The sequence below is a fragment of the Lolium perenne genome, chromosome 3 (assembly GCF_019359855.2).
Source record: "Lolium perenne isolate Kyuss_39 chromosome 3, Kyuss_2.0, whole genome shotgun sequence".
NCBI classification, from domain to species: domain Eukaryota; kingdom Viridiplantae; phylum Streptophyta; class Magnoliopsida; order Poales; family Poaceae; genus Lolium; species Lolium perenne.
In genome coordinates, this window is record NC_067246.2 from 273,503,333 (window position 1) to 273,575,421 (window position 72,089).

General features: G+C 43.7%; 3 protein-coding genes across 3 annotated transcripts; 1 reads left to right on the forward strand and 2 right to left on the reverse strand.

Annotated features, from left to right (window-relative positions):
* Positions 1 to 23,474: 23,474 nt before the first annotated feature.
* LOC127344512 (12-oxophytodienoate reductase 2-like) lies at positions 23,475 to 24,869 on the reverse strand. Its single transcript, XM_051370812.2, has one exon. The coding sequence runs from the start codon at positions 24,721 to 24,723 to the stop codon at positions 23,665 to 23,667; it is 1,059 nt and encodes a 352-aa protein (XP_051226772.1). The 5' UTR covers positions 24,724 to 24,869; the 3' UTR covers positions 23,475 to 23,664.
* A 10,091-nt stretch (positions 24,870 to 34,960) lies between these two features.
* Positions 34,961 to 36,559, reverse strand: LOC139838174 (uncharacterized). Its single transcript, XM_071827547.1, has 4 exons — positions 36,467 to 36,559; positions 36,243 to 36,383; positions 35,534 to 35,689; positions 34,961 to 35,437 (listed from the first exon to the last, which is right to left on the reverse strand). The coding sequence occupies exons 1-4, from the start codon at positions 36,557 to 36,559 to the stop codon at positions 35,153 to 35,155; spliced, it is 675 nt and encodes a 224-aa protein (XP_071683648.1). The 3' UTR covers positions 34,961 to 35,152.
* A 32,029-nt stretch (positions 36,560 to 68,588) lies between these two features.
* LOC127344511 (uncharacterized) lies at positions 68,589 to 70,116 on the forward strand. The gene is made up of 4 exons (XM_051370811.2): positions 68,589 to 68,893; positions 68,966 to 69,088; positions 69,205 to 69,366; positions 69,464 to 70,116. Exons 1-4 carry the CDS (start codon positions 68,787 to 68,789, stop codon positions 69,882 to 69,884), a joined length of 813 nt encoding a protein of 270 aa, XP_051226771.1. The 5' UTR covers positions 68,589 to 68,786; the 3' UTR covers positions 69,885 to 70,116.
* The last annotated feature ends 1,973 nt before the right edge of the window (positions 70,117 to 72,089 follow it).

A 72,089-nucleotide genomic window follows, 5' to 3' on the forward strand; every position in this document is an offset into this window, starting at 1 on the left:
TTACCTGGATTATCACCGCAATACATATGTTTTAACCAAGTGTCACAAAGGGGTACCTCTATGCCGCCTGTACAAAGGTCTAAGGAGAAAGCTCGCATTGGATTTCTCGCTTTTGATTATTCTCAACTTAGACATCCATACCGGGACAACATAGACAACAGATAATGGACTCCTCTTTAATGCTTAAGCATTCAACAACAATTAATTTTCTCATATGAGATTGAGGATATTTGTCCAAAACTGAAACTTCCACCATGGATCATGGCTTTAGTTAGCGGTCCAATGTTCTTCTCTAACAATATGCATGCTCAAATCATTCAACTCATGGTAAATCGCCCTTACTTCAGACAAGACGGACATGCATAGCAACTCACATGATATTCAACAAAGAGTAGTTGATGGCGTCCCCAGGAACATGGTTATCGCACAACAAGCAACTTATAAGAAATAAAATGCATAAGTACATATTCAATACCACAATAGTTTTTAGGCTATTTGTCCCATGAGCTATATATTGCAAAGATAGAGGATAGAAATTTAAAGGTAGCACTCAAGCAATTTACTTTGGAATGGCGGAGAAATACCATGTAGTAGGTAGGTATGGTGGACTGATGCGCGTGGTTGACGTATTGTCTTTTCGTTCGACACGCGTCCGTTGGGAACCCCAAGAGGAAGGTGTGATGCGCACAGCGGCAAGTTTCCCTCAGTAAGAAACCAAGGTTTATCGAACCAGTAGGAGTCAAGAAGCACGTTGAAGGTTGATGGCGGTGAGATGTAGTGCGGCGCAACACCAGGGATTCCGGCGCCAACGTGGAACCTGCACAACACAAACCAAGTACTTTGCCCCAACGAAATAGCGAGGTTGTCAATCTCACTGGCTTGCTGTAACAAAGGATTAGATGTATAGTGTGGAAGATGATTGTTTGCAGAAAACAGTAGAACGAGTATTGCAGTAGATTGTATTTCAGTATAGAGAATTGGACCGGGGTCCACAGTTCACTAGAGGTGTCTCTCCCATAAGATAAACAGCATGTTGGGTGAACAAATTACAGTTGGGCAATTGACAAATAGAGAGGGCATGACCATGCACATACATATTATGATGAGTATTGTGAGATTTAATTGGACATTACGACAAAGTACATAGACCGCTATCCAGCATGCATCTATGCCTAAAAAGTCCACCTTCAGGTTATCATCCGAACCCCCTCCAGTATTAAGTTGCTAACAACAGACAATTGCATTAAGTATTGCGCGTAATGTAATCAACAAATATATACTTGGACATAGCATTGATGTTTTATCCCTAGTGGCAACAGCACATCCATAATCTTAGAGGTTTCTCTCACTCACCCAGATTCACGGAGACATGAACCCACTATCGAGCATAAATACTCCCTCTTGGAGTTACTAGCATCAACTTGGCCAGAGCATCTACTAATAACGGAGAGCATGCAAGATCATAAACAACACATAGATGATATTGATAATCAACATAACATGGTATTCTCTATTCATCGGATCCCAACAAACACAACATATAGAATTACAGATAGATGATCTTGATCATGTTCGGCAGCTCACAAGACCCGACAATTAAGCACAATGGGGAGAAGACAACCATCTAGCTACTGCTATTGACCCATAGTCCAGGGGTAGACTACTCACACATCACTCCGGAGGCGACCATGGCGGCGTAGAGTCCTCCGGGAGATGATTCCCCTCTCCGGCAGGGTGCTGGAGGCGATCTCCTGAATCCCCCGAGATGGGATTGGCGGCGGCGGCGTCTCTGGAAGGTTTTCCGTATCGTGGCTCTCGGTACTGGAGTTATTATCGACGAAGGCTTAAATAGGCGGAGGAGGTAGGTTTAGGGGCGACGCGAGGGGCCCACACAACAAGGCCGCGCGGCCAGGGGTGGGCCGCGCCGCCCTGGCGTGTCGCCGCCTCGTCGCCCCACTTCGTTTCCTCTCCGGACTTCTGGAAGCTTCGTGGAAAAATAAGATCCTGGGCGTTGATTTCGTCCAATTCCGAGAATATTTCTTTACTAGGATTTCTGAAACCAAAAACAGCAGAAAACAAAGAATCGGCTCTTCGGCATCTTGTTAATAGGTTAGTGCCGGAAAATGCATAAATATGACATAAAGTATGCATAAAACATGTAGGTATCATCAATAAAGTGGCATGGAACATAAGAAATTATCGATACGTTGGAGACGTATCACACAACAATGCATCAAAACTAAGATAAGGAGAGGTTGCTACAGTAGTAACAACTTCCAAGACTCAAATATAAAACAAAGGTACAATAGTAAAATTATGGGTTGTCTCCCATAAGCGCTTTTATTTAACGCCTTTCAGCTAGGCGTAGAAAGTGTGTATCAAGTGTTATCAAGAGACGAAGCATCAACATCATAATTTGTTCTAATGATAGAATCAAAAGGTAACTTCATTCTCTTTCTAGGGAAGTATTCCATACCTTTCTTGAGAGGAAATTGATATTTAATATTACCTTCCTTCATATCAATAATAGCACCAACATGCAGTTCGAAGAAAAGGTCTTCCCAATATAATGGGACAAGATGCATTGCATTCAATATCCAAGACAACAAAATCAACGGGAACAAGGTTATTGTTAACGGTAATGCGAATATTATCAACTCTCCCCAAAGTTCTCTTTGTAGAATTATCAGCAAGATTAACATCCAAATAACAATTTTTCAATGGTGGCAAGTCAAGCATATTATAGATTTTTCTAGGCATAACGGAAATACTTGCACCAAGATCACATAAAGCATTACAATCAAAGTCATTGACCTTCATCTTAATGATGGGCTCCCAACCATCCTCTAACTTCCTAGGAATAGAAGCTTCACGATTTAATTTCTCTTCTCTAGCTTTTATGAGAGCATTTGTAATATGTTTTGTGAAAGCCAAATTTATAGCACTAGCATTAGGACTCTTAGCAAGTTTTTGTAAGAACTTTATAACTTCAGAGATGTGGCAATCATCAAAATCTAAACCATTATAATCTAAAGCAATGGGATCATTATCCCCAACATTAGAAAAAATTTCAGCAGTTTTATCACAGGTAGTTTCAGTAGTTTTAGCAGTTTCAGGCAGTTTTTCACGCTGTGCATTAGAAGTGGAAACATTACCAACACCAATTATTTTACCATTGATAGTAGGAGGTGCAGCAACATGTGGAGCATTAGCATTACTAGTGGTGGTAATAGTCCAAACTTTAGCTATATTATCTTCTTTGGCATTTTCTTCTTTTTCCCACCTAGCACGCAATTCGGCCATCAATCTTATATTCTCATTAATTCTAACTTGGATGGCGTTTGCTGTAGCAAATGACTTAATATCATTATTTTCATTAGGCATAACTTTCGATTTCAAAAGATCAACATCAGCAGCAAGACTATCGACTTTAGAAGCAAGTATATCAATTTTCCCAAGCTTTTCTTCAACAGATTTGTTAAAAGCAGTTTGTGTACTAATAAATTCTTTAAGCATGGCTTCAAGTCCAGGGGGTGAATTCCTATTATTGTTGTAAGAATTCCCATAAGAATTACCATAACCGTTACCATTATTATAAGGATATGGCCTATAGTTGTTACTAGAATTGTTTCGGTAAGCACTGTTGTTGAAATTATTATTTTTAATGAAGTTTACATCAACATGTTCTTCTTGGGCAACCAATGAAGCTAACGGAACATTATTAGGATCAACATTTGTCCTACCATTCACAAGCATAGACATAATAGCATCAATCTTATCACTCAAGGAAGAGGTTTCTTCAACAGAATTTACCTTCTTACCTTGTGGAGCTCTTTCCGTGTGCAATTCAGAGTAATTAACCATCATATTATCAAGAAGCTTTGTTGCGTCGCCTAGAGTGATGGACATAAAGGTACCTCCAGCAGCTGAATCCAATAGGTTCCGCGAAGAAAAATTCAGTCCTGCATAAAAGGTTTGGATGATAATCCAAGTAGTCAGTCCATGGGTTGGGCAATTTTTAACCAAAGATTTCATTCTTTCCCATGCTTGGGCAACATGCTCATTATCCAATTGTTTAAAATTCATTATGCTACTTCTCAAAGATATAATTTTAGTAGGAGGATAATATCTACCAATAAAAGCATCCTTGCATTTAGTCCATGAATCAATACTATTCTTAGGCAGAGATAGCAACCAATCTTTAGCTCTTCCTCTTAATGAGAAAGGAAACAATTTTAATTTTATAATGTCACCATCTACATCCTTATACTTTTGCATTTCACATAGTTCAACAAAATTATTGAGATGGGCAGCAGCATCATCAGAACTAACACCAGAAAATTGCTCTCTCATAACAAGATTCAGTAAAGCATGTTTAATTTCAAAGAATTCTGCTGTAGTAGCAGATGGAGTAATAGGTGTGCATAAGAAATCATTATTATTTGTGGTTGTGAAGTCACACAACTTAGTATTTCCAGGAGTACCCATTTTAGCAACAGTAAATAAAGCAAACTAGATAAAGTAAATGCAAGTAACTAATTTTTTTGTGTTTTTAATATGGAGATTGCAAACAAGACAGTAAATAAAGTAAAGCTAGCAACTAATTTTTTTGTGTTTTGTTTTAGTGCAGCAAACAAAGTACTAAATAAAAGTAAAGCAAGACAAAAAACAAAGTAAAGAGATTGGAGGTGGGGACTCCCCTTGCAGCGTGTCTTGATCTCCCCGGCAACGGCGCCAGAAAACGGTCTTGATACGCGTACAACACGCGTCCGTTGGGAACCCCAAGAGGAAGGTGTGATGCATACAGCGGCAAGTTTTCCCTCAGTAAGAAACCAAGGTTTATCGAACCAGTAGGAGCCAAGAAGCACGTTGAAGGTTGATGGCGGTGGAGTGTAGTGCGGCGCAACACCAGGGATTCCGGTGCCAACGTGGAACCTGCACAACACAACCAAAGTACTTTGTCCCAACGTAACAGTGAGGTTGTCAATCTCACCGGCTTGTTGTAACAAAGGATTAGATGTATAGTGTGGATGATGATTGTTGCAGAAAACAGTAGAACGAGTATTGCAGATGATTGTATTTGATGTAAAAGAATGGACCGGGGTCCACAGTTCACTAGTGGTGTCTCTCCGATAAGAATAAACATGTTGGGTGAACAAATTACAGTTGGGCAATTGACAAATAAAGAGGGCATGACCATGCACATACATGTTATGATGGGTATTGTGAGATTTAATTGGGCATTACGACAAAGTACATAGACCGCTATCCAGCATGCATCTATGCCTAAAAAGTCCACCTTCAGGTTATCATCCGAACCCCCTCCAGTATTAAGTTGCAAACAACAGACAATTGCATTAAGTATGGTGCATAATGTAATCAATGAATATATCCTTAGACATAGCATTGATGTTTTATCCCTAGTGGCAACAGCACATCCATAACCTTAGAGGTTTCTGTCACTCCCCCAGATTTAATGGAGACATGAACCCACTATCGAGCATAATACTCCCTCTTGGAGTTACAAGCAAAAACTTGGCCAGAGCCTCTACTAGCAACGGAGAGCATGCAAGATCATAAACAACACATAGATGATATTGATAATCAACATAACATAGCATTCACTTATTCATCAGATCCCAACAAACACAACATGTAGCATTACAGATAGATGATCTTGATCATGTTAGGCAGCTCACAAGATCCAACAATGATAGCACAATTAGGAGAAGACGACCATCTAGCTACTGCTATGGACCCATAGTCCAGGGGTGAACTACTCACTCATCACACCGGAGGCGACCATGGCGGTGAAGAGTCCTCCGGGAGATGATTCCCCTCTCCGGCAGGGTGCCGGAGGCGATCTCCTGAATCCCCCGAGATGGGATTGGCGGCAGCGTCTCTGGAAGGTTTTCCATATCGTGGCTCTTGGTACTGGAGTCATTCTCGACGAAGGCTTAAGTAGGCGGAAGGGTAGGTCAGGGGGCGCCACGAGGGGCCCACACCACAGGCCGGCGCGGCCAGGGCCTGGGCCGCGCCGCCCTGGTGTGTGGCTGCCTCGTCGCCCCACTTCGTTTCCTCTCCGGACTTCTGGAAGCTTCGTGGAAAAATAAGATCCTGGGCGTTGATTTCGTCCAATTCCGAGAATATTTTCTTACTAGGATTTCTGAAACCAAAAACAGCAGAAAACAACAACTAGCTCTTCGGCATCTCGTTAATAGGTTAGTGCCGGAAAATGCATAAATATGATATAAAGTGTATATAAAACATGTAGATATCATCAATAAAGTAGCATGGAACATAAGAAATTATCGATACGTTGGAGACGTAACAAGTGCATGATACGTCTCCAACGTATCGATAATTTCTTATGTTCCATGCTACTTTATTGATGATATCTACATGTTTTATACACACTTTATATCATTTTTATGCATTTTCCGGCACTAACCTATTAACAAGATGCCGAAGCGCCAGTTCCTGTTTTCTGCTGTTTTTGGTTTCAGAAATCCTACACAGGAAATATTCTCGGAATTGGACGAAACAAAAGCCCACAGTCTTATTTTCCACGGAGTCTTCCAGAACACCGAAGAGGAGACGAAGAGGGGCCACGAGGCGGCCACACCATAGGGGGGCGCGGCCCCACCCCTGGCCGCACCGCCATATGGGGTGGGCCCCTCGGGCGTCCCCCGACTCTGCCCCTTCGCCTATATAATCCTTCCGTCGCGAAAACCCTAGTACGGAGAGCCAAAATACGAGAAAAGTTCCGCAGTGCCACCGCCATCGACGACAAGTTTCGGGGGACAGAAGTATCTGTTTCGGCACCCTGCCGGGACGGGGAATCGCCCCCGGAATCCATCTCCATCAACTCCATCGCCATCTTCATTGCCGTTGTTGTCTCCCATGATGAGGGAGTAGTTCTCCCCCGAGGCTGAGGGCTCTACCGGTAGCTATGTGGTTCATCTCTCTCTCCCATGGTGTGATCTTTATGTGATCATGAGCTTTGTAATCTAGTTGAATATATAGATGTAGCTTTTGTCTATTATGCACTCTAGAGGTTACTTTAATATGAACTCCGGAGTTACTCTCCACGGTGTGATGGTGACAGTGTGCGCAGCGTGTGTGATTCCTTTATGATGTTGTGGAGCTTGTTTACTCCGGCTTGAGGTGTGCTTTTGTAGCCCTACACAATGAATGGTGTTTGTTATCCAACAAGAGAGTGTTTGAGAGTAGCATTTATTTATTCAGTTATGTGATCATTGTTGAGAGTGTCCACTAGTGAAAGTATGATCCCTAGGCCTTGTTTCTAAGCATTGAAACACCGTTTCCAACAAGTTCTGCTACATGTTCGCTTGCTGCCATTTTTATTTCAGATTGCAATTACTACTTATAATCATCCATATTGCTTGTATTTAACTATCTCTTCGCCGAACTAGTGCACCTATACATCTGACAAGTGTATTAGGTGTGTTGGGGACACAAGAGACTTCTTGTATTTTAATTGCAGGGTTGCTTGAGAGGGATATCTTTGACCTCTACCTCCCTGAGTTCGATAAACCTTGGGTGATTCACTTAAGGGAAACTTGCTTCTGTTCTACAAACCTCTGCTCTTGGAGGCCCAACACTGTCTACAGGAATAGAAGCGTGCGTAGACATCAGAGACCAGTTTATATTTTATTTGCCGTACTATCAAGAGGGCTCTCGAGTGAGTAACTCGATTGTGTCGTTCGGAGAGAGGTCAAACCCTTGCATCCTTGCATCATCTTTCTTGGTTGTTATTTGGATCTTATCCATGTGATGTTCTAGAGCTTGTTCTTATTATCATGACAAGCTCTAGTTCATCGAAAATGGTTTTTGCACGGGCAACTTGTTGTATTTTCGAGGTTGGAGGTTTTATCGGTATGTCTTTTTTTAGATAGGTCAAACCTTCCATCATTTATTTCTATCCTACCTTACTGTACTATGATGGTTCCCTGCATGATCTTGTAGAGCTTGTTACTAGATTAGAAACGAGCCCAAGATCATCAAAATTGGAGTTCGGATGCTCAAGTTATGGTCTTTCTCGTTTTGCTGTTTCTGCCAGTTTTTCTCCAGGCCAGAAATTCCGGGCCGGAAATTTGCCCGAAAAACGGCTAAGGACCTATGAAAATGAGCCCCTGGATCCACCCCCCAACCCCCCCCCCCCCCCCGAAATTCCGGCCTAAGTAAGGGCCGGAAATTCCGGCCTGTTTTGCCCCAACGGCTCGATTTTTCTAGGGGGTATAAATACCCCCTTCTTCCTCCTTGGGTTGTAGCTTCTCCCACTCTCTATATCCTCCATTGTTGATCTTGAGAAGCTTGCCCTATCTCTCTATCCCTCCATGATTCTTGCCCCCTTTTGAGGGAAAATAGAGAGGAGATCTAGATCCACACTTTGACCAAACCATATCATTTCTTTTTGAGTGAATCTTTGGGATCTAGATCTTGGAGAATTTTGTGTTCTCCCCTTTGTTGTCCCTCTCTTATTACCCCAATAGCTTTTGTAGCTTTGTTGGAATTTGAGAGAGAAGGACTTGAGCATCTTTGTGGTGTTCTTTCTATTGCATTTGGTGCATAGGTTTGAGTTCTCCACAGTGATTCGTGGAAGTGAAAACAAGAAGGTTGTTACTCTTAGGTTCTTGGAACCCTAGACGGATTCTAGGCCTTTGTGGCGATTTCTTGGGAGCCTCAAATTAAGTTGTGGATGCGTGTCCCAAGCTTTGTGTAAGGCCCGGTTTCCGCCTCGAAGGAAATCCCATAGTGAAACCGTGACCTAGGCCTTTGTGGCGAGGGTCACCGGAGAATAAGGTGAGGAGCCTTCGTGGCGCTCGGTGTGTGGTGTGACTCCTGCATCTTGGGGTGAGGCCTTTGTGGCGTTGGTGTGCATCGAGCAACCATACCTCAAGATGAGGCCATTTGTGGCGTCCGCGAGAGCTAAGCCACCTCACCTTTCCAACGGAGATTAGCACTTGCAAGAGTGTGAACTTCGGGATAAATCATCGTCTCCCGCGTGCCTCGGTTATCTCTATACCCAAGCTCTTTACTTATGCACTTTATTTTGTGATAGCCATCATGCTTGAAGTTATATATCTTGCTATCACATAGTTGATTGTATTGCTTAGCATAAGTTGTTGGTGCACATAGATGAACCATAGTATATAGGCTTTGGGCTTGACAAAGTAAACACTAGTTTTGTTCCACATTTGTTAAGCCCATCTCGTAAAAGTTTAAAACTGCCTATTCAACCCCCCTTTAGGCGACATCCGTGTTCTTTCACCAACAACCAAAGAAAGAAGTGAATCTTGGGGGGAATTTTCAATTTTCAAACACAACGAATATCAACAGTTTTAATCCCTCTAAAATTCACAACAACATACATAGACTTCACACTATAAACACCATTAGCCTCCCACATCCAAATCAAAGCATCACTTTCAGCATTTAGATGAATAGATTGAGCAATTTTTTGGATTTCAAACCATTGTAACATCAGACGATGATCAAAGCACTTTCTGAAAGTTACTTTTAAAGATTCTCCATCCCAAAGCTCAGTTTTGTTTTGCTCATTGACCAGGAAATAAACTTCCCAATATTGAATAGCTAAACTAAGGTCCCAAACCAATGATCTTCCCAAAACTTTATCTTTTTACCATCTCCCACATTTCATTGATACCCCATCTTAACAGCTTTAGCAGCCCATAACACCCCTTTCCAAAAAGGGGAAGCACCAATGGAATTACAGTAGAAAATTTTATGACTATCAATATCTATTATATATTAAAAGTACATTACGGGTTAACCAGAAAAAAGAAGAATTGATAGAAATTACCACAAAAATCAGAAACATCTGGCCGTCGATTTACTACCCTGAGCAAACCAAAACCAACAGATTATAGAAAAAAAAACTGTTGGACGGTAGAGTTAAAGAAATTACCCACCAATGCCATTACTTAATTTTCCATGTACCTCTTCATCTTATATTGGATAACCCTTTTCTCCTTTTCTTCACCGCAAAGTTGGTTGTAGCCCTAGCTGTAGCAGCCTAACCTAGATCTTGCACATCATGATGACTTCTTCATACATGCATACATGTATCCATGCCAATGCGGACGAGATTAGGGAACAAGAAGAAAGGAATCCATCACATCTGGTGCACCGCAGCGACAAAGCTTGAAGGGATCTTGGTTAATAATCTACCGCCGCTGCTATATTCCAATCTCAGAGCAAGTTCTCACATAAGCTGCCGCCGTATTTGCATAGATGCGCAGCAGCATCGTAGGTTCCTCGCCTCACGCGTGAGTCATGCAGAAGATATATGGATGGATCAGTCGAGGCTAGCTTGCCTCATGCATGTACGCCCCATGTACATGTGCAAAAGAGGGTCATCATGTATCCGATCACGGCCGTATTTGCCCCAATGTCGTCGGCCGGCCGGCATCCACGAAGTACATGCAGATCAGCGGCTCATGATCAATCTAGCTCGCATCATGGATCTATAGATCACCAACGGAGAGGCATCCCTTCGTATATATTGGATGCATATTTTCATCGATGACATCGGAAAGCCGGCCGGCCGTCTGATCTTCACTGAGTTCTTTGATAGCACTACCCAGCCTTTGAACTTATTTTCCATCATCAATCCTCCTCACCATTGAACCATCACCGGAAATTCTTCTCGGCCCAAGGTAGGCGATGGCTGCTCTCGCCGGGGCAAGTGACAAGGATTTGAGGTCGAGTGATTCTTGATGTACCATCCTCCCTGCAGTTTCCAAATCATGGTCAATCCTTCATATCCGTATCTTCCCAATCCCTATACTATGGGTTTCGAGGTAATCACGTTTCTCCCTCCTCTAGCTTCAACAAAACTAAATTCTTATAATGGACCTATTTTCTACTATTCAGTGTCTGGCTAGCTGATGGCAATGAAAGTAGAGAAGCATGCAACATATTCATATGTGTAGTCCCCGGACATGATGTTCTGGTGTCTTCAGATTTATCATGTTGTGACGCTCAACGTCTCAAGTTAGCGTGTACTCCAGAGGTACATTGAGATGCAACGTATTTTCATGGTAAACACTAACTAGCAAAAATGCACGCATGTGCACTGCATGTATTCCGATCTCCAAGGCATGCCGTCGCATATACGGACAGCGATGTCGCCGCTGTATTCCGATCTCTGATTATGTTCTAGCGTATCCTCCGTAGTAGCCATATTCCGATCACTAAGCATGTTCTCACTTACGAGCTACCACAGCTGCCATATTTGCTTCTTTCCTGTGCATCTCCTAGATGACCTCCTCCGTTCCTGTCAACACAGGCCAAGATGGCTCTAGCCACTACAGGACATGGGTGCTACGACGATGGCTTTTGCCGTCGGCACAGACCCAGAAACCATTGGTGCAACATTGTGTCGTCTGCCACCATCGGTGTAGCATCGTCGGCTGGCCTGGAGTCGGCACAGCTTCTGTGCCAACGGCGTGGCGCAGCCGTCGGTGTAGAGGGATGTATGTTGACGGTCTCCGTCCACCGTCGGTGTCAGACGGCGGTCGGCACGAGTTTCTAACGGACGGTGAGAAGATGGTGCATTATGTACATCAATGACATTATCATCGGTACTGGCGGACACGTGGCATCGCCTTGGGGAATCAGGCAGCGGAGATACGCCGTCGGCATTGCTGTCGACACAACTAGAGGAGCCACGCCGACGACCAGGCCATCGCTGAGCATCGACGCTGGGAGGCCTGTCGGAAGGAGCTATGCCAACAGCTAGCCCTATTGGTACACCACACGTCGGGCGAGTACCAGCGCTCTACCACGGTTGACCACATGAGAGAGACAGAGAGGGGCACAGACCACCCGATGGGTGGCCCTCGGCCAACACGCTTTGGGTGTGAAGGTAATGCACAAAGTTGCCATTTTGGAACTTAGGCAAACAGGCAAGGATCAGTTGAAGGATGAAGCTGTTGTAGGACGGCATAACTTGTGAGAATAACTCATGCATGTGCAGTTACGGCAACGGAGGTCTGAAATTCTGAATAGGGTCATGGACTCATGGTTAGCCAGGAAAATACTTACATTATCATGGAAAATAGGATAATTTCTCCACTGCTAAAGAAGCTAAAATTTATTGCCAGAAAATGTAAGTTAAAGTTGAAAACACATGATCATGTATTTTTTCGCACCATTGCCTGAAAATGGACGTCAAAAGTAGATAAAAACAGATAGACAAAAAATGCTAATTCGTGCCTACTATATTGTTATGGACTTCCCAGTTCTTAAATTTTGTTGTAGAATTTTTACTCAAATTAAATATGATTGGTTGATTATATATCTGAAATCTGCTCCATTTAATATTGGCAAACTTGCTCTGCCTTACAAGACGAATACTTCATTTGGGAAATATGGCAACACCATGTACAAAAGGAATGCAGACCGAGATAAAAAAAATATCATCACTTCTTTTGCATGGCCCATTGCAGGACGAGATAAAAATATGGTGACTCCTGGTACATTGGTGTGTGATATAAACTACAGACGGAGAGGATGATTTGGGATATAGAGATGAAGCGAGGGACGCAAGACGACCAAAAGTGCATAGACGAACCGTGGAAGAAGCCTGCTGCCACGAGCGAGTCGGCTCAAGGTGATCTTAGTACTTTTCCATTGATATGCAAGGAAAGTTATTTCTTTGCCCGCAAAAAAATAAGTTTGTCCGGTGTTTTTAACAGTGAACAGTTCAATGTTCATTTGATCTTCTCATAAAAATGCATGTCATCCTAAAATGTGTGCAGTTAAAATAGGAAATAAAATTTATACTATTACATTGGTCATTTTTTCCATAGTATTGTAATAATTCTATAAATGTTGACCAATATAATTATGTGAAATAAATGGTCAAAGTTGCATGTTGAAGAAAATGCCTACTGCTAAAATGATTTGGATCTCTCATGGATGGAGTAATAGACAGATCTTTATGTACCCTTTCAGACAAGTAGAGGTTATCTTGCTTTGAATCACAACTGCAAGTATATGGTGATTAGGGTGGTATCACAACTGCAAGTATGTGGTAACATATACTGGAATAATGACTCTCACTTAAAGGGTTCTCGGTTATATTCGTACAATGCTATGTTCTGATACATCGCGAGAAGTCATGTTGTAACATTTATCATGTCGCACACTTGAGTTTGTGTATACACATTCCATAATTAATAATGATATGTCGCCATCTAAGCTTATTGATTGTTGTACTGAGACATGCCATTGTATGTATGACACATTTGGTACGGTAATTGTTTCTCTCTTGCAATGGCTATAAAATATCATCACTTCTTTCCACGGCCCATAGCAGGCTGAGATAAAATTATGGTTCCTCATGGTACATTGGTGTGTGATATTATTGCGTGTGCATAAACAATAAAGACAGAGGGACGATTGGGGATATAGAGATGGTGCAAGGGACGCAAGACGACAAAGAGAGCATAGACGAACCATGGAAGAAGCCAGCTGCCGAGGGAATCAGCTCCAAGTTAGTTTCGCTCCATATATATGTAAGGGAAGTTATTTCTTTGCCCGCAAAAAAAAGGAAGTTTCTCCGTTGTTTTTAGCACTGAACAATTCAATATTCATTTCATCTCTATAAAAAAATCATGTCATCCTAAAATGTGTGCAATTAAAATATGAAATAAAATTGATACAACTACATTGGTCATATTTTTTCATAGTATTGTAATTCTATAAATATTCATCAGTATATTGGTGTGAAATAAATGGTCAAAGTTGCATGTTGAAGAAAATGATTTGTATCTCTCATGGATGAATTAATACATAGATCTTTATGTACACTTTGAGAAGAGCGGAGGTTATCTTGCTTTGAATGACAACTGCAAGTATATGGTGATTAGGGTGGCATTTCAAAAAGAAAATGCCAATTTGTGGTAACATATGCTGGAATAATGACTCACACTTGAAGAGTTCTCGGTTATATTTGTACAATGCTATGCTCCGATATAGCACAACAAGTCGATCATGTTGTAACATTTACTATCTCACACACTTGAGTTTGTGTATACATATTCCATAATTATTAATGATGTGTAGCCATGAATGCTTATTGATTGTTGTACTGAGACATACATTGTATGCTTACGGAAATTTTGCAAATTAACAGTGTATGCGTGTGTATATTTTTATTATTAAGGATACATAGTTTTCGTCTAATCGCAAACCTAAAAAAACCTTCTTAGACCATTGAGATGTTGCCCTCGCATTTGCGAGGACCACTTTGCTAGTTATACTTAATATCAACAATATGTTTACAAACTTTATTCTCATTCAAATTATATCTTTTAATTCATGAAGCTAGAAGACACATATTCATCTCAGATAGGCCAGGGATACCTAAGCCTCCATATTCCTTTTTCTGTAACTAGCCCCCAATTAGTTAGGTGATACTTATGGTGATCCTCATAATTGTCTCAAAGGCAATGAGCCATTTCTGAATTAATCAGAGTAATAGCCCACTTAGAGAATTTAATCACACTAAACAAACAGAGATGAATTCTAGCTAGAACACTTCTCACTAGCTCCAGTTTAGCAGCATGATTAAGAAGTTTACCCCTCCAACCAGCAGCTCTTTTCAAGATCTTATCAACCACAGGTTGAATATCCTCCTTCCTTAACTTACTATGGTGCAAGGGTATCCCTAAATATTGCATGGGGAATTCACCCAATTTACAACTCAGTGCCTGAGAAAAGAGTTGTGCATTATACGCCACCACATTAATTGGAACTATATCACATTTGTGGAAGTTAATTCTCATCCCAGGTATTTGCTCAAAGAAGGATAAAATTCATTTTAAATTTATAGCATAAGAAATATCATTTTCTAGGAAGAGCAGGGTGTCGTCATCATATTGTATGCTTATAACACCCCTACCCCCATCTCTTGCATTAAGCTAGCTAGATGCCTATTGGCAGCAGCTTTAGAAAAAATCTTGGTGAAAATATCAACCATAAAATTAAAAGGATAGGGGAAATAGGATCACCTTGCCTTACCCCTCTACTGGTTAGGAAAAAGTCATTGTTACAATCATTAATTCTAACTAGTAGCCCTTCAAAAATAGACATCCATCTGGGGCTAAAGCCCCTCATTTTCATAATTCTTAAAAGAAAAGCTCTATCTATCCTATCATATGCTTTCTCATAATCCGACTTGATAATAAAGCCAGATTGCCCATTATGAAATGCATTATGAATGATTTCATGGGAAGAGACCACACTCTCTAGGATAAATCTCCCTTTGATGAAAGTTGTCTGGTTTGGTGAAATAAGTTTTTCACTAACCACCCAGCCTATTTGTAGCACAATTAGAAAAGATTTTAAAACTGCAATTAGGCAATGCAATAGGCCTGAACATCTGTATAGAAAATTTTAACCTGAAAAGGTCCAAATTCCCCTCATTCCAATCTTTAACGATAGCCATAAAATCAGCTCTAATGAGCTCCCAAAAGTTTGATAAAACAGGAAAGAGACGCCATCAGGGCCAGGAGCACCCTCAGCATAAGACCCAAAATAGCCTCTTTCACCACTTCCTCAGAAAAATCAGTATTAAACATATTGTTATGATCCTGAGAGACCATGTCCTCAGGATCCTAAAATTCCTCATTAATATCAATGTCTAAACAAGGCTCCTGGCACCACTCCCGGATGTCGATGGAGACACCACTTCCGGAATGTACGACGGCACCGACGTACTCCATGGGCTCGCGTTGTTGGCAGCGATACACCCGGCTAGCGACTGCTGGTGCGCGCGCCGCCAACGACTTCTTCTCCAGCTGCGCCGCCCTCCGTCCTTTCCGCTCCGCCGTCGACATCTTCCGGCGCAGACAGTCTTGATGCCACTGATCATCGGTCCAGCTTTCCGGCTTCTTCTTCGGAGCCGTCACCTTCGCGGCTTCGCGAATGGCGCCTTCGCCCCTTTCGTCTCATTGCCCGACGGCTTCTTGGCCCCTTTCTTGGCCATTTTTTGGGTGCTGTTGGCGGCGCATGGATGGGGAGAGGGTAGCGGCGGTGGGAGGAACAACGTAGCGACGGCGGGAGGGAGAAATGAATCGGCTGGATTGGTCAAATGTGTTGGTATGGTAGAAATGTGCGGCGGGAGAGGCACGATGTGGCGGGAGAGGCGCGATTTGGCGGGAGAGGGAGACAAAATTTTCCTGTACCGCTAACGTGTCGGTCCCGCCACGCCTCGCCTTGCTTTTCGGTGTGTCCGGCGTCCCCGGAGCATCCTCCGTGGGACGGGGATGGGCTCGGGGCGCCGGACACCGTATCGAGCCGCGCCGGACAAAAAACGGGTTTAGGGGACGCGGGTGGGAACATTTTTTGTCCGACGCGCCCCAAATCCCTTTGGGGGACGTGACTGGCGATGCTCTAAGGATCGGCATCCGATTTCTAGAAGACTGTTTGCTTCCTTGCATAAAAGATTTAAACATTACGGTTTCAAGAAAAAGGTTTAAACATTACACCGGGTGACGAGGCGGTTCCTCGCAATGCCCACCATGAGGGGCTTGGGTTTTAGAGAAAGGCGACGACGGAAGTTCCGGGAGCGAGGCGGTACACGATGTACCCAGGTTCACGTCCCCGCGGTGGAGGATCGCTACGTCCTGCTAGCAATCCAGTATATGTAAACATGTGTACAGGGGGCCGCCATAGGCGGAGTAGTTGTAGCTAGTCTAGTTCTAATCCGCGGGTTGTGGTTTCTAGGCGTGTCACCTCTATAATTATGTTTCTGATTGTGCGTGTCCCTAAGGGTGCCCCTGCCTGGCTTTATATATCAGCCAAGTTAGGGTTTACAAGAGCCCTAGTAGGATTCATATTGGAGCCTTCTTTCCTTGTAGTCCAAGTTGTTAACGCTTGCGGGTCCAGCTTGTCGAGTCCTTGTGCTGGTCCATCTTGATAATCTGCACCGGGTATGGCAATGTCGAGTACCCGAAGGGTTATGCCCACGTCAGTAGCCCCCGAGTGTCTGGCCGAAGTGAAGCTTTGGGCAGGGACTAAAGTTGTCTTCGTCGAATGTCTTGATCATCTGTTGAATCTTGTGCTTGATGTAGAGTCGAAGTTGCTTTCTGTCGGGTGCGCGAAGCGCTCCCGATGGGAGTAGCCCCCGAGTCTATGGGCGGGTGCTTGCAGCCACGCATAGACTCAAGTTGTACTACTCGAAGATCTTGATTGTTGATGCCGACGTCTTCAACTTTATTCTTCTTTGTTGGCGAGGTTGCCATATTTTTTTTATCGGGTGCGCGACTAGCGCTCCCGATGGGAGTAGCGCCCGAGCCTGTAGATAAATATGAAATAGTTATGTATAGGGTGTAAAAAATGCTAAGTCAAACACCGTAGACTTTTTCAAGTTCCGAGAACTTGATGCCGATGACTTTGATGATGCCATAGATAGAGGAGTCGATGATTCAGATGATATCCCAGAGGAGCCGATGATTGAGATGATGGCCCTAAGGAGCCGATGATTGAGATGATGGCCCTGAGGAGCCGATGATTGAGATGATGGCCCTGAGGAGCCGATGATTGAGATGATGGCCCTAAGGAGCCGATGATTGAGATGATGGCCCTGAGGAGCCGATGATTGAGATGATGGCCCTGAGGAGCCGATGATTGAGATGATGGCCCTAAGGAGCCGATGATTGAGATGATGGCCCAGAGGAGCCGATGATTTTATCGGGTGCGCGTCCAGCGCTCCCGATGGAAGTAGCCCCCGAGTCTGGGCACTGATGCTTGCAACCGTGAGTAGACTCAAGTCGAGTAACTCGATGTTTATAGTTTTCTTCAGGTGCCGTTGACACATTGTTGTATATTTCAAGGGGCAATCCTTAATGCACCTTTGAGCATCGTTGATGCCATTGTTTCTAAGTTTTTCGGTAGGTACATATATATGCACTTTTACCGTGTCAATATCGTTGGCAAATTTTGAAGGAGCAAATCTTAATTGCCCGTTTAAGCGTATGTGTATTCGTTGGTCAGCAAATTGTTTGAGTGATCAGCTCGTGTTGCAGGTCTTGCTAAACCCGTTATATGTGCAACTTTGCTTTCAACCGATGCATGTCTTGACCGTGGGTCATTTTCGTACGTGTTTCATGATCCTTGCTATCTGCGGCACTCTTTGAGGCATCTATAGCAAAGGAAAATAGAAAGGTCCCCGTTGCTTCATGATCCTTGCTATTTGCGGCACTCTTTGAGGCATCTATAGCAAAGGAAAAGAGCAAGGTCTTTTTTCGTACGTGTTTCATGATCCTTGCTATCTGCGGCTCTCTTTGAGGCATCTATAGCAAAGGAAAATAGAAAGGTCCCCGTTGCTTCATGATCCTTGCTATTTGCGGCACTCTTTGAGGCATCTATAGCAAAGGAAAAGAGCAAGGTTCCCGTTGATTTTGCATCATAGCACTCGTAGTTTCAGAGGCTTTTTTTTAGAGTGCAATCTCTGGGCGTATTTTCCATCGCACCGATGTTCATTGAAATATAGGAACAAGGTTCCTGACGATGTAGTTCGGGTGTCCCGAATTACTGCAATTCTTCAAAACTTGAGTCTTCATATCTTCTTGGGCTCCAGCGAACCGGCGCTCCCAATGGGAGTAATAGTCTTCATATCTTCTTGGGCTCCAGCGAACCGGCGCTCCCGATGGGAGTAATAGTCTTCATATCTTCTTGGGCTCCAGCGAACCGGCGCTCTCGATGGGAGTAATAGTCTTCATATCTTCTTGGGTTCCAGCGAACCGGCGCTCCCGACGGGAGTAATAGTCTTCAAATCTTCTCGGGTTCCAGCGAACCGGCGCTCCCGATGGGAGTAACCGCAATAGCTCGTAGATATTCCAGGAGCCCCCGAGTAATTCCAGCGCTCCCGACAAGAGCACATCGGGTCAATATAATATGATATTCATTGAATACTCCAGATGATGAATCCACCGACCCAAGAGTGCATCAGGAGAAGATATATCCAGAGCTGAAGAAGATAAATCCAGTAGCCCGGCTGCGGCGAGGCTAATACGGAATCAGGTCGCACTGCAGGCGCAGTCGAAGTAATTCCGCAGAGAGAGATAGTCCATGCGGCAGGCGCAGCCGAAATAATTCCGCGGACAGAGATAGTCCATGCGGCAGGCGCAGCCGAAATAATTCCGCGGACAGAGATAGTCCATGTGGCACCTAGCTGATGTGGCCGATGAAGAGGACGCGGTTGACATGGCGGACCCGCGACTAGCGAGCACCCGAATATATCGAGTCCGCGATGTCGGGTCCAAGACAGGCGAGCCCAAGTATGACGAGTGCGCGACAATGGGCGCAGTCAGCCGAGCAGAGCAGTCGACGGAGCGAGCACCCGAATATATTGGGTCCGCGATGTCGGGTCCATGGCCGGTGAACTCCCGAGCGTGGCGACTGTGCGCGGTGAAGCAGTCGAAGCTTATTCCGATCTGCAGTCATATTACAGCGCAAAAAACTGTGCACAAATAATAGTACGAGCCAAAAATATTTGGCTAAAATAAATTTCACGTAATTTATAAGTATAGCACCTGGTCCTTGTTTCGGAAGGCGATAGGGTTGAATTTTTATTCGGCTGAGCTGAGTCTCTGGCGACTCGTCGGTTGAGTATACTGCTGGCTCGGGAAAAGTCCGCCTTGTCATTGTCTTCACCATGTAGCGCTCGTATGTATACTTTCTCTTTAGCTAGCTGATCGATGCATCTTCTTCTTCTTTTTTTTCCTTTGCTAATCCTTGACTTCACGTGGATATCACTTCATTAATTAATCCATTTATAGCCATCCGCTAGCTAGTTCGCTTTCCTTAGTCTTGGTGATCGATATTCAGTATACAGAGACATGTTGATTCTCTCCGCTTGATTTCCCTTGGTAAGATCACTTTAATCTTTTAACTAGTAAAAAGCCCGTGCATTGCTACGGAACCTTCTAGTTGACACTTGCGATTAAAAGTGATCATTGTTTGCCCTTTTACAAATGCCTTGAATCGAGTGATCTTTGTGCAAAGGATCCAAGTGATAAGGTCTATTCTTGTCTCCTTAGATTGGAGGGAATTCCCCATATCAAGCGTTGTTGTGAGTGTTCCACCACTATCTTCCTTTGCGCGTAGCCTGATTTTTTAAAAAATACATAATTATATTTTTTTAAATTTATAAATATTGCATGTTTTGTTTTTTTTTCTAAAAAATTGTGGCGTCGTGCTAGAGAATCCTGAAAGGGACTCTTCGAACTGGACTAACTCGACACCCATGTCAGGCGATAGGTCTATCGGGCTGGAAAAACCCGAGAAGACCAGTCGGGTGAGGCTATCACGGTATGTCGTCGAGATCGGAGCGCGGCAAACACGCCTGACTCATTCGACGGATCATGTCAAAGATTGTTGCAGCCATATGTGAATCTTTTTCGCGGTCGTGGATGTGGTCCTAGACGTACACTCGCCAATACAGTGTTGTCTCTCGCATATCAATTCACGATGCCCTATTGTTTGCATGTGAAAAAAAACAGACATTCCGCTACTTGTTATTTTAGAGAGTGACGGAAGTCAGTATAAAAAAACGAGATGGAACCTATTCAACAAAGTTATCAATGCTCCTCTCGTATAGTCATATCATGAACTGATCTGGAGCGGATGAAGAGTAGATGGTAATGTGCCGCGCGCTGTTGCAACTTGTAAGAGCATGTCTAACAGGCCCTTTATTTTTTCTGCTCCGTATAACGCTCGAAATTCGCCCCTTATAAAAAAAATGGTCGATCAGACACCGCTCCGTCTAGCAGAACCCGTATTTGACCCCGTATATTTGTAAATTTAAAACCCCGGGAAACTTTCATTCATAGTTCGTCGATCATACATAGAAATCGACGTACCTACATACATACAAAATGCGCGATCGGATCGCGACTTCTAGTCGGAGAGGTCGACGATGAACCTATCGGCCTCCGCCTCCGCCTGCGCCCGCGCCTCCGCCTCCTGCACGGCGGCGATGGCCGCCGCCCTTTCTTCCTCCTCCGCCTTGTCCTTCTCGGCGGCGTCCTTGAGGGAGTCTTGAATCGCCTTCAAGAAGGCGGGGTCTTCCTCCTCCTCCTCCCCGGCGAGCGGGGCACCTCCGCCGCTAGTGCTCCCGATGGTCGCCCTCCACGCCTCGCTCACCCGGCGTTGGCGCTCCCACTCGGCGAGCCACGCCGAGAACTTCGGGCCGCTCATCGGCTTGAGCGGCGGGTCCTCGTGGTACCAGCGGCCGCCCCGCGTGAAGTCGACGAGCTTTTCCGGGACGAACTGCCCGCCGTCGTACTTGCAGGCCGCGCGACGGCTGCCGGCGGCGGATCTTTTGCAAAAAAGCGGTGTCCGGCGAGCGGGATCGAGGCGCTACTACGGCGGCGGGTGGAATGCAGCGCGGGGGAGCGACTAATTGCTCGCCGGAGCAGGAGGAGGAGGCGGCGGCGCACGGCGGAGCTAGGGTTGCGAGTGCGCCCGGTATAAGTAGGGGGCGGAGGGGCCGATTTCCTAGGCCCCGTATTCCGCCGAAACGGGGCGGCCCGAATACGGGGCCTGCTAGACGGCCCAAACCGCGCCTGCCCCGTATCTCGCCGGAATTTTACGGGGTGGACGGGTTATAAGGGGCCTGTTAGACATGCTCTAAGCATGGGGCTTGCCGTCTCCTCCTCTCCCATCGAGGCAGCAGTTTCCCCGGATCGAGGCTCCGCCGTCTAAGCTCTATCTTTCACCATCCACCTCAAATTCATCTGTGATCCAAGATCGTGTGCAATTTATCAATTTCGTCGTGCTCCAACTTGTCCTCTTTCCATCCGCCTTTCTGAGTTCTGATCATTTGATCTTTATGCCAAACAACCGCTCTCAAGGTTGTTATTTTGGTACAGCTGGCTGATAAGCCAGATTTTTTTTGAGCATATAAACAGGTAAAGGTGGGTATTCGTGAGCGAGGTGGGACTAAATAATTCATACTCCTACTGCCCTGCCAAGCAGTGAATGAATTTACGTGGCTTTTTTTTTTTTTGAGGGAAATGAATTTACGTGGCTGGTCGCATGCAACACAGCAGCCGAGCCGTCCAAGCCCATGGGCCAGTTTCCAGCGACCGTATTCTCGCGCGACCATCGATCGATCCTGTGAACAATTACGTGAACACAGCAGCTACGCGGTGGCATCAGCCTGTAAATTACTGTCAACTGCGAGAGCAATTTCAAAACGGACGAAAAATTAGGGGAGAAACCTTACTTCCTTTATATTAGTAAAAGTAAAGATAAGCTGCCACCGATCCGGAAACAATCATAGCTGTCCAGAAGTTGTCCTGGCCGGATCTTGTCGTCGTCTCTTCATGAAGCGTGGCTTATCTCTCGCGGTTTGATCTTCTTATGTGTTGATATACCGTGCACAATAATTCCGATCTGCCGACGCGCCTGCTCGTATATCTCCGGCGTAAGGCTGCCGCAGATGTGATCTGAACAAATTTGTCGCCTGCCGATAGTTAAGTATCAAATGCAATCCGAAATTCCGATCTCCCGATCTTGTTGAAGATGTTGCTGATGAACTTGAAATTCTTAGCATCGTTGATGATGAACCCGGCGGATCCCGCCCGGATGACAAAATCCATACGCCGCGCTTCCCACAGACGGCGCCAATTGACGAGGCGGTTCCTCGGCAATGCCCACCATGAGGGGCTTGGGTTTTAGAGAAAGACGACGACGGAAGTTCCGGGAGCGAGGCGGTACACGACGTACCCAGGTTCACGTCCCCGCGGTGGAGGATCGCTACGTCCTGCTAGCAATCCAGTATATGTAAACATGTGTACAGGGGGCCGCCATAGGCGGAGTAGTTGTATCTAGTCTAGTTCTAATCCGCGGGTTGTGGTTTCTAGGCGTGTCGCCTCTATAATTATGTTTCTGATTGTGCGTGTCCCTAAGGGGTGCCCCTGCCTGGCTTTATATATCAGCCAAGTTAGGGTTTACAAGAGTCCTAGTAGGATTCATATTGGAGCCTTCTTTCCTTGTAGTCCAAGTTGTTAACGCTTGCGGGTCCAGCTTGTCGAGTCCTTGTGCTGGTCCATCTTGATAATCTGCACCGGGTATGGCAATGTCGAGTACCCGAAGGGTTATGCCCACGTCACCGGGTGTAGACAGCCGGAGACCAAACATCCATGAAAAGTCTAAAAAGAAGAACAATCAACACGATAAACATGGTGTATATGCTCTCATAAGTAGGTAGATGTGGTTCTTGCAAAGCTTTTGTGTAGTTAAAAAAAAAGATAACTTAATAATTACTAACCTTGCAAGATTGACATCGGCTTTTAACTAAAAATCGGATTATCCGGTTTGAAACCTTCAAATTACCTAATTAAATTCGAATAATTCATACCTGCATGCTATTTAATATACCTATCATATACCGTATTTGGAGCAACACGTTAAAATCGGATATCCTTATTCGTTAGACTTTTAAAAATCGGATGTAGATACCTTAAAATGGATTCGACATGGATTCGACGCTGATTTCGGCGGGGAAATTAAGGAACTTTCGTCGAATCATGTGCATATATATATATATATACAACATTCAAGCTCGATCGTCAATGGTGACCGCAAGAATGAGGTCGATCAGTCCAAGAACGGGTAATCAGTGTACCCGACGGTATGATCGGCGGCACCGGCGCCGGCGCCATAGAAGGTGGCCGCGTCGCACTCGTTGAGCGGCGCGCCCAGCTCGAACCGCCTCGGCAGGTCCGGGTTCGCCAGGAACAGCCGCCCGTAGGCCACCAGGTCGGCGTACCCCTCGCCGACCGCCGCGTCGCCCTCGTCCCGCCCGTACCCGCCGCTGGCGATGAACGTGCCTCCGAACGCCTCCCTGAAGGGCAGCAGCCGCCGGGACACGCGCCGGCGCCCGTCCACCCTCGGCTCGATCATGTGGCAGTAGAGCACGCCGCGGTCGCTGAGCAGGCTCACCACGTGGAGCGCCAGCGCGTGCTCGTCGGCGGTGGCGTCAAACTGGTCCAGCCGCACGCCCACGTGGTGGCCGCCCACCTCCCGCGCCACGGCATCCACCACCTCCAGCGCGAACCGGCACCGGCTCTCCAGGCTGTTGACTCCTTGGCCTTCCTTGTCTACGAAGTAGCCGTTGGCGCCGAGGATCTCGACACCGTCGAAGCCAGCGTCGATGGCGTTGCGGGCGGCTCGTCGGAACCCATCCACGACGCCTGGCGCGTCCTCCGCGGCAACCCTTCTCGGCGACGAAAGCTCCTCGCGGCGGCCGTCGAAGCTCATCTGCGGGCTCACCTGCTGCGGCCTTTGCCGGACGACGTCGCCCGCTACGTGCCAGAGCTGGCAGAAGAAGACGGCGCCCTTGGCATGCACGGCGTCCACCACGGGCCTCCACGCCTCCACGTGCTCCTGCGCCCAGATGCCGGGCACGTCGTTGAAGGAAGAAGACGGTTCCTGCTCCTCCCACGCCGCCGCAGCAGGCGAGCCAGCGGCGATCCGGGTTCCCTCCGAGATGAGGAACCCGCCGGGACTTGCGCGCTGGGCGTAGTAGACGGCGGCGTGCGGCTGCGGGACACCGCCGTAGGCGCGCTGCCGCGTGAGCGGCGCCAGCACGACCCTGTGCGACAGGTCAAACAGGCCCATCTTGTACGGCGTCAGAAGAGGGATTGTGGTCTTCATGTCACCGTAGCAGACTGAGAGACAAGTGCTCCTGCTGTAAGCTATGGCCAATCTTCGGAAGCTCGGCAAATGGCGCCGCAGCACGCTACGCTACGCAACTTGTTCAGAAGATATTCTACTTCTGACAATCTCATCTTTCTTTTCTCAGGCCGTGACGTTGTACTTGATCCACAAAAGATATCGATGTGACTCCTGCGTTTGTTTGTTTGGCTTGAACAGGACACGCGCCACACCCACACGCACGGCCCTTCTTGTTATTCTTTTGAGTATCTGATGAAAACAAGATCATCCAACTACGCACTGTATGGCACTTGTGCGATAGCGAAAAAAAGGCTAGCTCCACACGGCAAGCAACTGCAGACTAGCGTGTGGCATTTGTACATTTGCCAGGTGTGTATTACGAGTTCCTCATCAACCACGGGTGGCAGCGCGTGCCGTGACTTATGACTGTCGGATGGCCGGGATGGAGAGGAGGGGAGGCCACTATGCTCCTGATCGCTGGCAAGCTCCTTCCCAAATACAGCCATGGTGCCGATTCCCTTTGGGAAAATTTGCTACGGGACACCGTTATTTTTTGGTCTTTGCAATAACACACCATCAAAACATGTCTTTGCCGAGTATCATTATAATTTTGCTGTACGTTTGTCAAAACACACCGCATGCCAAAAAAAAGAAAGATTTATTTATTTTATCATGAAATCAAAAGATTACCCAAAATCAGACCGGTTTTCCTCTAATTAAAAAACAGAAAACCAAACCTGGAAGGAACCGTTGTCCTCTATCTCACCGATCAAGGATGGCCTCACTCGCCGGCGCCCTTAGCTGCACTCATGGGCGGCCTCGCACTTGAACGCGATCTGCCGGACGGCGACAGGGCCTAGGTGTCCAAAGTGTAAATTTCTGCCCAGATTCTTTTTCAATTCCATGTAAACTAACTGTATCAACGTCTGGTACGTATATTGATCCTAGTTAAGCACTAATCATTGGCGCACAAATGATTTACTATTATCTCACGTCTCATACGTACAGAACACTAGGGAACAGAAAAAAAACAGTTTCTTTTGCATCACAGATTAATACGTACAGGCTAAGGGCTCAGGAAAAACCGTTCAAGCAACTGATTTGTACATAGGATAGGACCAAAATTTTAACTTCACAAAAAAAAAACCGTTCTACATTCCGTTTTGAGCCGTACAATGTGTTCTAGCAAATGTGTCACGAAATTGTAATGGTATTGGGCAAAGACACGTTTTGGTGGTGTGTTTCGGCAAAGACACAAAAATAACGGTGTCCCGTAGCAAATTTTCCCATTCCCTTTCTATTTCTCTCCCGATGTGTCTCACCAAAGCAAGGAGAACAATCCTTCTTTGTCCTGCTCGCACTGCCTGCGCCTAGATGCAGGAGAAAGCCGCCGGTGCTGACGGACGGCAAGCTAGTAAGACCCGCAGATTGTGCTTATAAAATGGGGCGCAGTTGATATCACAGCCGTTGTTTATAGTTGTGTTCCTCGAGATTCGGTCCAGCATGACCCCACGTGAAAAAGAAATCTACAGCTGTCATGTGTGTAAAATCAACAGTATTTTTGACATTACTACATGTACCGTATGAAAAATTGACAAGGAATTTATAAATCCAGCAGTACTTTTTGCATGACTACATGAACATGGCATATGGACTACATGCGCAAACAATAGAGGACTTTATAGATACAGTTCACGAAATCAATTTTATAAAATTAATATTAGACTCATTTTGAAGAGTTCGTCGGGAGGAAGTCAAATATGCAAACAAAATCTCATTTACATTTATTATGCGAAAGTTATACTCATTTTAGAATTAGTAGTGTATTTCAAGAAGAGAATCTTTTGCAATGAGTGGATACGCTGGCGGACCCCACAGATGAGCATCCATATGCATGTGAATGGCTGTGATTTCACTTGCGCCCCAATTTGTAAGTGCCAGCGCATTTTCGAAGCTAGTAGAGTCTTCCATCGAATCTACCGACCTTCGGCGACACTAGCTTTCTGTTCATCAACGGCCTTTAATACAGGCGGCAACCAGAAAATCTTGCTCGTATCTAGCATGCACTAACAAAAGTAGACAAACTATGTTGCTTCAACGTGCATCTGCATGTGAACCTGACCCATCTAATTGATTCTGTTTGAATTTCAATGGAGGTGGGGAAAATTGGACGGGAAGGAGGCAAATCTGGGTTAACACCGACGACTAAGATGCATGCAATGTGCCATAGATTGTTGATATGGCACTCCCTTAATTGAGCGGGATTGAATTGTTGACAACGGGGTGTTCCACTACGGGTCGGGGGGGGGGGGGGACACGACGCTACGGATCGCTTAATTAGGTGTGGCCAGCCGCCGGCGAGATCCTTACATTATACATTCATCCCATAGACGACTCAACGGTGTGCCATGCATCTTCCATTCACAAGTCTATGCCGTTTCTCTTTCTCTCCCGATCTGTGTCGCCAAAGCACTCCACAGTGTGACATTTTCCACGTGAGGGGAGACCAGGATGCTATGGAGATTACTTAGGTGGTCGACCGCCCAACGAGCTCCTTCCGCGATCCATCCATCATGTAGACTCCATGACGTGCCATCTTTCATTCACCCCCTCGGCCGGCCAGCTCTCGTCCCACATGGCGAGCACCAAATCCAGCACGAAACTCTCGCGTGTTGCATCATCGCCGACGGAGGTGCATAGCTCAAGCACGCACGCCTCAATGTCTAAAAACGAGTCTGGTTCCTGCCTCTCCCCTGCTGCCCCCCTGCTGATACGTCTCAAACGTATCTATAATTTCTTATGTTCTATGCTACTTTTATGATGATACTCACATGTTTTATATACACTTTATGTCATATTTATGCATTTTCCGGCACTAACCTATTGACAAGATGACGAAGAGCCAGTTGTTGTTTTATGCTGTTTTTGGTTTCAGAAATCCTACAAAGGAAATATTCTCGGAATTGGACGAAATCAACGCCCAGGGTCTTATTTTTCCACGAAGCTTCCAGAAGACCGAAGAGGATACAAAGTGGGGCCACGAGGCGCCGCCACGCTAGGGCCGCGTGGCCAGGGAGGGGCCCGCGCCGCCCTAGTGTGTGGGCCCCTCGTGACGCCTCCAACCCTACCCTTCCGCCTACTTAAAGCCTTCGTCGCGAAAACCCCAGTACCGAGAGCCACGATACGGAAAACCTTCCAGAGACGCCGCCGCCGCCAATCCCATCTCGGGGGATTCAGGAGATCGCCTCCGGCACCCTGCCGGAGAGGGAAATCATCTCCCGGAGGGCTCTTCATCGCCATGATCGCCTCCGGATTGATGTGTGAGTAGTTCACCACTGGACTATGGGTCCATAGCAGTAGCTAGATGGTTGTCTTCTCCTCATGTGCTATCATTGTTCGATCTTGTGAGCTGCCTATCATGATCAAGATCATCTATTTGAATGCTACATGTTGTGTTTGTTGGGATCCGATGAATATGGAATACTATGTTATGTTGATTATCAATCTATCATATATGTGTTTTTTATGATCTTGCATGCTCTCCGTTGCTAGTAGAGGCTCTGGCCAAGTTGATACTTGTAACTCCAAGAGGGAGTATTTATGCTCGATAGTGGGTTCATGCCTCCATTTAATCTCGGACAGTGACAGAAAGTTCTAAGGTTGTGGATGTGCTGTTGCCACTAGGGATAAAACATCAATGCTTTGTCTAAAGATATTTGTGTTGATTACATTAAAAACCATACTTAATGCAATTGTCTGTTGTTTGCAACTTAATACTGGAAGGGGTGCGGATGCTAACCTGAAGGTGGACTTTTTAGGCATAGATGCATGCTGGATAGCGGTATATGTACTTTGTCGTAATGCCCAATTGAATTTCACACTACTCATCATGATATGTATGTGCATTGTTATGCCCTCTTTATTTGTCAATTGCCCAACTGTAATTTGTTCACCCAACATGCTTTATCTTATTGGAGAGACACCACTAGTGAACTATGGACCCCGGTCCATTCTTTTACATCGAATACAATCTACTGCAAACATTGTTCTTTACTGTTCTTCGCATACAAACGCCATTTTCCACACCATACATTTAATCCTTTGTTACAACAAGCCGGTGAGATTGACAACCTCAATGTTAAGTTGGGGCAAAGTATTTGGATTGTGTTGTGCAGGTTCCACGTTGGCGCCGAAATCCCTGGTTTTGCGCCGCACTACACTCCGCCACTAACAACCTTCACGTGCTCCTTGACTCCTACTGGTTCGATAACCTTGGTTTCTTACTGAGAAAAAACTTGCTGCTGTACACATCACACCTTCCTCTTGGGGTTCCCAACGGGCGTGTGCTTTACGCGTCATCAAGACAGTTTTCTGGCGCCGTTGCCGGGGAGATCAAGACACGCTGCAAGGGGAGTCTTCCACTTCCAATCTCTTTACTTTGTTTTTGTCTTGCTTTACCTTATTTTATTTACTGCTTTGTTTGTTTTCTTATATCAAAATACAAAAAAATTAGTTACTTGCTTTATTTTATTTACTGTCTTGTTTGCGTTCTCCATATTAAAAACACAAAAAATTAGTTACTTGCATTTACTTTATCTAGTTTGCTTTATTTACCATGGTTAAAATGAGTAATCCTGAAGTTGAAGTTCGTTCGTTTAAGCAACAAGGGGGGAATGTTTAAAAGATGCTTGGTATAGAATTAGTGATGCTCATAATAGGTGCACTAAGAAACACTCCACTATTATCCTACTCGGGAATTTTTATGTTGGTATCTCTAGCTGGAATAGGTATGTTCTTGATACTCTCGCGGGAGGTAATTTCCTAGGCACTCCTGCTTTAGAAGCTAGTTGCATTATTGAGAGACTATTTGGAATACCACCTGTTAATGAAGCTAAAATTGAAATCTCTCCTGAAGATGTCATGAAAAAGTTGGAGACCATAGAGCAAAGTCTTCCAAGTATTAATACTAAATTGGAAATATTACTTAATAGCACTGATAAACTTGAAGAAGCTATGGGAATCTTGGGTTCAACTTTTTCTTCTCTTAAGTTTAAGGAGAAAGTTTATGTGGGTAAGGAGCAAAAGTTCATGTATGCCTCTAAGGTGCCTAAGCCAAAAAAACTATTATAGGCCTAAAATTGACAAAGTCCTTAGTACCACTATAGATAATGGAACATCTAAGATACCTATTGTGACAAGTTGTGAAAATTATGATGTTGATGCTTCGTCTCTTGATAATACTTGATTCACACTTTCTGCGCCTAGCTGAAAGGCGTTAAAGAAAAGCGCTTATGGGAGACAACCCATTATTTTACTACAGCACTTTTGTTTTATATTTGACTCTTGGAAGTTGTTACTACTGTAGCAACCTCTCCTTATATTTATTTTATTGCATTGTTGTGCCAAGTAAAGTCTTTGATAGTAAAGATGATACTAGATTTGGATTACTGCGCAGAAACAGACTTCTTGCTGTCACGAATTTGAGTAGTATTCTCTGTAGTTAACTCAGAAAAATCTGCCAATTTACGTGCGTGATCCTCAGATATGTACGCAACTTTCATTCAATTTGAGCATTTTCATCCGAGGAAGTTAACTGCCCCATAAAAATTCGTCTTTACGTACTGTTCTGTTTTGACAGATTTTGCCTTTTATTACGCATTGCCCGTTTTGCTATGTTTAATGGATTTCTTTGTTCCATTAACTTTCAGTAGCTTTGTGCAATGTACAGAAGTGTTAAGAATGATTATGTCACCTCTGAATATGTGAATTTTTGATTATGCATTGACCCTCTAATGAGTTAGTTTTGAGTTTGGTGTGGAGAAAGTTTTCAAGGATCAAGAGAGGAGAATGATACAATATGATCAAGGAGAGTGAAAACTCTAAGCTTGGGGATGCCCCCGTGGTTCATCCCTGCATATTTCAAGAAGACTCAAGCATCTAAGCTTGGGGATGCCCAAGGCATCCCCTTCTTCATCGACAACTTATCAGGTCACCTCTAGTGAAACTATATTTTTATTCCGTCACATCTTATGTGCTTTACTTGGAGCGTCTTTATGTTTTTATTTTCGTTTTGTTTGAATAAAATTGGATCCTAGCATTCTTTGTGTGGGAGAGAGACACGCTCCGCTGTTCCATATGAACACATGTGTTCTTAGCTTTACTCTTAATGTTCACGGCGAAGGTTGAAACTGCTTCGTTCATTGTTATATGGTTGGAAAAAGAAAATGCTACATGTGGTAATTGGTATAATATCTTGAATAATTTGATACTTGGCAATTGTTGTGCTCAAATAGATCATGTTTAAGCTCTTGCATCATGTACCTTGCACCTATTAATGAAGAAATATTGTAGAGCTTATTGACATTTGGTTTGCATGATTGGTTTCTCTAAAGTCTAGATATTTTCTGTTGAGGGTTTGAACAACAAGGAAGACAGTGTAGAGTCTTATAATGCTTGCAATATGTTTTTATGTAAGTTTTGCTGTACCGGTTCATACTTGTGTTGCTTCAAACAACCTTGCTAGCCTAAGCCTTGTATTGAGAGGGAATACTTCTCGTGCATCCAAAATCCTTGAGCCAAAAACTATGCCATTCGTGTCCACCATACCTACCTACTACATGGTATTTCTCTGCCATTCCAAGTAAATTGCTTGAGTGCTACCTTTAAAATTTCATTCTTTGTCTTTGCAATATATAGCTCATGGGAAAAATAGCTTAAAAACTATTGTGGTATTGAATATGTACTTATGTATCTTATTTCTTAATAAGTTGCTTGTTGAGTGATAACCATGTTCCTGGGGACGCCATCAACTATTTCACCTTTGTTGAATATCATGTGAGTTGCTATGCATGTTCGTCTTGTCTGAAGTAAGGGTGATTTATCATGATCAAACGGTTTGAGTATGCATATTGTTAGAGAAGAACACTGGACCGCTAACTAATGCCATGATCCATGGTGGAAGTTTCAGTTTGGACAACAATCCTCAATCTCTTATGAGAATATTATCTGTTATTGAATGCTTATGCATTAAATAGGAGTCCATTATCTGTTGTCTATGTTGTCCCGGTATGGATGTCTCAGTTGAGAATAATCAAAAGCGAGAAATCCAATGCGAGCTTTCTCCTTAGACCTTTGTACATGCGGCATAGAGGTACCCCTTTGTGACACTTGGTTGAAACATATGCTATGCAATGATAATCCATGTAAATCCAAGCTAATTAGGACAAGGTGCGGGCACTATTGGTATACTATGCATGAGGCTTGCAACTTATAAGATATCTTATGCATAACACATATGAATTATTACTACCGTTGAAAAAACTGTTTCTATGTTTTCAAAATAAAAGCTCTAGCACAAATATAGCAATCCATGCTTCCCTCTGCGAAGGGCCATTCTTTTACTTTATGTTGAGTCAGTTTACCTACTTCCTTCCATCTTAGAAGCAAACACTTGTGTCAACTGTGTGCATTGATTCTTACATACTTGCTTATTTGCATTCATCATATTACTTTGTGTTGACAATTATCCATGAGATAAACATGTTGAAGTTGAAAGTAACCGCTGAAACTTATATCTTCCCTTGTGTTGCTTCAAAACTTTCTACTAAGAATCTATTGCTTTTTGAGTTAACTCCTATGCAAGTCTTATTGATGCTTGTCTTGAAAGTACTATTCATGAAAAGTCTTTGCTGTATGATTTAGTTGTTTACATCATGGTCTTTACCATTGCTTCGAATCACTTCATTCATCTCATATGCTTTACAATAGTATTGATCAAGATTATGATAGCATGCCACTTCAGAAATTATCCTTGTAATCGTTTACCTACTCGAGGCCGAGTAGGAACTAAGCTTGGGGATGCTTGATACGTCTCAAACGTATCTATAATTTCTTATGTTCCATGCTACTTTTATGATGATACTCACATGTTTTATACACACTTTATGTCATATTTATGCATTTTCCGGCACTAACCTATTGACAAGATGCCAAAGAGTCAGTTGCTGTTTTCTGCTGTTTTTGGTTTCAGAAATCCTACAAAGTAAATATTCTCGGAATTGGACGAAATCAACGCCCAGATTCTTATTTTTCCACGAAGCTTCCAGAAAACCGAAGAGGATACGAAGTGGGGCCACGAGGCGCCGCCACGCTAGGGCCGCGCGGCCAGGGAGGGGCCCGCGCCGCCCTAGTGTGTGGGCCCCTCGTGACGCCTCCAACCCTACCCTTCCGCCTACTTAAAGCCTTCGTCGCGAAAACCCCAGTACCGAGAGCCACGATACGGAAAACCTTCCGCAGACGCCGCCGCCGCCAATCCCATCTCGGAGGATTCAGAGATCGCTCCGCACCTCGCCGGGAGAGGGGAATCATCTCCCGGAGGGCTCTTCATCGCCATGATCGCCTCCGGATTGATGTGTGAGTAGTTCACCCCTGGACTATGGGTCTATAGCAGTAGCTAGATGGTTGTCTTCTCCTCATGTGCTATCATTGTTCGATCTTGTGAGCTGCCTATCATGATCAAGATCATCTATTTGTAATGCTACATGTTGTGTTTGTTGGGATCCGAAGAATATGGAATAATATGTTATGTTGATTATCAATCTATCATATATGTGTTGTTTATGATCTTGCATGCTCTCCGTTGCTAGTAGAGGCTCTGGCGAAGTTGATACTTGTAACTCCAAGAGGGATTATTTATGCTCGATAGTGGGTTCATGCCTCCATTTAATCTGGGACAGTGACAGAAAATTCTAAGGTTGTGGATGTGCTGTTGCCACTAGGGATAAAACATCAATGCTTTGTCTAAGGATATTTGTGTTGATTACATTAAAAACCATACTTAATGCAATTGTCTATTGTTTGCAACTTAATACTGGAAGGGGTGCGGATGCTAACCTGAAGGTGGACTTTTTAGGCATAGATGCATGCTGGATAGCGGTCTATGTACTTTGTCGTAATGCCCAATTGAATTTCACACTACTCATCATGATATGTATGTGCATTGTTATACCCTCTTTATTTGTCAATTGCCCAACTGTAATTTGTTCACCCAACATGCTTTATCTTATTGGAGAGACACCACTAGTGAACTGTGGACCCCGGTCCATTCTTTTACATCGAATACAATCTACTGCAAACATTGTTCTTTACTGTTCTTCGCATACAAACACCATTTTCCACACCATACATTTAATCCTTTGTTACAGCAAGCCGGTGAGATTGACAACCTCACTGTTAAGTTGGGGCAAAGTATTTGGATTGTGTTGTGCATGTTCCACGTTGGCGCCGGAATCCCTGGTGTTGCGCCGCACTACACTCCGCCACCAACAACCTTCACGTGCTCCTTGACTCCTACTGGTTCGATAACCTTGGTTTCTTACTAAGGGAAAACTTGCTGCTGTACGCATCACACCTTCCTCTTGGGGTTCCCAACGGGCGTGTGCTTTACGCGTCATCACCTGCCAAGCACCATGACTCCACTGTTGATGCCATCACCGCTGTCCTCGTCTAGGCCATCCTCGCTGACGCCGCCACCGCTATCCATGACAGACTATTGGTCGCCATCGAAGTTGGGAACGAGCTCGTCGTGGCTGACGCCGACACCGCTCCCCACGTCGGGAAGTTGGTTGAGCTCTTCTTCCATCAAAGCTTGTGGCGTTGTTGTTTGGAAAAATTAGTCCACGTGGGGAAAATAAGAGGATGTAGTCGATGAGTCGGACGGTGGAAGTAGAGGGATTTGCTGGGCTATTATCTAGGTTACATTTTTTGTTTGTTTTACCTTCGGGCTTGGGCCATCAGTGGAGACAGATACTTTTGGTTGTTTACAAGTGGAACTAGAAGTCTAGAAGAAATCACTGCAAAATATTTTCGCTCCCTTGCTTGTTAGGTCCCTGTGCATAAATCAAGAACTTGAGTGTATTTCAAACTTGAAAATCAGCTCTTGTTGTTACAAATAGAATTTGATTTTGAGCAAAAATTTTGGTGCATAGCTAACAAAAAAAAATCCAAAAAGTTCAATTTGGCCCCCCGCCCCACTCTGCTTCTCGTCACGCTCCACCACTGCTTACTTGGACTAAAATCGTTCATTACACATGAAAAAAATACTTATCTATATCTTTTTAAGGGTTTGGTTAGAGATGCTCTTAGGTCCTTGTTTCACCTGGACCATTGCAAGGGAGTTACGGAAGGAGAGACTCGTTTTATTTTTCTTTGCGGAAAGGAAGAGACTCCTTACTTGCGGTTTACTTCGACCAAAATCGTCCATTATTACACGTGAAAAATATAACAATCCGAGCAGACAAACACGATCGATTGGAACGATGCATGGTAACTTATCACTCTAATCCGTAGCAGGATAAAAAAAGACAATTTTATTCAGCTGGCGATCGATGGCTTCTTCAATACAAGCTCGTCACGCACGGTTCCACGGGAGCATCCTGTGGACATGGCCACTCCTGCCACCGGCTCTCCTCTCCATCTCCAAGAACTGCCCGAGCGACGGCGCGATGCTTGGGCCGCTCTCCAGTGTGCTCCGGAGGCAGAGCGAGAGCAGCAATGCCCTGAGCTTGCCGCCGCTCCTGCTTGCCCTCGCGTCCCGGCTGCTGCGCCGGCTCTCCATGGCGTCCACCAGGCCGATCAGGGTCGCCAGCGTGATGCCGCCGCCGCCGCCACCGCCGCGCGACAAAGACCATGTCGACTGCAACTAAGTAGAAGCAAGAAAGTATGAAATCCAGCTGACATACAATGCCACTGTTATATTGCAAACAGTAAGCAGGGATTGATCGATTCTGACCTCTGTGTCTACATCAGGCGAAGCGAAGGAGGAAACGCAGTGAGACGGGGTGGTGAAGGGCGTGGTGGAGGAGGCGGAGCCGACGCTCCTGGCCACTCCAGCTCGCGCATTCAGGGCGCCCAGTCCAAGTCCAAGAGGCCAGCCGTCCTGCCATATCTCCCAAGCACATCAGAGTCGAGACTAATCTCTGTACTGAACGAAACTAAGTTACTGCAACACTGTACTGATAAAAGATGCAACAGGAAAAGCTTAGGTAGGCGCACCTCAAGCTCATGGGCCATGAGAGTACTCCGTATGAGGAGCAGGAGTCTCTGGTATGGATTAAGGAAGTGAGCAAAGATGTGTTCAAGGATTATATGGACAAGGTAAAAGTGGTAACACGTGAAGAAGCGAGCCGTTGCTCTGTAGAAAAATCATTGACTGGCTTCGAGGCTGAAAAATGCAGAGACAGTCAAAGAGATTCCTGTGCTACATGGACGCGACTACAAGAAGCTGTTCGGCAAATGCAGTCATCATCTGCAAGGCTGCAATGCGGTGCCATGGCAATCTGCCTTTGCGGCGTTGGCGTGTGAGATTCTTACTCGAGTGCTCGGCCAAAATCGCGTGGACGAAGCAGGAGTGGGAGAGGACGATAAGATAAGTGAGGAACACCTAGAAAGACGGTAGGAATCATTGACGGTGTCAGCGGACAAAAATGGGCGCCACAAACCATGGAAAGCGGAGGCCGTTTTTTATGCAGCTTGCAGCAGGTGCATCGTATCCTGCGCTTGCGCTCAGGAGAGGGGGAAACGGATCGAACTGCAGTATCACTCACAATCCGAATCCTGGCAAGCAATTCTCGAAGATAATCCTGTTAAGCAATTCACAGAAACCAATCCTGATAAGCATAGTTCCATCGACAGAGAGAAAACAGCCACAATTCTGAACTGACACCTGACGAGGAGATCGAATCCCGGCCCGAACAACATCGTGAGCAGCCCGGAGCAGCAGGCGCAAACCTGTGGTTACACTGCGCTGCGGTGGCATGGGCCTGGCCCATTTTTTTCTGCTTGTTACGGTTTTCTGTCAGTTTTTTTGGTTTCAAAAAATGTTCTGGTTTTGAAAAATGTTGAGATTCGATTTTTTTTGATTTTCGAAAATGCTCAGATTCAAAAATTATTCAAATACGACAAACATTCAGATTTAAAAATTGTTCAAGTTTTTTTTACAAAAGTTTATATTTCAAACTCCGTTGAAATTCAAAAATTGATAAAAATGTTTAGACTAAAAAAATATTCAGTTAAAAAAATTCAAACTTTGAAAAAAGATTAGACTTGAAATTTTCTAAATTTGGAAATTGTTTGAAATATTCAGATTCAAAATTTGGAAAAAGTGCATATTCGATTTATTTTTTTGAAATTTTGGAAAAATATCAGATTTGAAGCTTTGTTGAGATTCGAAAAAAAAACATTTTATTTAGATTCCAGAAAAAAGAAAAAAATGTTGGTGTTCTAGTCTCTCATTCTTGTTTTTTTATACAAAGAACTACAACTTGTTTCACTTCATTTCGCAAAAAAAAAAACTTGTTTCACTTCATATATTCTTTTTCACAGCGTTGCATCTTCTTTTTTGTTTTTTTAGAATATAAATGAATATTTTGGTAGAACTCCATGCATATGTATTGTACCGGTTCAACACTCAAACTAATAGGGCAATGAGAGCTAGGGTGTCAACTGTCAAGGTGGGATCCCGGTGGGATCTCACTTTTAGTTTATTTTGCCTATTAGTTTAAATTGTTGTGTTAAACTTACACTAGAAAATGCAAAATGTACTAGAAGTGGGATTTAGTTGGGATCCCACTTGACACCCTACATTGAGAGCAACATTTGTACTTCAACATCCCCATGTGGAGATGTAGCTCTCTCACATATACATAGCCGGTCTACAAACAGGGGGGCACTAGGGCGATACGACACCAAAAACCCCTTGTCCACAGTGCCTGAGCTTCTCTACAGACAAGTGGCTTCCATCCTCCCCCTGTCGTGGCTTAAAAAACAACCTAATGCAAAACACTTAAGATAGGTGAGTTGTCCATGACCCTAGATATCATCCAACGAGCTCTTTATCATGAAGGTACACACTGCATGATTTCATGTTTTGGACCCCTTTAGGCGACAAATGGAAATTTCGTAGAGTCTGCAATTTAACTCCAAACACTACTAGGAAAAGGCTTACTGCCGGCGCACCAAAAAGCACTACTGCCGGCGCAGCAGCGCCCGCCGGTGCGAACGGGCCGGTGGTAAAGGCTTATTGCCGGCGCACCATCTTGTTCGCCGGCGGTAACTCGATTTATCACCGGCGCACCAGCCTAGTGCGCCGGCGGTATGTTTTCCAGGATTCAAAAAAAAAGCAGATCTAGATCTAGATCTAGGTCGGTTGTGTTCTAGGTCGTAGGTCAAGTTCTAGGTCGTGCCTTGGAGATGTACCGCCGTCACCGTGGTCATCTGCTTGCAAAGAGGAAGTGGTTGCCGGTGTGGTCGTCGGTGATCGTCGGGGTGAGAGGAGGTGGACGGACCAGGGATGAGAGGAGGTGATGCTTGAGGAGGGGCTCGCTGGCGAGATGCTTGGGGAGGTGCTCGCCGGTGAGTAGCTTGAGGAGGTGCTCCGGTGAGATAGCTTGAGGAGGTGCTGCGGGGAGTAGCTTGAGGAGGTGCTCCGGTGAGTAGCTTAAGGAGGTGCTCGCCGGAGGGAGGGATTAGAGGGGGAAAATGGAGGAGAAGAGAAGGTGGCCGGAGGGAGGAAGAGAGGAGGAGAAGTGAAAGAGAAGATGGGGGAAATGGAAGAGAGAGAAGGTGCACCAGGCTGGTTTGGCATATATAGCCTAAGTTACTGCGGGCGCACCTATATGGCGGTGCGCCGGGGGTATTTTTTAATTTTTTTCATCAAAATCTAAAACCTGAAAAAAGTCATGTTTCTGTTTTCCAATTGACGAATCCATTTTTTGTCCAAACGGCCCGTTGAATTCGAATAGGAAATTTCGAGTAGATCGATTTTGATATAAAAAAGTTTTTCATCGAAGGTCGTATGCAACCAGAAATCCTGTTTTACCGAAAGATGACGCCATTTTGCATAATACATCGAAATTGAAATTTTGAAATTTTCACTAAAACTAGATCACATATTACATGGCCATTTCAAAGGATTTTATTTTTTGAATTTTCTATTATTTTTTCGAAAACTGAAAAGGCGATTCCCGGGGGGGGGGGGGTGGAGAGAAAAATCTAGGCAACTTACCCCCGGCGCACCTCTATGGTGGTGCGCTGGTGGTAAATTGTCTACCACCCGCGCACCACCATAGAGGTGCGCCGGGTAAGGTGCTGTAATATCCCAGGTAATGGGGTTACAAAATTAGAGGAAATAGATGTGTGCATTGCATTCATACATAGAAAATCTGGGGAATTTTCGCGCTTTAAAGTAAAACAGTCACAGTAACTGAAGTTTCACTTGACCTTGGTGGAATTGAAGTAGCTCATCAAGTCAAGCGCTATAAACCTCAATGTGACTCTGTTAAAACTTTGTTTTGGGAAGAGATGATTTGATCTAAGGGGTTAGATCAAATGGAATTAAAACTAACACCACAACACTTCAATCAATGATCCATTACTTGATCTTATAACAGATCATGATATGGTAACCATTGCCATAACATAAGAACATCTGTTCAATTACAAACCAAGTAAGAATAAAATGGAGAAAACCATTCTTGACTTATCTTTTCCATGTCTTAAGCTAATCCTTGAACCTACCATGAACCTCATGGTATTCATTATATTTCAATCTTGGTAACAAGACAAGGAGATCAACTCTAGAAATATATATCCTTCTCTATTCCATATTATTATACATCAAACCAAGAGAGATGAGAGTTCTACAATAATTATTAGAGAAGCAACAAACCTTGAGCTAAACCTTGGATATACATCCAAGTACTCAAATCATCATCTTTAAGAGGAACCCTAGGATATTATTCAAGACAATTCCTAGAAAGAGAATCCATTTATGTTAACCATAGACATTGGTGACTACATTATTACCTTTGGAGAATAACCTTAGGTTAGCATTTAAGTCCTTCCCAAATGAGAGAGACCATTCATACCAATTCTAGATTTAACTATTTAAGAACCAAGAACAAATCTTGAACTAAAGTATTAGGCTGTAAACCATTTCACCTTGGAGGGGTGAGATAACATAATATCAAATGGAACAAGACTATATCCATGAATAGGTGAAGTAAAGTAGAGACTAATTCAATTAAGCCATCTAGGTAGAGACTTAACCCTTTACTATCTAATGAGATCTTGTGAGTACACCATAAACCCTTGAAAATAATCCATTTCTATATAAGAGAGCTCAAGCTATGGTGTAACACTCAAGTTATTGAGGCAACACTTGGACTTGAGGGAGAGAACTATCCATATACCAAGATGATTATATCATCCTACTTTGGAAAGAACCCTAAGTAAATATCTCAGGCATTCTCCTGGAATATAAACTGTTGAGACAACTATAGTATGCCTATCCTAGAAAGTAAAATAAAAGTACTAGACCTTAGCTGATTAAGATAATACTTGATCATGGATGTGAGAACCCCATTTAATGAGAGATATCTTAGGAAGCCAAACATTGATCATTATAAATTGGGTAATGATCATAAACCCTTAGTACTTGAGGTAGAAGATATTAAGAACCAAGTTGATCATGTCTAATCCATGACCATGCTTTGGAAATAGATAATTATCAGTTAAACCTTAGTGAGTTAAGTAGATATAATCTAGCACCTAAGATTATAGGGGTACCACTAGCAACCCTAAAACCATTTCCAATATATTAATTGGAGAAACAACTGTATAGCAACAAACCTTGTATGGTTCAGCCCCTATAACAATCCAAATGATTTTGGATTGAATCATCCTATTAGTGGCGAGGAAGAGCAACCCTAGATAATTCAACAAGAGGTCCACCTACATTTAGAACCAATGCCCTATCCCAACTTTAATTATGTATCACATGGGGATCACAAGTATAATCCTAGAACCATGCCTAAGCTTGAATATGAGTAAGGGGATTATTTAGTCAACCCTAAAATGAATCAAAACAACAACTTAACCTATCTTCCAAGCCATGCCTATGTAGGTGCCACTAACTAGTGTTTCCAAATAAATAGTAGTCTCATGAGAGGAATAAGATCCACCTTAACCATATTAAACTAAGGGTTTAAAAGATGACAATAATACTTTAAAATAACCTTAAACAATTCTCCAAATCAATAACCACCATGAGCACATGAAATAATGTTATGAGATCATATGCTCAAATAAGAAACTAGATATTAAGCTATGCCTTCTAAATTATTTAATGCAATGTAACAAAAGATAAATATAAAAACTTAACTATCAATAGGTACTTAGAAGAACCTCTTGAGAAATAGTATGGATCACCTAAATTGATGTTGGCAATTAGGACTATATAATTGCCCATTTTCAATCTCTATTAACATTTAATAAACAAGGGTGTCACTACACATATGAAATATTTTAAAGCTCTTATATTTACAATAGAATCTTTGTAAACTCCAAAGGGATTCACACATTTAAAATCCTGCAAAACAAAAAGGAAATGCAAACCAGAATTAAATAGGAAATACAAAGCAGAAAATAAAAATATGGAAAAAGAAAAGAGAGGAGAAAATCTCACCTGGACCTTACCTGCCGCGCCAGCCCACGCTGCAGTCCACCGAGCAGCCCAAGGCCCAGCCCAAACCACAGCCCAACACTGGCCGTAACCCTTCGCTCCAGATAAACTCGAAGAGGACGAGCTCGTCTTCGTCTTCTTCGTCTCTGCCTCGCCCACACGCACTGGAGAGCGACACCGCGACGACCGTCGCCACGTCCCGCGTTCCCGCCGCCGATATTGACCGCCAGCGCACGGCGGAGAAGATATAAAACACCCAGACGCCCTCCATTTTCTCTCTCTCTGCTCTATTCTTCCCCAACGACGAAACCCTAACTCGCCGGCCCCGTTCATCGCCGGCGATTAAGACATCCCTAAGCCTCGCCGAGGATACTCCCAGCACCACCATCCTCTCCTCATTCTTCTCCTCGAAGCGTGCAAGCTGGGAAGCTCCTGAACTGGCGAATTCGGCCATTTTCTCCGACCACTGCCGCCAGGTCCATGGATGATTTCGTCGCCGTCCGAGCTTCATCGACCTCCCCTTCAAGCCCATCATCATCAGGGTGAGATTCCGCATCTCATGAGCCTTCTATTGAGCCCCGGATCGTGCTGTAGAACCTTGCCACCGTCGGCCTCTGTCCGCCGCCGCGATACCTCATCGCCGGCCATGCTCCGGTGGTCATTAGCGGGCGGTGCTGGTACCTAGATGCTCACGGTGATGTGCTGATTCGAGTAGGGTGCTCAGTTCGGCCGCGCGAGCCCGGGAACGGCGGCGCCGTCGTGGATTTCCCGCCGGCAGAGGCTCCCGTCGCCACGTCCTCTAATTTTGACCCAGTCAATACCATGTGGCAGTGACGTGGCTAGGACCCCACCAGTCATTGACTGTGGGTGTACTCTGGCCGGGTACGATTAGCAGTTCCTTTCATTTTAATTTAAATCCAATAATTGCTGTAACTTCAAACAAATCTAGAAAATTCAATTTAAGTCAGAAAAATAAATATAAGATATCAAAATTCTTATAAAGATAAACCCTATCCAATAAAAATATAAAATAAAATTTTTATTTTTAATAAAAATTTAATTATTTAATACTTGTTATTTAAGCCTTTAATTTTAATTCTAAATCCAATTAAAAATCAATAATTAGGAAAACTTCATAAAATAAATAAAAACCAATAAGGAAATAAGGAAAACATTAAAATTAATTTTCCTTTACTATTAACTTATTAAATCTTTATCAGGAGGATTTAAAACCTTAATTAATAATTACCCTAATTAGTAAATTATTTAAAAATAAAAAAAAAGCCAAATTTAATATTATTTTTATTCTGAAGTTATTAATAACTTCAACCTTATTAATGAAGTTATTAACTTATGAACTAAAAAGTAATATTGCAACCCTAGTTCCATATGGTAGAAAACTAGAAACTCATCATTTCATGTGTAATCCTAAACCCTAGGTTCATTTAGAAACCTAGCTTTATTATTACATGAGAACCTTAATTTGCCTCCAACCTAAACCCTAGGTTGGAACCTATGATCATAAAACTTACTTTGTATCCATAGATACATAGTAGCAACTAAATACTTGTCTTGGCCACATAAAATATGGGAACCCTAACACTGCTAATTAGTATCCCATGTGCTCATCTTATCAGACCTAGATGATCAATTAGGAACACCTAAGTCTAAACCTTAATTCCTATCATCAATATGTTCAACCTTACTTATACCTATATACCATCACACCCTTGTGATGAACCATAATAGCAACCATACCTGCTATTTTGTATTACATACCATATTCCACTAAAACCTACTAGTGTTGGATACTTATCCACCATCCTATTTAGGAGCCAATTATTCTTTACTTAATAAAACCAACAGTAAAATCTAGACCACCTCAACCCAAATTGATATACTTCTTATTACCTAAGAAGTATGTTCTTCGAAAGTTATTCTTTTGAAGAAAATAAGGAATCATCATCAACCCTGCTTATAAGGACCTATAAACCCTAGCCAGCTATCACTAGCAAGATAAACCAATCTTGATAGCGCCCATGTGTAATTAATTGCTTAGGATGCCTAGGCATAACCCCACCTGGTATTGATGAATCCAACCTTGTTTGGATCCATCTAATATCTACTCCAGAATCAACTGGAACCATAGTTAACCATAGAACCCACCAACCTAATTATCATACTTGTTCTTTATTAAGAACATGTTCTTCAAAAGTTATTCTTTTAAAGTATATAATAATTAATCATTAACCATGCCATATAGTGTTAAAACTGACCACTGTTCTTTACTTGTTAACATTATGACAATTATCATTCTTTGTGTGCTCAATTGATTATTATGCTTTATTATCTACCTGTTTATAATACCAAGTAAATCACACCTGAATAAGAACCTTGTATGTGAATCACTCTAAAAGTACAACACACCCTAAACCAATCATTACAACTCACTGATCCTAAATCATCGGGGTTAGGTCACGCTTAGAGCGATTGCATCTCATTCTTATGCATTATTGCATCCTTGCCAATCTTTTAAACATCGTCCTTACCGGACGATGATGCTATTTCAGAATTTGGAGTTATTGCGTATCGAAGACCTTGCCTGCATAATCTTGAAGTCAAGAAAGGCAAGTTCATCACTTGCTCATGTCATTTGAGTATTTCTATCAAATTACTTGCAACGTATTATGGTTATCACTATTGCATAAAAATCAAAACCACTACTTTCATAACTATGAATATGACTATGTGGTGGGCAATGGAACCATGGATTGTGTTGATATGGTGGAGGTTCCATTGCAAGGGTTATATCCATCTAGGATTAAAAAACAAATGTAGCCAGTGATTCTTGTGCCGTAATACCCGTGTTAACCATAAGATCCGGAGTGGGACGGAGTAGTCAAAAGTGTTTCCACCTCTCATTCATCAACGGATGCGCTTTACCGTAGACACTTGTATCTGTCGGTGGCAAGCGGTAGGCTGGGGAAGCCTTAAGTCCCCACGGCATAGTCCGTAGACACTTGTCATTCGAAGAACAAGCGGTAGGCTGCGGAAGCCTTAAGTCCCCACGGTATTGCGGTCTATGATGGGTTGCAGCTATCGGCGTAGGAGTGTATGGTAGAGCCCAGCACTGTCATCGTGGTCGGGGTCCACCTTGAAATCTACAGGAATAATGGGACCGGCGTGGACCCAGGGTCGGGGCATGCAACAACGGGTGGGTGTTCGAGGTAGCGGAGGAACATGATTGGCTAGACCTTATACCGGGCCTCACACCATAGGAAGTGTGGACGAGCTCGCGGCTCGGTTGGCACCAAGGTTAAGATCTCTTATGGGTAAAGCAACACACCTCTGCAGAATGTAAAGAACCGTGACCTGTCACTCCCTGTTCCGGGATATGGAACTGCGAACGCGGCCGGAAAGGAGCTCCATGAAGTTCTAGTAAACCGGTGAAGGCTGACGGACATAGTTCTTCTGAATAAAAGTAACCTTTTGAAGAAATGATTATGAAAACCTGCATTGGTATTAGACTTTCTGGTCTAATGTCGTAGCTAGTGCATTAAACACCTCTTTCCTATAATGAACTTGTTGAGTACGCTCGTACTCATCCCACTCTTAAATCCCCTGCTTCGATATGGAGGCATCGAAGGAGGATCTACAGTGCAACTCGAAGGCCGAGGAGTCAACAACTACTTCACGAGACAGGACCAAGTCAGAGGAGTCAGATACCACATCCAACAAGGAGAAAAACCTAGTTTAGCCATAGAAGGGAACTAGCTTCCTAAACCTAGCTCCTATTTAGCTAGAGTCTATTCTTAGCCTCTGTAGTTAGTGAAATACTCTACAAATAGAGTTCGTGATAAGACTAGACTATGAGTCGTTCTTCTGGAGTTTATTTGCAGTTTTACCTCATTGTAAAGTAGGAGGCTGTGATGATCTTATGTAACAGAGTCGATGTTGTAATTCTATAGACATACCTTGGACCCGCATATGTTTCTGTTGTACCACTCTGAGCGATATAATACTAATGGAACGGTGTTTCATTGGTGTTATATCAGACTTGCATACTACACCATGCAGTGGTATGCCGGGTCACCACAGTTGGTATCAGAGCAAATGCTTTGACCCTAGGATTAAAAACCTTTAAAGGAGACCTATAGGATTGGTCGTGTCTATAGGGAGTTGTTCTAGGTAAACAAAATACTTCTTATGACTTGAGATGGGTATTCACTTGAGAATAATCCTGACACACTTGAGTCAACATTTCTTACCTATCTTTACTAAGTAAAGTTAGCTAATCCCAAACATATAGCACCCCATTAAGTCCTTAAAACAATAGATGAGTAGATCACAGTTGGTATACAATACATGGTAGTCCAAAGAAAGGATACAACCACAAGGTAGATATCCTATTGGAAGATGTGTACCAACACATGTTATAGTTAAATAAGAATTACTCAAACCTGCACTAGAAGTAATATCAAGTGATGAAGATAATTAAGATATCCTAATAGAAGATTGATACGTCTCTGACATATCGATAATTTCTTGTGTTCCATGCCACATTATTGATGTTATCTACATGTTTTACGCACACTTTATGTCATATTCGTGCATTTTCTGGAACTAACCTATTAACAAGATGCCGAAGTGCCGATTCTGTTTTCTCATTGTTTTTGGTTTCAGAAATCCTAGAAACGAAATATTCTCGGAATTGGACGAAATCAACGCCCAGGGTCCTATTTTGCCACGAAGCTACCAGAAGACCGAAGAGGAGACGAAGTAGGCCCACAAGGCGGCCACACCCTAGGGCGGCGCGGCCTGGCCCTTGGCCGCGCCGACCTGTGGTGTGGGGCCCTCGTGTGGCCCCCTGACCTGCCCTTCCGCCTACTTAAAGCCTCCGTCGCGAAACCCCAAAGCATCGAGAGCCACGATACGGAAAACATTCCAGAGACGCCGTCGCCGCCAATCCCATCTCGGGGGATTCAGGAGATCGCCTCCGGCACCCTGCCGGAGAGGGGAATCATCTCCCGGAGGACTCTACGCCGCCATGGTCGCCTCCGGAGTGATGAGTGAGTAGTCTACCCCTGGACTATGGGTCCATAGCAGTAGCTAGATGGTTGTCTTCTCCCCATTGTGCTTAATTGTCGGGTCTTGTGAGCTGCCGAACATGATCAAGATCATCTATCTGTAATTCTATATGTTGCATTTGTTGGGATCCGATGAATAGAGAATACTTGTTATGTTGATTATCAATTTATGTCTATGTGTTGTTTATGATCTTGCATGCTCTCCGTTACTAGTAGATGCTCTGGCCAAGTAGATGCTTGTAACTCCAAGAGGGAGTATTTATGCTCGATAGTGGGTTCATGTCTCCGTGAACTGGGAGTGACAGAAACCTCTAAGATTATGGATGTGCTGTTGCCACTAGGGATAAAACATTGGTGCTATGTTCAAGGATGTAGTTACTGATTACATTACGCGCAATACTTAATGCAATTGTCTGTTGTTAGCAACTTAATACTGGAGGGGGTTCGGATGATAACCTGAAGGTGGACTTTTTAGGCATAGATGCATGCTGGATAGCGGTCTATGTACTTTGTTGTAATGCCCAATTAAATCTCACTATACTCATCATAATATGTATGTGCATGGTCATGTCCTCTTTATTTGTCAATTGCCCAACTGTAATTTGTTCACCCAACATGCTGTTTATCTTATGGGAGAGACACCTCTAGTGAACTGTGGACCCCGGTCCAATTCTCTATACTGAAATACAATCTACTGCAATACTTGTTCTACTGTTTTCTGCAAACAATCATCTTCCACACAATACGGTTAATCCTTTGTTACAGCAAGCCGGTGAGATTGACAACCTCACTGTTTCGTTGGGGCAAAGTACTTTGGTTGTGTTGTGCAGGTTCCATGTTGGCGCGAATCTCTCGGTGTTGCGCCGCACTACATCCCGCCGCCATCAACCTTCAACGTGCTTCTTGACTCCTACTGGTTCGATTAAACCTTGGTTTCTTACTGAGGGAAACTTGCCGCTGTGCGCATCACACCTTCCTCTTGGGGTTCCCAACGGACGTGTCAACCACACGCATCAAGCAAATTTCTCGGCGCCGTTGTCTGGGAGATCAAGACACGCTGCAAGGGGAGTCTCCACTTCCCAATCTCTTTACTTTGTTTTTGTCTTGCTTAGTTTTATTTACTACTTTGTTTGCTGCACTAAATCAAAATACAAAAAAATTAGTTGCTAGTTTTACTTTATTTGCTATCTCGTTTGCTATATCAAAAATACAAAAAAATTAGTTACTCGCATTTACTTTATCTAGTTTGTTTTATTTACTACTGCTAAAATGGCCACCCCTGAAAATACTAAGTTGTGTGACTTCACAACCACAAATAATAATGATTTCTTATGCACACCTATTGCTCCACCTGCTACTACAGCAGAATTCTTCGAAATTAAACCAGCTTTACTGAATCTTGTTATGCGAGAGCAATTTTCTGGTGTTAGTTCTGATGATGCTGCTGCCCATCTTAATAATTTTGTTGAGCTATGTGAAATGCAAAAATATAAAGATGTAGATGGTGACATTATAAAATTAAAATTGTTCCCTTTCTCATTAAGAGGAAGAGCTAAAGATTGGTTGCTATCTCTGCCTAAGAATAGTATTGATTCCTGGACTAAATGCAAGGATGCTTTTATTGGTAGATATTATCCCCCTGCTAAAATTATATCTTTGAGGAGTAGCATAATGAATTTTAAACAATTAGATACTGAGCATGTTGCACAAGCATGGGAAAGAATGAAATCTTTGGTTAAAAATTGCCCAACCCATGGACTGACTACTTGGATGATCATCCAAACCTTCTATGCAGGACTAAATTTTTCTTCGCGGAATTTATTGGATTCAGCTGCTGGAGGTACCTTTATGTCCATCACTCTTGGTGAAGCAACAAAGCTTCTCGATAATATGATGATCAATTACTCTGAATGGCACACGGAAAGAGCTCCACAAGGTAAGAAGGTAAATTCTGTCGAAGAAACCTCTTCCTTGAGTGATAAGATTGATGCTATTATGTCTATGCTTGTGAATGATAGGACAAATGTTGATCCTAATAATGTTCCGTTAGCTTCATTGGTTGCCCAAGAAGAACATGTTGATGTAAACTTCATTAAAAATAATAATTTCAACAACAATGCTTATCGGAACAATTCTAGTAATAACTATAGGCCATATCCTTATAATAATGGTAACGGTTATGCTAATTCTTATGGGAATTCTTACAATAATAATAGGAACACACCCCCTGGACTTGAAGCCATGCTTAAAGAATTTATTAGTACACAAACTGCTTTTAACAAATCTGTTGAAGAAAAGCTTGGGAAAATTGATATACTTGCTTCTAAAGTCGATAGTCTTGCTGCTGATGTTGATCTTTTGAAATCGAAAGTTATGCCTAATAGGGATATTGAAAATAAAATTGTTACTACAGCAAATGCCATCCAAGTTATAATTAATGAGAATATAAGATTGATGGCCGAATTGCGTGCTAGGTGGGATAGAGAAGAAAATGAAAAACTAGCTAAAGAGAAAAATGTAGCTCAAGTTTGGACTATTACCACCACAAGTAATGTTGATTCTTCACATGTTGCTGCACCTCCTACTATTAATGGTAAAATAATTGGTGTTGGCAATGTTTCTACTCCTAGTGCAAAGCGTACAAAACTGCCCGAAACTGCTAAAACTGCTGAAATCGCTCGTGATAAAACTGCTGAAATTTTTTCCAACATTGGGGATGATGATCCCATTGATTTAGATTATAATGGTTTGAATTTTGATGATTGCCACATCTCTGAAGTTATAAAGTTCTTACAAAAACTTGCTAAAAGTCCTAATGCTAGCGCTGTAAACTTGGCTTTCACGAAACATATTACAAATGCTCTCATAAAAGCTAGAGAAGAGAAACTAGAGCGCGAAGCCTCTATTCCTAGAAAGCTAGAGGATGGTTGGGAGCCAATCATTAAGATGAAGGTTAAATATTTTGATTGTAATGCTTTATGTGATCTTGGTGCAAGTATTTCCGTTATGCCTAAGAAAATCTATAATATGCTTGACTTGCCACCGCTGAAAAATTGTTATTTGGATGTTAATCTTGCTGATCATTCTACAAAGAAACCTTTGGGGAAAGTTGATAATGTTCGCATTACCGTTAACAATAGCCTTGTCCCCGTTGATTTTGTTATCTTGGATATTGAATGCAATGCATCTTGTCCCATTATATTGGGAAGACCTTTTCTTCGAACTGTTGGTGCTATCATTGATATGAAGGAAGGTAATATAAAATATCAATTTCCTCTCAAGAAAGGTATGGAACACTTCCCTAGAAAGAGAATGAAGTTACCTTTTGATTCTATTATTAGAACAAATTATGATGTTGACACTTCGTCTCTTGATAATACTTGATACACACTTTCTGCGCCTAGCTGAAAGGCGTTAAAGAAAAGCGCTTATGGGAGACAACCCATGGTTTTTACTACAGTACTTTGTTTTTATTTTATGTCTTGGAAGTTGTTTACTACTGTAGCAACCTCTCCTTATCTTAGTTTAGTGTTTTGTTGTGCCAAGTAAAGTCGTTGATAGTAAAGTTCATACTAGATTTGGATTACTGCGCAGAAACAGATTTCTTTGCTGTCACGAATCTGGGCTGTTTTCTCTGTAGGTAACTCAGAAAATTATGCCAATTTACGTGAGTGATCCTCAGATATGTACGCAACTTTCATTAAATTTGAGCATTTTCATTTGAGCAAGTCTGGTGCCTCGATAAAATTCGTCAATACGAACTGTTCTGTTTTGACAGATTCTGCCTTTTATTTCGCATTGCCAGTTTTGTTATGTTCGATGGATATTTCGATCCCATTGACTTTAAGTAGCTTTGTGCAATGTCCAGAAGTGTTAAGAATGATTATGTCACCTCTGAACATGTTAATTTTTATTGTCCACTAACCCTCTAATGAGTTGTTCTAAGTTTGGTGTGGAGGAAGTTTTCAAGGATCAAGAGAGGAGTATGATGCAACATGATCAAGGAGAGTGAAAGCTCTAAGCTTGGGGATGCCCCGGTGGTTCACCCCTGCATATTCTAAGAAGACTCAAGCGTCTAAGCTTGGGGATGCCCAAGGCATCCCCTTCTTCATCGACAACATTATCAGGTTCCTCCCCTGAAACTATATTTTTATTCCGTCACATCTTATGTGCTTTTCTTGGAGCGTCGGTTTGTTTTTGTTTTTGTTTTGTTTGAATAAAATGGATCCTAGCATTCCTTGTGTGGGAGAGAGACACGCTCCGCTGTAGCATATGGACAAGTATGTCCTTAGGCTCTACTCATAGTATTCATGGCGAAGTTTCTTCTTCGTTAAATTGTTATATGGTTGGAATTGGAAAATGATACATGTAGTAAATTGCTATAATGTCTTGGATAATGTGATACTTGGCAATTGTTGTGCTCATGTTTAAGCTCTTGCATCATATGCTTTGCACCCATTAATGAAGAAATACATAGAGCATGCTAAAATTTGGTCTGCATATTTGGTCTCTCTAAAGTCTAGATAATATCTAGTATTGAGTTTTGAACAACAAGGAAGACGGTGTAGATTCTTATAATGTTTACAATATGTCTTTTATGTGAGTTTTGCTGCGCCGTTCATCCTTGTGTTTGTTTCAAATAACCTTGCTAGCCTAAACCTTGTATCGAGAGGGAATACTTCTCATGCATCCAAAATCCTTGAGCCAACCACTATGCCATTTGTGTCCACCATATCTACCTACTACATGGTATTTCTCCGCCATTCCAAAGTAAATTGCTTGAGTGCTACCTTTAAAATTCCATCATTCGCCTTTGCAATATATAGCTCATGGGACAAATAGCTTAAAAACTATTGTGGTATTGAATATGTACTTATGCACTTTATCTCTTATTAAGTTGCTTGTTGTGCGATAACCATGTTCACTGGGGACGCCATCAACTATTCTTTGTTGAATATCATGTGAGTTGCTATGCATGTTCGTCTTGTCTGAAGTAAGGGAGATCTACCACCTTATGGTTAAGCATGCATATTGTTAGAGAAGAACATTGGGCCGCTAACTAAAGCCATGATCCATGGTGAAAGTTTCAGTTTTGGACATATATCCTCAATCTCATATGAGAATAATAATTGTTGCCACATGCTTATGCATTAAAGAGGAGTCCATTATCTGTTGTCTATGTTGTCCCGGTATGGATGTCTAAGTTGAGAATAATCAATAGCGAGAAATCCAATGCGAGATTTCTCCTTAGACCTTTGTACAGGCGGCATAGAGGTACCCCATTGTGACACTTGGTTAAAACATGTGTATTGCGATGATCCGGTAGTCCAAGCTAATTAGGACAAGGTGCGGGCACTATTAGTATACTATGCATGAGGCTTGCAACTTGTAAGATATAATTTACATGATACATATGCTTTATTACTACCGTTGACAAAATTGTTTCTTGTTTTTAAAATCAAAGCTCTAGCACAAATATAGCAATCGATGCTTTTCCTCTATGGAGGACCATTCTTTTACTTTTATGTTGAGTCAGTTCACCTATTTCTCTCCACCTCAAGAAGCAAACACTTGTGTGAACTGTGCATTGATTCCTACATACTTGCATATTGCACTTATTATATTACTCTATGTTGACAATATCCATGAGATATACATGTTACAAGTTGAAAGCAACCGCTGAAACTTAATCTTCCTTTGTATTGCTTCAATACCTTTACTTTGATTTATTGCTTTATGAGTTAACTCTTATGCAAGACTTATTGATGCTTGTCTTGAAGTACTATTCATGAAAAGTCTTTGCTATATGATTCACTTGTTTACTCATGTCATATACATTGTTTTGATCGCTGCATTCACTACATATGCTTTACAAATAGTATGATCAAGGTTATGATGGAATGTCACTCCAGAAATTATCTTTGTTATCGTTTTACCTGCTCGGGACGAGCAGAACTAAGCTTGGGGATGCTGATACGTCTCCGACGTATCGATAATTTCTTGTGTTCCATGCCACATTATTGATGTTATCTACATGTTTTATGCACACTTTATGTCATATTCGTGCATTTTCTGGAACTAACCTATTAACAAGATGCCGAAGTGCCAGTTGTTGTTTTCTGCTGTTTTTGGTTTCAGAAATCCTAGTAACGAAATATTCTCGGAATTGGACAAAATCAACGCCCAGGGTCCTATTTTGCCGCGAAGCTTCCAGAAGACCGAAGAGAAGGCGAAGTGGGGCCACGAGGCGGCCACACCCTAGGGCGGCGCGGCCTGGCCCTTGGCCGCGCCGACCTGTGGTGTGGGGCCCTCGTGTGGCCCCCTGACCTGCCCTTCCGCCTACTTAAAGCCTCCGTCGCGAAACCCCCAGTACCGAGAGCCACGATACGGAAAACCTTCCAGAGACGCCGCCGCCAATCCCATCTCGGGGATTCAGAGATCGCCTCGGCACCGCCGGAGAGGGGAATCATCTCCCAGAGGACTCTATGCCGCCATGGTCGCCTCCGGAGTGATGAGTGAGTAGTCTACCCCTGGACTATGGGTCCATAGCAGTAGCTAGATGGTTGTCTTCTCCCCATTGTGCTTAATTGTCGGGTCTTGTGAGCTGCCGAACTTGATCAAGATCATCTATCTGTAATTCTATATGTTGCGTTTGTTGGGATCCGATGAATAGAGAATACTTGTTATGTTGATTATCAATTTATGTCTATGTGTTGTTTATGATCTTGCATGCTCTCCGTTACTAGTAGATGCTCTGGCCAAGTAGATGCTTGTAACTCCAAGAGGGAGTATTTATGCTCGATAGTGGGTTCATGTCTCCGTGAACTGGGGGAGTGACAAACCTCTAAGATTATGGATGTCTTGTTGCCACTAGGGATAAAACATTGGTGCTATGTTCAAGGATGTAGTTACCGATTACATTACGCGCAATACTTAATGCAATTGTCTCGTTGTTAGCAACTTAATACCGGAGGGGGTTCGGATGATAACCTGAAGGTGGACTTTTTAGGCATAGATGCATGCTGGATAGCGGTCTATGTACTTTGTCGTAATGCCCAATTAAATCTCACTATACTCATCATAATATGTATGTGCATGGTCATGCCCTCTTTATTTGTCAATTGCCCAACTGTAATTTGTTCACCCAACATGATGTTTATCTTATGGGAGAGACACCTCTAGTGAACTGTGGACCCCGGTCCAATTCTCTATACTGAAATACAATCTACTGCAATACTTGTTCTACTGTTTTCTGCAAACAATCATCTTCCACACAATACGGTTAATCCTTTGTTACAGCAAGCCGGTGAGATTGACAACCTCACTGTTTCGTTGGGGCAAAGTACTTTGGTTGTGTTGTGCAGGTTCCACGTTGGCGCCGGAATCTCTGGTGTTGCGCCGCACTACATCCCGCCGCCATCAACCTTCAACGTGCTTCTTGACTCCTACTGGTTCGATTAAACCTTGGTTTCTTACTGAGGGAAACTTGCCGCTGTGCGCATCACACCTTCCTCTTGGGGTTCCCAACGGACGTGTCAACCCCACGCATCAAAGATGTAGACCCATACTAGTAATAGGGTAAGTAAAATTTATCTAAACTTGTGAAACAACTGATAGTAAGTGATACAAACAAGTGATATGAGGTAGTATAGACCATGACGAGTCAATCATGGGAAATAAGGAAGAGTGATAGGAATAATATATGTCTACTTACATGATAGAGTTGCTAATCATATATGATTCATCTGAGAATCATTATGTGATGGACTAGAACCTCATGATTAATTTAGGAGGAGAACAATAAGAAGTCAAGTGCTAAACAAATAGTGTGAGAATTGTGTTCCAAAACAATAAGAAGTGTGCCAAGCACATCATAACCATAGTCTTATGATAGTATAAACACTTGGAAGTATAGGAGCTATATTTCCATAGTTATGTGTTTAGAATAGCAATGTTAGAACCTAGACATATCCTGTGAGATAGTCCTCAATAAAATGGAAGTTAAGTAGTACTTCCAAAGAAGCTAAGTTAATCTTAACTACCCTATACCACTTTGTGTCAAGTTTATCTTACTGCAATTGTGCAATTAAGGTAAATGTTGAGACAAATAGTAGAATCCCATATACTCGTGCTAAGTATCACGATATAAACCTATCTTACGTGGTGTTATATAGTACACATCTCAACCTGATGTTTAGAGATGTCTTACTCAACTATTATATTCAGGCTTACGATGATGTGTATTATAAGCACAAAGCTGAATCTTCTTGGATTTTATTGGATTTTCATTGTTTGACTAGATCCATACATGAAGTTTGACTTTGATATGCAAATGCATGTTGCAATATCAAGTCCTTACTTGATGCTATAGATCTAGAGGGTAATAGTATTCGTGTGAGGAAGTGACGAATTCTGAAGATTCTGAAGACAAGATGAAGGTTCATCAAATAAAAGAAACCAAGTTGTTGGAAGCAATCACAATATTCAGAAGGATAGTACCAATCAAAACTCATGCTTTGCCGCAACAGAGGAGTACTTTAGTACATAAGATGCATGAAGGTGAGAAATCTGGTGATTATGGTGAAGCTGAAGCAGATCCATAGTCCACATCGAAGAGGGAATGCATGGGAAATCACTTCGAATACTATAATCATAGTGTCAGCCAGTGGTTTTCTTGCAACAATAAACCCTCGAAAAAGGAAGATGACCTATGAAGCCATAGCAGATATAAGAAGACCATAGTTGATATCAGAAGACCACAATTGGTATAGGATCAATACTGCGAGATAAAGTAGAGGATGTCTCGTCCAGTTAATCAGAACCTATAATAGAATCCATTTTTAGATAACAAATAGCCACAATTGGTATCAAGTAGTCCACCATTGGATTATTTATACCAAGAAGTTGTGAACAAATAAAATTTTGTTAGCCAAATAACAATGACGTAAAATCATTGAGTCGAAGGATTCACATTGGATGTCCACAAATTGAGTGGATACACCACAAACCTTCTTCACAATACCTTAGAAGAATATAAACCATAAGCTGGAACCAAACCAATATTCCAACCATAAACCCAATGGTTGGAAGAAATGGAGCTGAAGACCATAAGAAAACTCTAAGGGGTAGAGTAAAGATTGAGTTGGTTGTATAATAACTCAATATTTTGAGCAAGATAGTAGAAGAAGGTCTGAACTGAGAGGAAGTTCGATCTTATTTTCATAAGATTGTTGACACTACTTTCAGAACAATATCAGACCAGAAGCCGAGATTTATACCTCGAGGAAGTAAGAAGTGGACTATAACTTGAGCAAGTGAGTAAAATTTACTCAGAAGTACGGAAGCTCAAGTAAGCTAAGTATAATGAAGTTGGACGAAGGAAATACCGTAGACCAATAAAGCCCAAGATGGTCAAAGAATGAAGAAGATTGAACATACCAACATCAAAGACTAATAGAATGATTCCTTTCATGGAACCTAAAGAACACAAAATAGTTATAGGTATCAACTATAAACCATGATTGGATGGACTAAATGAGTCTAATCCATTCTTAGGAAAATAAACCATCACGACCATTCCATGTTAAGTACCTTACTTAGTAACATTATTGTAGTTTTGGTGGTAAGGGAAAACAAAGACCTATTTTATCAAATAGGAGAATGTTATCCAATTAGTCCTCAATTAAGACTAGCAGCACCAGAAAAAGTCCCATCATTGATTCTCCAATGAGAAAAGAAACAAGCATATAGAGATGAAAGAAATCAAATAATTAAAGTTAGAAGCCATGGCTCAGAGACAGGTATTATTAGATTCCTGAGAAAAAAATCATAGAATTGAAGTAAAGAACCATGGTTCAGAGACAAACCCTAATGGATTCCAGGAAGAATCTGGACAAGGGATATATTCAATTATATCTAGTGAGATCACTACGGAGTTCGAGAAAAAGTGTAGTTTATACAAGTCAGATCCACACTCCGAAACGTGAGAGAGATCAAACTTCGAGGACGAAGTTTAGTTTAAGGGGTAGAGACTGTAATATCCCAGGTAATGGGGTTACAAAATTAGAGGAAACAGATGTGTGCATTGCATTCATGCATAGAAAATCTGGGGAATTTTCGCGCTTTAAAGTAAAACAGTCACAGTAACTGAAGTTTCACTTGACCTTGGTGGAATTGAAGTAGCTCATCAAGTCAAGCGCTATAAACCTCAATGTGACTCTATTAAAACTTTGTTTTGGGAAGAGATGATTTGATCTAAGGGGTTAGATCAAATGGAATTAAAACTAACACCACAACACTTCAATCAATGATCCATTACTTGATCTTATAACAGATCATGATATGGTAACCATTGCCATAACATAAGAACATCTGTTCAATTACAAACCAAGTAAGAATAAAATGGAGAAAACCATTCTTGACTTATCTTTTCCATGTCTTAAGCTAATCCTTGAACCTACCATGAACCTCATGGTATTCATTATATTTCAATCTTGGTAACAAGACAAGGAGATCAACTCTAGAAATATATATCCTTCTCTATTCCATATTATTATACATCAAACCAAGAGAGATGAGAGTTCTACAATAATTATTAGAGAAGCAACAAACCTTGAGCTAAACCTTGGATATACATCCAAGTACTCAAATCATCATCTTTAAGAGGAACCCTAGGATATTATTCAAGACAATTCCTAGAAAGAGAATCCATTTATGTTAACCATAGACATTGGTGACTACATTATTACCTTTGGAGAATAACCTTAGGTTATCATTTAAGTCCTTCCCAAATGAGAGAGACCATTCATACCAATTCTAGATTTAACTATTTAAGAACCAAGAACAAATCTTGAACTAAAGTATTAGGCTGTAAACCATTTCACCTTGGAGGGGTGAGATAACATAATATCAAATGGAACAAGACTATATCCATGAATAGGTGAAGTAAAGTAGAGACTAATTCAATTAAGCCATCTAGGTAGAGACTTAACCCTTTACTATCTAATGAGATCTTGTGAGTACACCATAAACCCTTGAAAATAATCCATTTCTATATAAGAGAGCTCAAGCTATGGTGTAACACTCAAGTTATTGAGGCAACACTTGGACTTGAGGGAGAGAACTATCCATATACCAAGATGATTATATCATCCTACTTTGGAAAGAACCCTAAGTAAATATCTCAGGCATTCTCCTGGAATATAAACTGTTGAGACAACTATAGTATGCCTATCCTAGAAAGTAAAATAGAAGTACTAGACCTTAGCTGATTAAGATAATACTTGATCATGGATGTGAGAACCCCATTTAATGAGAGATATCTTAGGAAGCCAAACATTGATCATTATAAATTGGGTAATGATCATAAACCCTTAGTACTTGAGGTAGAAGATATTAAGAACCAAGTTGATCATGTCTAATCCATGACCATGCTTTGGAAATAGATAATTATCAGTTAAACCTTAGTGAGTTAAGTAGATATAATCTAGAACCTAAGATTATAGGGGTACCACTAGCAACCCTAAAACCATTTCCAATATATTAATTGGAGAAACAACTGTATAGCAACAAACCTTGTATGGTTCAGCCCCTATAACAATCCAAATGATCTTGGATTGAATCATCCTATTAGTGGTGAGGAAGAGCAACCCTAGATAATTCAACAAGAGGTCCACCTACATTTAGAACCAATGCCCTATCCCAACTTTAACTTATGTATCACATGGGGATCACAAGTATAATCCTAGAACCATGCCTAAGCTTGAATATGAGTAAGGGGATTATTTAGTCAACCCTAAAATGAATCAAAACAACAACTTAACCTATCTTCCAAGCCATGCCTATGTAGGTGCCACTAAGTAGTGTTTCCAAATAAATAGTAGTCTCATGAGAGGAATAAGATCCACCTTAACCATATTAAACTAAGGGTTTAAAAGATGACAATAATACTTTAAAATAACCTTAAACAATTCTCCAAATCAATAACCACCATGAGCACATGAAATAATGTTATGAGATCATATGCTCAAATAAGAAACTAGATATTAAGCTATGCCTTGTAAATTATTTAATGCAATGTAACAAAAGATAAATATAAAAACTTAACTATCAATAGGTACTTAGAAGAACCTCTTGAGAAATAGTTTGGATCACCTAAATTGATGTTGGCAATTAGGACTATATAATTGCCCATTTTCAATCTCTATTAACATTTAATAAACAAGGGTGTCACTACACATATGAAATATTTTAAAGCTCTTATATTTACAATAGAATCTTTGTAAACTCCAAAGGGATTCACACATTTAAAATCCTGCAAAACAAAAAGGAAATGCAAACCAGAATTAAATAGGAAATACAAAGCAGAAAATAAAAATATGGAAAAAGAAAAGAGAGGAGAAAATCTCACCTGGACCTTACCTGCCGCGCCAGCCCACGCTGCAGTCCACCGAGCAGCCCAAGGCCCAGCCCAAACCACAGCCCAACACTGGCCGTAACCCTTCGCTCCAGATAAACTCGAAGAGGACGAGCTCGTCTTCGTCTTCTTCGTCTCTGCCTCGCCCACACGCACTGGAGAGCGACATCGCGACGACCGTCGCCACGTCCCGCGTTCCCGCCGCCGATATTGACCGCCAGCGCACGGCGGAGAAGATATAAAACGCCCAGACGCCCTCCATTTTCCCTCTCTCTGCTCTATTCTTCCCCAACGACGAAACCCTAACTCGCCGGCCCCGTTCATCACCGGCGATTAAGACATCCCTAAGCCTCGCCGAGGATACTCCCAGCACCACCATCCTCTCCTCGTTCTTCTCCTCGAAGCGTGCAAGCTGGGAAGCTCCTGAACTGGCGAATTCGGCCATTTTCTCCAACCACTGCCGCCAGGTCCATGGATGATTTCGTCGCCGTCCGAGCTTCATCGACCTCCCCTTCAAGCCCATCATCATCAGGGTGAGATTCCGCATCTCATGAGCCTTCTATTGAGCCCCGGATCGTGCTGTAGAACCTTGCCACCGTCGGCCTCTGTCCGCCGCCGCGATACCTCATCGCCGGCCACACTCCGGTGGTCATTAGCGGGCGGCGCTGGTACCTAGATGCTCACGGTGATGTGCTGATTCGAGTAGGGTGCTCAGTTCGGCCGCGCGAGCCCGGGAACGGCGGCGCCGTCGTGGATTTCCCGCCGGCAGAGGCTCCCGTCGCCACATCCTCTAATTTTGACCCAGTCAATACCATGTGGCAGTGACGTGGCTAGGACCCCACCAGTCATTGACTGTGGGTGTACTCTGGCCGGGTACGATTAGCAGTTCCTTTCATTTTAATTTAAATCCAATAATTGCTGTAACTTCAAACAAATCTAGAAAATTCAATTTACGTCAGAAAAATAAATATAAGATATCAAAATTCTTATAAAGATAAACCCTATCCAATAAAAATATAAAATGAAATTTTTATTTTTAATAAAAATTTAATTATTTAATACTTGTTATTTAAGCCTTTAATTTTAATTCTAAATCCAATTAAAAATCAATAATTAGGAAAACTTCATAAAATAAATAAAAACCAATAAGGAAATAAGGAAAACATTAAAATTAATTTTCCTTTACTATTAACTTATTAAATCTTTATCAGGAGGATTTAAAACCTTAATTAATAATTACCCTAATTAGTAAATTATTTAAAAATAATAAAAAGCCAAATTTAATATTATTTTTATTCTGAAGTTATTAATAACTTCAACCTTATTAATGAAGTTATTAACTTATGAACTAAAAAGTAATATTGCAACCCTAGTTCCATATGGTAGAAAACTAGAAACTCATCATTTCATGTGTAATCCTAAACCCTAGGTTCATTTAGAAACCTAGCTTTATTATTACATGAGAACCTTAATTTGCCTCCAACCTAAACCCTAGGTTGGAACCTATGATCATAAAACTTACTTTGTATCCATAGATACATAGTAGCAACTAAATACTTGTCTTGGCCACATAAAATATGGGAACCCTAACACTGCTAATTAGTATCCCATGTGCTCATCTTATCAGACCTAGATGATCAATTAGGAACACCTAAGTCTAAACCTTAATTCCTATCATCAATATGTTCAACCTTACTTATACCTATATACCATCACACCCTTGTGATGAACCATAATAGCAACCATACCTGCTATTTTGTATTACATACCATATTCCACTAAAACCTACTAGTGTTGGATACTTATCCACCATCCTATTTAGGAGCCAATTATTCTTTACTTAATAAAACCAACAGTAAAATCTAGACCACCTCAACCCAAATTGATATACTTCTTATTACCTAAGAAGTATGTTCTTTGAAAGTTATTCTTTTGAAGAAAATAAGGAATCATCATCAACCCTGCTTATAAGGACCTATAAACCCTAGCCAGCTATCACTAGCAAGATAAACCAATCTTGATAGCGCCCATGTGTAATTAATTGCTTAGGATGCCTAGGCATAACCCCACCTGGTATTGATGAATCCAACCTTGTTTGGATCCATCTAATATCTACTCCAGAACCAACTGGAACCATAGTTAACCATAGAACCCACCAACCTAATTATCATACTTGTTCTTTATTAAGAACATGTTCTTCAAAAGTTATTCTTTTAAAGTATATAATAATTAATCATTAACCATGCCATATAGTGTTAAAACTGACCACTGTTCTTTACTTGTTAACATTATGACAATTATCATTCTTTGTGTGCTCAATTGATTATTATGCTTTATTATCTACCTGTTTATAATATCAAGTAAATCACACCTGAATAAGAACCTTGTATGTGAATCACTCTAAAAGTACAACACACCCTAAACCAATCATTACAACTCACTGATCCAAAATCATCGGGGTTAGGTCACGCTTAGAGCGATTGCATCTCATTCTTATGCATTATTGCATCCTTGCCAATCTTTTAAACATCGTCCTTACCGGACGATGATGCTATTTCAGAATTTGGAGTTATTGCGTATCGAAGACCTTGCCTGCATAATCTTGCAGTCAAGAAAGGCAAGTTCATCACTTGCTCATGTCATTTTAGTATTTCTATCAAATTACTTGCAAAGTATTATGGTTATCACTATTGCATAAAAATCAAAACCACTACTTTCATAACTATGAATATGACTATGTGGTGGGCAATGGAACCATGGATTGTGTTGATATGGTGGAGGTTCCATTGCAAGGGTTATATCCATCTAGGATTAAACAACAAATATCGCCAGTGATTCTTGTGCCATAATACCCGTGTTAACCATAAGATCCGGAGTGGGACGGAGTAGTCAAAAGTGTTTCCACCTCTCGTTCATCAACGGATGCGCTTTACCGTAGACACTTGTATCTGTCGGTGGCAAGCGGTAGGCTGGGGAAGCCTTAAGTCCCCACGGCATAGTCCGTAGACACTTGTCATTCGAAGAACGAGCGGTAGGCTGGGGAAGCCTTAAGTCCCCACGGTATTGCGGTCTATGATGGGTTGCAGCTACCGGCGTAGGAGTGTATGGTAGAGCCCAAAGATCGTCGTCGTGGTCGGGGTCCACCTTGAAATCTACAGGAATAATGGGACCGGCGTGGACCCGTGGCTCGGGCATGCAACAACGGGTGGGTGTTCGAGGTAGCGGAGGAACATGATTGGCTAGACCTTATACCGGGCCTCACACCATAGGAAGTGTGGACGAGCTCGCGGCTCGGTTGGCACCAAGGTTAAGATCTCTTATGGGTAAAGCAACACACCTCTGCAGAGTGTAAAGAACCGTGACCTGTCACTCCCTATTCCGGGATATGGAACTGCGAACGCGGCCGGAAAGGAGCTCCATGAAGTTCTAGTAAACCGGTGAAGGCTGACGGACATAGTTCTTCTGAATAAAAGTAACCTTTTGAAGAAATGATTATGAAAACCTGCATTGGTATTAGACTTTCTGGTCTAATGCCGTAGCTAGTGCATTAAACACCTCTTTCCTATAATGAACTTGTTGAGTACGCTCGTACTCATCCCACTCTTAAATCCCCTGCTTCGATATGGAGGCATCGAAGGAGGATCTACAGTGCAACTCGAAGGCCGAGGAGTCAACAACTACTTCACGAGATAGGACCAAGTCAGAGGAGTCAGATACCACATCCAACAAGGAGAAAATCCTAGTTTAGCCATAGAAGGGAACTAGCTTCCGAAACCTAGCTCCTATTTAGCTAGAGTCTATTCTTAGCCTCTGTAGTTAGTGAAATACTCTACAAATAGAGTTCGTGATAAGACTAGACTACGAGTCGTTCTTCTGGAGTTTATTTGCAGTTTTACCTCATTGTAAAGTAGGAGGCTGTGATGATCTTATGTAACAGAGTCGATGTTGTAATTCTATAGACATACCTTGGACCCGCATATGTTTCTGTTGTACCACTCTGAGCGATATAATACTAATGGAACGGTGTTTCATTGGTGTTATATCAGACTTGCATACTACACCATGCAGTGGTATGCCGGGTCACCACAGGTGCCCAGAATTTTTGCTTCCGGCCAGATCTCTTCGAATGTTATCCCCGGCGCACTAATTTTTTTTGTGCGCCGGCGGTATAGGTTCTTCACCGGCGCGGCATAATTTAGCCCGCCGGCGGTATTTGCCACCGGCGCGCCTCTATGGTGGTGCGCCGGCACTTTTCCGTGCAGCTATAGCCCTTTTCCTAGTAGTGAAAGTTTCTAAGTGCACAAGCCCATGAGTTTCTAGAGGGAGCGCGACACTTGTTGAACTGGGTACAACCTTCAAATACCTCAACATAAACAAATGACCAATTGCAGTGAGGTTGACCGTCATATCTCATTGATTTGGAAATTCAAAGGAAAGAACTCGTAGGTAAACTATGAAAGTGGAGGTGTGTAATTCGACTGTCGGGGCCATGCTGATGATCTCACTTGTGACATACTAGTAGCAAGGGTCCCCGATATTGCTCCACCAGCTCTTACTTTGAGGGATAATCGACGAGCCTTGTACTCACAACTCTGCAATCTTGCCATGTCTTCATAGTTATATGTTACACTCATAAAATTATCTTCTGTACTCTTGCTTAGGATCAAATCAAGCACCATATCATGTACACATCAACAAATAACCCGTCAAAAATATGTCGGTTCAAACTGAATCAAACTTCTATTGATAAGCCGATTGGAATAAGTTCTCGCAATACCATCAAAGTCTTCTCCGTTCGATCCACAAACTAGGCCTTCAAATATCCATTGCCTAACCAACTCATCTCTTTTGATGACATGATCTTCTAGGTACATTCCAAGGTGGTGGGATATGAAGAGGAAGATGTATGTAGCGGAGGTTAAGTATACCCCTCATATCTTCCAAAGTGGGTTGTGTGGAAGACTTGCTGGCTGATAGGCTATTTATGGTGATAATTGCAAATTTCAATCGATCACACATCTTGAGAATTTCAGCTGCAACATCTCCAAACGGTCGTGGACAAACATTTTTGGACCCAAGTACTTTATTAAAAAAAAATCATATTGAGTCTTGTTGTTTGAGGTGCTTCATCCTATAAATGATGGCACGGTCGTCATGAGAAGCACTTTGAGAGAAAGAATGCAATCTCCTTGTTACCATTTCTCTACTTCTTTTACTATTTTTCAAAAATACACAACTAATCATATCTCATGGTGATTCATTCCATACGTAATAAACTTTGAGATGCTTCAAGAAAGGCCCCTTGTTCACGCTCACAAAGCTTCCCTACAGGTAGGGGGCCATTGCCCCCCTCCCACCCCACTCAATAAAATTCTTTTAATTTATGTATAACATTTATGTTGAAATTTAAAAATTACTCAAAGGTTTATCATTATTGGTGTTCTTGGGCCCCACAACAGTATGTACCAAACACTGTGACTTGGTCACACAAGAGACTTAAAAATATTAGTATGTCATATAAAAAATATTACACTAATGCAATAGAAATTCAATAATCTGTGAGAGAATTCCTTATTTGGCACTGTCTAAAGTTTGCCTTCCTTTTTTGGCCCTGGCAATTTTTTTCTTCCTTTCATGATCCATAAAGTTTGGTTGGATCCTTATTTGGCCCTCTAGTACAATTTAAGCACTAAGATGACCATTTTGCCCCTGCTGCAATATGTGACAAAATTGCACTAAAAAAGTTTTGATATACTAGTTGGTTATTAAAAAAACAATTCCCACTATGGCTGGTACCAGCGCACCAGCGCACCATTTTGCCCCTGCTACAATTTATTCCGGAAAAAACTCAAATTTATTCCGGAAACTACTGCAATTTTTTTTGTATTTCCACAACTCCAGAAAAAATTGATATTAAATAGGCACAAACATAGAGACAATTCACAGGCACGACAGAAATTTCAGCCCAAAATACGAGATACAAAAAAGACAAATTTCTGACAGACTATACGTACACTATACGCCTATATAATGTCTGCTTTTTTTTCACAGCCCAAAATAAAACGAGTTTGTGCCCGAAATATTGCACGTACATCCCAAGCATATACATGTATTTCTAGAATAAATTTGTGATTTTTATGAAACTCAAAAATTTGGCAGCATATTGCAGCAGGGGCAAAATGGTCATCTTAGTGCTTAAATTGTACTCGAGGGCCAAATAAGAAACCAACTAAACTTTGTGGGTCATGAAAGGAAGAAAAAATTAGGCAGGACCAAAAAAGGAAGACAAACTTCAGCTAGGGCCAAATAAGGAATTCTTTCATAATCTGTACATTTGATAGACCCATGGTATTCGAAATCTCGGCGAGGACATTTAAAACTACTTACTTTCATAGATCGGGCGAACTATATACCATGATACTTTTTTGTAACAATAATTTCTTTATACATGTGTGTATATATATATACATATGTACCTCTAAAATTAACCACATGACAAAATGATGGGAGTAACCGATTCTTATGCCCATACAAAACGTGTGTAGAAGAGTATACATATTTGCGGCGCGGATTGTCTAACTTGCAAAAGGCAGGTCACGGTGCTACAGTTCTCTAACTTGTTGATGGAGCCATCAGATCATAATCGAAGGGACCAGATCGCACGGAACACTGTACACGCAGTACTGTAGCGATAACCACTGTAGCGTCCCCTGTTCACTGACACTATTTACGTACTACTGTAGCATCTGTTTCAAACCATCAGATCTAGATCCAACGGTACAAAATGAGCACAAGGCAGAGGTACTGTTCGCCTCTACCTTGTCTACTGCAGGTTAGAGAATCCGGAGCGACATATTTGGTACTAAACTAATAAGAGGATATAATATATGGTGTGAAGCATGCATGCATGCAGGATGAGGACAAGTATAACTGCTGCGAAATCGGTGGAGAGTTGTTTCCGGAATGACATAGTTACGTGATGTATGTCGTTAGGGCATCTCCAGCGACGGGATGAAAACGGTCGTTTTCGTCCACCGTGACCGGAAATGCGTCTGAACATGTTCCAGCGGGCGATGCAAAGTGATCGGGTCGTCCGCGGAGACGCAAACCTGACCTAAATATGCGCCAGGTTTGAGTCTCTGTGGACGCTCGACGGTCGCGGAAAATGTTCGCGTTGGGTACATCCGGGTAGGTAAGCAAAAGATTTTTTCATTACTATTGATTGGCCAAAAGGACCATCTTTACAGAGATGGTTAGTCGAGTTAACCTAAAACTACAACGGCCGTACCTACTCGCCGTCGCGCGGCCTACACCGGCCTCGGTTACTCGCAGTCGCGCGCCCTACTACTGGCCGCCGGATGGGCCGGCGCCGTCGTCGAAGCGGGAGCGCTTCTTGCACTCCGCGCGCCGCGCACGCCGGCGAACGGACATCTCGTCTGCGCGCTCGCGGCGTTCGAGGGCCTCGGCCAGTGGAGCTGTCCCACAGGTCGTCACCGTCGCAACGGCCACCTTGATAGCCGCCGCCTTCGTCGTCGCCCGGCCTCCTCTCTCTGCCGCCGCCGTCGGCCTCCTCCTCCGCCGCCGACCGGACCGCCGCGTCCTCCTCCGCCCGGACCGCCGTCGGATCGCCGCCACGTCGGCGACGAAGCGGGCCCTTCCTAGCCGCCGCCATAGCTTCGTCCCCGGCGGCGATGGCGACCTCCGCCTCCCGGTTCTCTGCTCGACCCGCGCGGGGGAGAAGGGCCCCTACGCTCGGAGCGAGTCCGTGTCGGAGCACATTAACCCCCGGCCCATGGCCATCGCATAGCCGTGGGCTTCCTCCTCCGCCGCCAAGCTCGACAGCTGGCGTCCCCGCCTGTGGACTCGAAGGACGCGAGCGTAACCACCGGTGGTCACCGGCGCACTCGAAGCGCATGGGCACGGGGACGTCGTCGTCGCGCGATGTCGTGAATGACGGCGTCGGCCGGAGGGGCCGCGATGGCCGCCCGCGCCTCCGCGAGCTCGGCCCCCGGCGTCGGCGAGCTCGGCCATGGCGTTGGCGATCTCCGCCTGGTCGCCGCGAGGCGCCCTTCCGCTCGCTCTGCCGCCTCCGCCTCCGCGACCTCCGCCTCCGCCGCCACCACCTCCAGGTCCAGCTGCTGCGCCTCAACGCCGGCGGCGGCTACCTCGTCTTCCTCCTCCTCCGGGTGGAGCTGGCGGCATATGTGAACAACGTGCTCCCAATTCATGTGGTCTGCCATGGATGGATGGTACCTTGAGGTGTGCCTGTCGCCCCCGCCGGTGTCCACCATATATAGCCACGGCGGGGCGGGAAACGGTGTTGGCGCGCAGGGCGTTTCCCGCTCGCGCGAAACGCCGGCGAAACTTGCAAATGTGTTGGGCGCGCGCGGGAACGATCGTCGCCGCGCGGGAACAGTTAATCGCCGGCGGCAGTCCTCGACGGGACGTAAAACGCTATTAGCGACCTTGACGCTGTCCCGGGATAAAATATGTGTCCGCACCGCTGGAGCTACCCCCGACGGAAACGGTCGCCCTGGCCCACAACGCATCCACGGGCCGACGCAAACGGACATTTCGGACGTCCGAAATGCGTCGGCCCGCTGGAGATGACCTTAGTCTTCACTAGTAATAAATACTCGCATTGTCGGGAAGACGAAGGCGCGCCGGTGTTGTACTGCGCGTACATTTGGGAAGGCTATACATAAATTGCGGCATGGAATTGCATGTTGAGCCTGCCTGCTCCTACAAGTTTGGCAGTTTCTTTTTTCCAAACAATTATTACGGCTTGCTGGACCTGGCCCTAATCTTCATTGCTAACTAAGGGCATGAGCAATGGTGGCATACACAACTAGCTGCTCCATGTAAAAAAGTTGTAAGAAGCAACATGATGAATTTTATCTCTACAATGGAAGCTACAACTTTAGTCAGAAATAAGAGAGAAGGGACCCCACAAATATGACACTATGTATCTCTGTCTCTCTCCAAAGACGCTTTGTGATCAAGATCCCACTTCTTAAAGAGGAGGCTACCTCCTCATCCGAACCTACCTTGGACCACCCGAACCTAACTAAAGGTGTGAAGCAGCACCTCTAGGGCAGTGCATTGGGCATGCCCTAAATCTAAGCCGTTGGTTTATTTCATACTTTTCACTATTCCGGAAGAGGTGACGAGGCCATGTATGTAGAAGAAGACGACGTGACGTGACGTGGCACGTGGACCTTCCTGTTTGTTCCCCTCTATTTCTGAGACGCATCCGTGGCGTCGCTGCTGGCCATCCCGACGCCACGAGGACACACACCGGTGATGCAAGCAAAATACGGCCGCCATCGCTCGTGCCTGCTACTACGTAATACGGGCCGCCGGCGCACGGGGCGCGCGCCACGGGTACACAGGCCACACCACGTGACCTCACCAGCGACCCACCACGTACGTACGAGTACCATATCCCAGAGTCCCAGCCTGCCTGCCGTCGCTGCACCACGGATTTCAAAATTCAAACCCGGTGCCGTTCGGCAGTTGACAAATCCCGAACGGTCCGAAGCCGCTAGAAACAAAACAAAAGGGGCGGAGCAGATCCACGTACCTCTCCACCAGTGGATGGATCCACCGAATTAAAGCTCAAAACGAGCTCGTCCCATTCCACCACTCTGCTCAGCTCAGCTCCACCGATCCAATTTTGCTGCCTCACGGTCTCCGCCTACCTAGGCGTCACTAGCTCAACCGGAGAGGAGTGGTTGCGCTCGCGCCCCAGCCGGCCGTCTACCGCTTGTTCGCTTGTGCGGAGTGGAGTGGTTGCTATTGCCACTGCCGGCGGGGCGGGCGGACGCACCCACGCGGTCGCGCGCGCGCAAAATAGTCGTCCGGCTGACGTGACACCACGACACGACACGCCGCGTCGCCTCCATCTCGTTATATCCACCTCCGACTCCGATCCACCTCGGCGGCATCGCGTTGGTCCGGAGGGTTCGAGGGGAAAAAGATCGAGGTGGGGAATTTCGTTGGTGCTGCCCGCCGGCCGGCCATGGACGCGCCATTCTTCCACGAGCTCCGCCGCCAGGCCTCCTCCTACCTCACCGGCAAGATCCGCTCCGCGCGCCTCGCGCTCACCGACGTAACCCCCACGCAGCTGTACGTCAAATCCGTCCCCTGTCAATTCCCCTTTTGTGCTAAGGTCTGACGGAGATGTGGGTGGTCGTGCAGGATGACGGAGGAGGCGACCAACGGGGACGCGTCGCCGCCGACCGCCAAGACCATGGGCCTCATCGCGCGGCAGGCATTCGACATCGACGAGTACGTCAGGATCCTCGACATCCTCCACACCAGGTAACCTTTCCTTCCTACGCATGGCGCAGCTGGTCCGTCACACCTCCCCGGATCGATGCTGCTCTCCTCTGCTCCCCCTCGTGCAGCCTAATCTGACGGATCGACAAAATCTTCAGGCTGGCCACGTTCGACCGGCGGCAGTGGCGGGAGCCCTACAAGGCGCTGCTCCTGCTGGAGCACCTCCTCACCCACGGCCCACGCAGCGTCGCGCTCGAGTTCCAGAAGGACAGGGCAGTCATCCGGCAGATGGCCAAATTCCAGCACGTCGACGAGAAAGGGTTCGAATTTCTTCAGTTTCTCTTTATCAGTTCTCTGAAACAATTTATGTCCTTTGATCTCTGACGGAAGCTCGCGTCGATTTTTCTTGCTGCACAGCTTCAACTGGGGCGCGACGGTGAAGGGCAAGTCGGAGCGAGTGCTGAGGCTGCTGGAGCGGGGCCCGTTCCTGGAGGAGGAGCGCGAGCGGGCGCGCAAGGTGGCGCGCCAGATCAGCGGCTTCGGCAGCTTCAACCTCAGGACAGGCGGCAGCGGCAGCTCCAGCTCCTCGCGCGCGCAGCTCTGGGGCGGCGAGGACGGCGCGGCGCCGCAGGTGTACGGGCGCAGCCACTCGCAGTACGAGCAGGGCCGGCGGTGGGACGAAGACGACGTCGGCGAGGACCAGGAGGACAAGGAGAACCTCATCGCCACCGGGAGCGGGCGCGAGGAGGCTGTGGAACTGGAGGAGCGGCACCACCGCCACCCGTTCCTCGGCTTCGGGCAGCAGCGGCCGGAGGCGACGCTGCTGCTCGGCCAGTGATCAACAAGGACGAGCCGATGGCCTCTACCCTAGTCTCCTGTACTGTACCGTTCTGTGTACTAGCATGTCCCGTGTGTGTCGTCAAAAAAAAAAGCGTCAGCACGGTCAGTCCTTTGCTGACGTTGCCGGACGCTTTAGGGCCGTGTTCTTCCTCTCTGTTCGAACTTGTACAGAATGTTGTTCCTTTCCTCCAGCAAGGTTCCGCTGCGCTGCTACGTGCGCTCTGGCCGTCTCCTGATCTCGTCTGAACCGTGGTCATCCGTTCTGAAACCTGAATTTGATGCTGAATGAACGGGGGAAACAAATCCCCAGTCTGAAACGTAGAGTAATTCTGATATCCCCCCCACAAGTGTACTGAAGAAATGCATGCAGGGTTTATCCTTGGTATACCGTCTATACAGGCAGGGACAAGTGTACTACTTATCACGCATCAGGATCCCAGATTTGTGTCCCATACATACCACACCAGTTTCTCAAAACAGGCCTGCTAAATTTTCTTCCAAGTAAAACTGTGTGCAATTTATATCAGAAACTTTCAGGGCAAGACGCCTAAGAAAATGTCTTCCTTTTCCCATGCAAACTGTTAGGCACAGTCACATGGTTTACGATCATGATTCCAGCTGCTTTCGACCTACTCTTTTCAAACATCATTACAACACTAGCTAATTTTGCTGCTCGTAGCAAGGGGAAAGTAGGGTACCAAAGACAACGTCCAGAAAAAGCTGACCGACCGGACTAGGTGAAGAGACACAAGTAATATTCAGGATTAACAGCTCTTTAGTACAACCTTTTTTTATTTATCTGCCAACATGCTCACATGATAATTATGTACTCCGTATTATAATCCAAAACTAATGTTATCCACATAGATCAGATGCTTGCAGCGGGTAAGCTCATCGGCTCTAAAAGCCTCTTGGGCGATGGTGCTGCTCTGGACCTTGCTCTGGACCTTGCATCAATTGAACTTGTACTACCCGTCCAGCGAGTGCTTTGGCAATGGCCGGTATATGTAGGGACCTCGTGGAGCATGCTCTTGGCTCTTGTTCTGCAATGTTTTAGGAGATCCTGTTATGTCTTGCCTTTTGTTATAGTTTTCACGCGTGTATACTATTGTAACTTAGTTATTGATTAATGAATTGGCGTGGTTACTCTCTCTCTCTCTAAAAAGACAGATGATTCCAGCACTGGTAGAAAAACAGGCTTCCGGTGAGCCCCATAAGTCGCGAAGCTATAGGAACCGCGACTAATGGGACCTTTAGTCGCGGTTCGGGAGGCGAACCGCGACCAAAGGCCTGGGCCCAGGGCGCTCGGTGGCCAGCCGGCATCGTAAGTGAATGCGGTTGGCTGTGCCAACCGCGACTCACAGTGCTCGAGGGTTTTAGTCATGATTGGCCAGTGCCAACCGGGACTAAAGCCCCTCCCCTATATATACCCATCCAGCAGCCAACACTTAGCCATTTGGAGCCATTCTCTTCACAAACTTCACAAGTGGGTGTTAGGTTTGCTTTTGGTTCCTCTTATGCACATAAGGTGTTTGATGAAATGCCCCAAGAGCATGAAACAAACATGATATGAAGTGTTGGAGCCACACTTGAGCTTTCTCATTTATTTTTTCCTCCTCGATCGCGGTTAGCAACTTGAACCTTTGATGTGTCATTGATAAAATATGCATGTGTGTGTAGTTCATTGTTTAATTTATATTGTTTGTAGCTAGTTAGTTTAACAAATGCATGATGGTTAATTATATATTTTATATTATAATAATGCAGATGAATCGACAATGGATGTACGGTGAACCGACTCTCCGGCGAGTTCGGCGGGTTTGAAAGATTTCCTCGTAGTGGCTAATGCGAACAAGCAGTGAGGGTTTTGTTATCTGTCCATGTGTTAACCGTAAGAATCGAAGGGTTACTCTTCCTCAAGAGATGTTCACATGCACCTGCTTCGGCACGGTTTCATGCCAAGCTATAATTGTTGGACCAAGCATGGAGAAAGAGGGGTTATAATGGAAGAAGATGAAGAAGGGGATGATTTCATCGATGAAAGCTATCTTGCTCATTTCGGTGATACTTTCATGGAGGATGCTGAAGGTGAAGGGGAAGGTGAAGGGGAAGGTGAAGAAGAGGCACGTGATGATCCCGTTGATGATCTTGGTCGGACCATTGCTGATGCACGGAGACGCTGCGAAACTGAAAAAGAGAGGGA

Coding starts and splice junctions, on each gene's coding strand:
- LOC127344511 (XM_051370811.2), top strand. CDS start 68,787: ATGGACGCGCCATTCTTCCACGAGCTCCGCCGCCAGGCCTCCTCCTAC. Junction 68,894..68,965: donor GACGTAACCCCCACGCAGCT/GTACGTCAAATC, acceptor GTGGTCGTGCAG/GATGACGGAGGAGGCGACCA. Junction 69,089..69,204: donor CTCGACATCCTCCACACCAG/GTAACCTTTCCT, acceptor CAAAATCTTCAG/GCTGGCCACGTTCGACCGGC.
- LOC139838174 (XM_071827547.1), bottom strand. CDS start 36,559: ATGCCACCGCAGCGCAGTGTAACCACAGGTTTGCGCCTGCTGCTCCGG. Junction 36,384..36,466: donor GGATTCGATCTCCTCGTCAG/GTGTCAGTTCAG, acceptor ATTGCTTAACAG/GATTATCTTCGAGAATTGCT. Junction 35,690..36,242: donor AACGGCCTCCGCTTTCCATG/GTTTGTGGCGCC, acceptor TGTGCTTGGGAG/ATATGGCAGGACGGCTGGCC.
- LOC127344512 (XM_051370812.2), bottom strand. CDS start 24,723: ATGAAGACCACAATCCCTCTTCTGACGCCGTACAAGATGGGCCTGTTT.